The sequence below is a fragment of the Argopecten irradians genome, unplaced genomic scaffold, assembly GCF_041381155.1.
Source record: "Argopecten irradians isolate NY unplaced genomic scaffold, Ai_NY scaffold_0123, whole genome shotgun sequence".
In the NCBI taxonomy this organism is placed as follows: domain Eukaryota; kingdom Metazoa; phylum Mollusca; class Bivalvia; order Pectinida; family Pectinidae; genus Argopecten; species Argopecten irradians.
Window position 1 is genome coordinate 430 of NW_027187590.1, and position 72,089 is coordinate 72,518.

A 72,089-nucleotide genomic window follows, 5' to 3' on the forward strand; every position below is an offset into this window, starting at 1 on the left:
TCATAGTATTCAATGTCACTAAAGACCTACCTCATAGTATTCAATGTCACTAAAGACCTACCTCATAGTATTCAATGTCACTAAAGACCTACCTCATAGTATTCAATGTCTCTAAAGACCTACCTCATAGTATTCAATGTCTCTAAAGACCTACCTCGTAGTATTCAATGTCACTAAAGACCTACCTCGTAGTACTCGATGCCACTGAAGCTCATCGGTAGGAGGATAACCATTAGTAAAACACCGCCTCCAACCACCAGTAAAATACAAGTGAGGATGCATGAGCTCTCCGAAGCCATGCTTCACCGAATCTTATATATAAGCTGTTTCTGGTTCACCGACTCTTCTTATAAGCTGTTTCTGGTTCATCGACTCTTCTTATAAGCCGTTTCTGGTTCACCGACTCTTCTTATAAGTTGTTTCTGGTCCACCGATATTCTTATAAGATGTTTCTGGTCCACCGACTCTACTAATAAGCTGATTCTAGTGCAGTTTCTTTGCAGTGCTACCTCTAGTGTATCGTCTTCTTCTGAGGAAAAAAATTGAACTTCAGCATTATCCTGACATTAAAGATCTCTGCCGCTGACAGATCATAAAAGATACTCATCATTTGAACAATAATTGGTATTTAATTGTGTATATATATATATGTCTAATTAACACAAAAATTAATATAAGATAAAAATACTAAAAATGATTAATTGCGACCCGAAATCAAATCCATTGCACTATGCCCTATATGGATTAAAGTACCGATTGTGCATATATACAAAAAGCAAAATAAATAATTTAATTATATTAATTTTTGTGTTAATTAGATACATATACACGTTTAAACATCAGTTATTGTTCAAATGATGGGTATTGTTTATAAATGCTCTGTCGGCGATGGAGCATTTTAAAGTTATACTGTACTGGCAAGTGACCAGTTCTCGCAGAGTACCAATTCTCGCCATCGCTTATGTAATTGTATGATCACAGACGATTTTTGAGACAATTTTTTGTGGAAATCAGCTTGGAAGTGTCTTTTATCAGAAGAAGGCTTTATTGACTAAATTTGCGTGGAAATCGTACAGATACAGATGCGATGGCGAAAACTGGTACTCATCTTAAACTGGTCGCCTGTCAGTATGCACTGAAATTGCAAAATATTGATTTACTTTTTTTGATTAGCTGATGGAAGATTAATTACATCTACTGGATTCAAAATATGTTACAGGAATCAATAAAGTGGTGGATCCAGAGAGGTTAATTTAATGGGCTTCAGACACCGCATCTTCAGAATTTTCCTTTTCACCGTTTCAAGTTTTTGATTGTTAACGTTACCCATCATTGACAATGTTACCGACAGATATGTAAGGAAACAATCTGTGCGCAAACTCACAACATGAAAAATCATCTGAATTATTAATCGCGTTTAGTCTTTAGAATTAATTCCAATAAATCGACATTTATTTTGACAGTACTCGAAATGAAAATGAGGATATTAATACATTAATCTGTTAACTGTGTGTGTTTGTATATAATGCACCATAGTTCATATGCATCTAGACATAAAATAGGCTAGATCCTAATCACCTAATAAAACACAGGCCTAACAAACTTTTGCTTCCGCGTCAACGATAATCAAGATTCGCGATCGGACCCTGCATATTCCAGCGATGCAAACTTAACTTGTGTTTGTCTGTCATGCTCATAGACACATTCCACTCACCTTATTTGCTAATTTATGTTATTTGGATGCATTGACTCTAGACAGTGTATTTCAGAAGACCTACACACAATTAGGAAATAGCTTACCTTGCAAACAAATCTCGTCTTATCGATTCAAAGCGTCAACGTGACAGTGACATCAAGCGGTCAGAACTAACATCAGGATTCCATTCCTATTATAACACGATCAGACATGATCACACAATTTTTTTTGGGGGGGGATAGCCTGAAGTTTATTATTAAGAACTAGATATGAATTCATATGTAGACTTATTAATGACCTGTATATCATGTAATTGTAATAACTATAAGGCTAGTGTGACAAAATCTTACATTTTTAAATAAGCCCCTTCATTGTATAGTATACAAATTAGATTTTACTGTGCAATTCATTGGTTCCATTGATGCAATCCAATTACAGATGGTTCCTGATCAAGAATGTCGTTGCTGTAATTTAACAGAAACACATCTACAGTCAAACCTGCTCTAACGACTGCCTGTATATAACGACTGCCTGTATATAACGACCGCCTGTCTATAACGACCAGTTTTATTTACTGGCTCGCTGATTGGCAAGAAAGTCCCAACCTGTTTATAAAGGCAACCTGTATATAGTAACGTTTTTCTGTCACCCCTTCAGTGGTCGTTATAGACAGGTTTGACTGTATATTGTCGCAATAAACACAAATCACAGCACTTCATGGGGACTCAAACTAATGTCACCAGTTTTAAATATTCTGTTGTTGGATTTGAAGTATCTTATGAAATTATGTACTAGGTATGTAATGAAAAACTTGTGTCAAGCTTGAGTGCATATCCACACCGATGTTGTATAATTTTTGTTTTGTTTCACTTTAAATGCCCACTACCTTTCCAAAACAGCTTTTTATTTCAAAAATGGGAATGTAAAACGAGATTGATAATTCTGTAGAGTCAAAAAAGATATTAGCTTACAGTTAGTAATACACTTATCATCACCTTCTTAACAATTTGATTTAAATAAATTAAAATTTCAAAACGCGGGTCGTCTTATGATTCGCGCTAGATCCCGCAGTCGTCCTACCACGCGTTGGTTGACTATCACTGCGCCAGACAGCAAAACAGCGAAATGAATCTTCACTGTTTTGCTGTCTGGCGCAGTGATAGTCAACCAACGCGCGGTAAGACGACTGCGGGATCTAGCGCGAATCATAAGACGACCCGCGTTTTTGAAATTTTTATTTATTTAAAAATTAAAAGAGCGAGTCCAACACGGTAGTTCCTTACAGTAAGCTGATTTTTTAATCAGATAGTTGTTGAGGTTCTGAGGATGACTCGCTTAGAGTCGAAACATGTCAACAACTATCTGATTAAAAAATCAGCTTACTTACATTTTAACTATTTGTAATAATTTGTTCTGAAGGAGATGGCAAGTGTAGTATTAATGTTAAGCTAATTACTCATGCGACTCTACAAAATAATCAATATCATCTTACATTCCCATTTTAAAAATTGAAAACTGTTTCGGAAAGGTAGTGGCCCTTTAATGTCAACTTAAAATTCAACAACTGATCGATTCAATCAGAACCCATTAAAATTCAACACTCGATTCAACCAGAACTATTATAATTATACAAATGATTCAATCAGAACCATTAAAATTCAACAACTGTTTCAATCAGAACCAATTAAAATTCAACAGTCGATTTAATCTGAACCATCAAAATTCAAAAGCTGATCAATCAGAACTCATTAAATTTCAACAACTGATTCAATCAGAACCATAAAAATTCAACAATCAATTAAATCAGAACCCATTAAAATTCAACTGATTCAATCAGAACCTGTTAAAATTCAACAACTGATTCAATCAGAACCCATTAAAATCCAACAGTCGATTTAATCTGAACCATTATAATTCAACAGCTGATCAATCATAACTAATTAAAATTCAACAACTGATTCAATCAGAACCCATTGAAATTCAACAACTAGCTGATTCAATCAGAACCTGTTAAAATTCAGCAACTGATTCAATTAGAACCTGTTAAAATTCAGCAACTGATTCAATTAGAACCTATTAAAATTCAACAGTCAATTTAATCTGAACCATTATATAAAAATTCAACAGCTGATCAATCAGAACTCATATCATTTGAGTTCAAAGTTCATGCACAATACATCTAAGTAACAATGGAATATGCCATTTGTTTTCCTTTTACGAATATGCTGATAGTTCCCATACTTCCCTATCTTGAAATTAGAAATCAGAGAAACATTGATTTTTAATTATCACTAGCCTCTAAATAACAAATCAAACCATCAAGATATATCTACATATCATCCATTTTCTCATAACATCAAAGATGTCACCGTTTGGTATATAGTGGCAAGCGACCAGTTCTCACCGAGTACCAATTCTCGCCATCGCATATGTACTTGTATGCCAACAGAAGAATTTTGAGACAATTTTTTTGTGGAAATCAGCATAGTAGTGTTTTCTCTCAGGAGGAGGCTTTATTGGCTAAATTTGCAAGTAAATCGTACAGAAACAGATGTGATGGCGAGAATTGGTACTCGGCGAGAACTGGTCGCCTGCCAGTAGTGTATACTGTATATTACCAAAGTATTAAGTCGCTGCTTTCTTCCTGAACATCAAAGGTGCAGACTATGTTCCAGTGCGACTTATTACTTGGACGAAATCTAAAATCAGACAATGTTTTGAGTTTTGAGTCACAGTGGTCATCTTTGATGTCTCAGGGAAAATTCAAATCTCTTTTGCACATTTACTTACCCATCAGCTATACCATATGCATGAGCAATTTCAACTTCAAAGAAATTTTGGAAACCATTTATAGATGGCCAGACAGGAAGGCCTATGAAACGGTCTTTACAATAAAGCTCCCACATCACTCATGCAGAGCTATATAGAGGACATTAAAAGTTTAAAAGACATTCATCAATTCGACTTTTTATTTTAAAGATCTATGAGCAACAATAATGTTCATAATTTGCATACTATACATTTTGCTTTATACAAATTTTCTTTTCTATAAATAACAGAAAATGCCACCTTTGTCTCTGTAATAGTCACACATGTCTCTTGTCATCAACCACACGTTCTAGTTATTTTATATTAAATTTACACTGGAGGGAAAGTTATCTCTGCTTCATCAAAAGAGTTGTCTCCACTTGATCTAAAGTTATCTCCCTTCTGCTAACACCATTCCTGCTGTTACCGCTGGTTCTTTGCACTCCTTTTGTTGAGTCCTATAAAATGTATGGTTCGTTATGACTGTCTCTCTTGACAAAGTTATTCCTTATAAACACTAACACTGCACCAGTGATGGCCGCATACCCTACGAGTCTCATATAGCCGGCTTTGCTTGTAGGGGCAACGTAACGAAACCTCCAAACTTCATTCCTGAAATCAAACAGAAAATATAACAATTACCATGCTTTATCCACCAAATGCTTGTATCAACAACATGATGAGTATAGTAGATTCCTGATCCAGTATTTGATAAAGTCAAATCTTTATTACCCAACCTACAATGTTACAATTAGTATTTAAGGATGAACGAAAGGTCTATACCAGCAATCAATTTTCATCATGGCATCTGTACGATTACCATGCAAATCGATGTCAACAAAATCATCTTCTGATAGAAGACATTATTAATATATATATCATGCTGATATCCACAAAAATGTCTGGAAATTCTTGTGTGATCATACAAGTACATATGAGTTGGCGACAATCTATTTAAAATTTGACTTGTAATTCTGCTCCACTACCATGCTCCACGTTACGCTCTATTACAAGATCTAGCAACTCCACTCTAGCAACAGTTCTAGTATATATTGGTCCACGAATATCATAGATGATACACTGAACCTTCAAAACTCTTAAACATCTGGAGATCTCTAGATTATGATTGCAGACATAGAAGAGCCCTATATCGTTTACTCTACTCCCCTTTAATATTGTCAGGGTTCTGTGTACCAAATCTTATTAAGTACAAGTAAGTTTAGGAAGATTTTTGTTAAATGTTTACATGTATTTTACAAACTTGTCATTGTATATAGATATATACTTTGTATATTAGGGAGGAAACTGGTCAGCATAAACAACATAAAACTGATTATCCTTTTACTTTGAATGTGAAAGCATCCTCGTGAAAAAAATTATTTTTCTTCCAAAATAAATTGTCAGAAGATCTATGCCATTTCTGTGCACCGAACTATAGCTATCCGTCAAACTTTCCTGTAAGGACTTACTTTAAATAATGAAGTACCTTTTGTTAAAGGTAGGTTTCGCCCAATGAAATATAAAGACTACGAAATTGAAATTTATCCTATACATAGATATAATCTTCGGATCATTTTCAATGCATACAGCTAACAATATGGGTGGTCAGTTGCCTAGCTTGACCAGGAAAATACTCCTCTAAAAATAGAGCGAAGTCAAGCTTTACATAGAACATGACGTATTTTTTCCAAAACGAGGCCACAGCAACAAACGGAAGCGTGCAACAAAATGTCAGATAGAAGTGACAGTCTTGCCACGGCATGTTTAGTTAAAAAACAACAACAACAAATCGAAGTGCGAGGGACTGTTTATACATATCAATACGCTCGCTAACTTTGTACACCAAATATACACGTAGTTAGTCTGCGGCTGTTTGTGCGCTGGCATATGTGTTGAAATTTAACTCACCACGTGCAATGCCGTTACACGAGTCCCAACAGATCCCGGCAAGTTCCGCTTGAGATGTGGCTTCTGTTTCTTCTATTGCTACATGCCATCTCTGAATTTAATTCCCTATAGATATCCTAGGGTGCTACCTAATCCATTATAATTTCCTCCACTTTGTTGCCGATTCAGATATATTTTTTTCATCGCGCACACTTTCGTGTAGCCATTTTGTTTACTTTTAGTGCATGACAATGCGCATGCGTCAAACTTTGACAACACAATCCATCGCAGCTTCATTTGCATATTATTTTGTCTGACGGACACCGTAATAAATCAAGGATTTCCTTCAATTTTGTATTCAAGACACATTTGTTCAATCTCAAACACATGAAGAAATTAAATTGAGATATTTTAATATGTATTTTTCATCTTTTCTTCCGCTTATCGCATTTCACAAAAAAAAATATTTATTTGGTTGGGCGAAACCTACCTTTAAGCTATAGGCCTAATATCTGTACTATAGCAGACTACGGTATAATCTTCTGTACAAGCATAGCAAGGCCGTTTTCGATTATAAATGCGGTCTGACTGGTTGCAACTAATTTTATTCGTTTTTGAATTAAAGACGGAACTGGTGATTTGTTATTGTTTTCAGACGAGCCTTGACAAAGCCCTCACAGGTCTGTATCATAAACTGCAGGTCCGTCAGGATTTACACTTGAAATAATGACTTTTACAAACAGTCGAACCGGTTGTTCCGCAGCTAGTTGCTCCAAATACACGAAAACGGACCAGGTCATCGAAAACCAACTTGAACAAGCTCGCCTTACTCAAACATATATGATAGTACCTTATCCATGGGTCCTTAAGTCCCTTGGAATCAAGGACCCTTTTGTATTCTTCTAATCCTTTTATTCCATCAATTTTGTATGTTGACCAGTGTTCCAGTTTAGGCATCGGCTCACTTTGTGTTTGTCCCATCTTGCTTATCTCCGCAGAGGTCAATGTCACTGACTGGCATACAATCCAGATCCGTAGTTTCGTATAATGTTATCCGAAGTTTATCCTAGGTCCAATATGGGTTTCAACCGATGAAATATTTATATTTTTAATAACCAATAAACTAATTTACGAACAGAAGAAATATGACTTGCTAATATCTTGTTCAAACTAAATATTTATCATGAAATAAAAAAATCAAAGTACTGAAAGTACTGTAAAGTACAGTGCTGGGCATCAAGACACGGGGTAATGCTGATCTACATTTATTATCATGCTGTACAAGTCCTTTGCTACCTATATTTAAACAGGGAACTATAGTCATCCTACTGTGAGGACATTGAGAATTTTTTCCTTTTTTTTTTCTCAATTTCAGAGACCAAAATTAATTTTCCAATGCCTTCCGCTCTCTGATTTTTAGTGATTTATACACATGGTCTTCGGGATGTGTAAATCATATAATTTATATAAATATAAATAAATTAATATTATCAAAATGGATTACAGTAGTAGTGAAGATAACAACCAATCTAACATCAGCAAGAGAACAAGAGATTGCTCAGGATTAAAGTATTTTGGAGTGTGACTTACAACTGAGAAATGATACAAATCATATTGAATGTGACTGATGTGGTCTATGTTTCTGTCAAGTCTGTACTGGAATCCCTAAAGAAGTTTACACTCACATAGCAGGTAATAAAAAAGTAGGTACTTCAGATGTAAAAGAATTCAACCGACATTACAAAGCATTGACGACTCAACGAGGAAACTAATGATAAACAACGAAACACGTTTAAAAGAAATAGACGTGAGAGTCAATAAACTGGAAGTAGAAACTCCACAGCCGGTACAAAACGAAATCACCAAGGCCAAGCACGACATCCAGACAACCCTAACAACAAATGTTAATTCTTTAGTAGATGCCAGGCTCACGGAACTTTAGGACAGACAATTGCCTCATCACTAGGAATAAATGACCTCGCTATTGTTGCCCAGCTTAGGACGGGGAAAAGAAAACGGGAACAAAACATATCACTATATATGCTGTCATAGAAAAAAAAAGAAAAAGAAATTCATTGCTTGAGAAGGCTCGCCAAATAAAATGCTCTGTACCAGAGAACTTGAGGCATGTAATCTTAACACGGGACTTAACACAGGTACAGAGGAAAGAAATGACAAAAAGCATTACAAGACCAGGGGTATCAAACTTTAGTAAAAGAAGATGCAACAAAATCAACTGTACGTAGTACGAACTGTAATCCGATGTTTGGGGAATGCTCAAACTCAAGTTCTCTGAAAATTTGCTGCCAAAAATCCTCGCCGAAACCTCCAAGCCTCAAACAGAGGTGCTCCACGAGGAAATCCCCAGAGTAGCACCAGTCAAAACATGGAACGACAACAACCAAGGGAAACTCAACTAAAAGAGAGAAAAAAAAAGAAGAAAAAAAAACAGAAAAAAACCGGATACAACTTCCATTGAGTCCAAATAGAGATTGAACAGTGTTTTGATTGCGTTAAAGGTGGTATGAACGCAATGGGATACAGACATATTCAATGTAGCGCGTTAATATTAAAAGTAGCTTCGACAGGATAGAAAGATAGACTGTCATAACCTAGACTCAATTGGCGGATCGCCAGCTGTCAATCAAACTGCTTGGTACCGCCCCCTTTTGCACGTGACCTTAGCCGCCAATTCGAATGCTCCGACATCACAGCCATTTGTTTACGTCAACACTGTAGACTTGTACGGCGTGTGTAATTTGAAAATGCGGGTTAGCGTTGGCGTTGGGATAAATATAACAGCAACAATCGACATCCTGATAAATTTGTTAGAAATGTTTTATTAAACCCCTTTCCTGAACCTGGAAGATCGCTGGACAAGTGGATAAAACCGCCCGAGGCAACAGCTGATGTTCTGAAAGCACGTCTACGTGTTACACATGTGTTCAAAGGTAAAACTGTATGTAAGTAACTCATAAAATATTCTGTTGTGCATATGTCATATTTTATACAGATCATCAAGAAGTGTGAGCTCTAAATTTGTTACCATCAAGACCTACTGATTTCTGAAGGTATAAAGTCGGTAACTTGTGTGGCCGTGACTGAACTTCCTATATATAGGCCCAAAGTGTACAATACCAGAGACTAGCTAACGTTATAGTTATTAGATACCTGTACATGCATGTGTATGGTTTAGACGAACATATTTTTATGTCAATAGGGCCTCGTTATGTCTGTATTCATGGTCTATATACAATGTACGATTGCCATAGGTACTTTAGTACATTAATGTCATTCTAATTCCAATTTTGTTAAAAAAAATATGACAAGTCAAGTGCATATACAATGTGTAGCCTAGTGACTAGATAAAATCAAGGATTCAATGATGCATTATCAGTACTAGTTAGTGCATTTTTATAGGGAGTGAAAAAACTGTGTACATGTAGTACATACATTAATATTCCTAACACACTGAAACCTTTACACAATGCATTTAAGTTTCTGATTTATGTAAAACTTCCTAAGATGAAAAAAAAACTTAGTACCTCTTATAATTAAAGTTGCTTGAAAGTAATTATTTGAATTCTTACACTATATACTATATATGTATCTTTTTTAATCCTGATCATCACTTTAAACATGGAGGGCCAACCATCCCTGATCCACAGTCTGTTTCATTATATAATGTTTTAAAGTACATATTTGATAATGCAATAGAATATATTTAATTAAATAATTTATTTTAAACAGATTATTGATATTTTTTTTTCAAAATGTGCATTCCAAAATCTATACCCCAACCTTTCTTAATAATTCATGTATTTAATGTCTCTTATTATTGAAATGTGACCTATATATTTGTTTTAATCTGGTGTATTGTACTTTTATGTACAAGTTTGCCACACCCTGCTGAAAACAGCTTTGAGAAGTGATCAGGTTCCTATACATGTATAGTTACAATATTAACCATATCAATTTTATCATTTGTTGCATCATGTCTGTGATTTTTTTATAATCTGTGTACATGCATATTAATCAGTCTGAAAGTCATTGTGATGTCTGATTTGATTTATTTATAGACCCTAATTTCAATGTTTCATGAACATTTCTTAACTTAACTTAAGAATATTAAGTTATTCTTAACTTAAAAGTTTCCAATGTAGAGCATTTCATCTAAGTTATAGGAAAATCTAAAGCTAAGAAATTTTCCTTACTAGGTAACAGGTATCTTCTGTAAAGAAGTGAACCCTATTTGAATATGATACTTGCTGGATATCAGCTAAATTGAAAATTGACTGAGAGATATGCAATAAATAAAGACATGGAATTAATTTTTTTCTGTTTATTTATTTTCAAACAGAGTGCCATTGATTGAGGAACAAGTTGAAGAGGAAAACATACAACCAGTTGTACATGTCAGTCATGAAAGAGTTGACATATTCAGCACATATATATACATGTACAGTTATAACTATCTTGGTGAGGATCATGATAAGTGCCAGTACATGGGAACAGCCCATCCATGCTGTAAAATGAAACATTTGATTCATGTATATTCAGTGTGCTTTTAATGAACATTTAATGCATATATTGTATATGAATTGAACAAAATATTTATATATCAATTGTGTGTATTTCAACATTTGTAATGTTATAATGACAATAGATACAGATTTTTCTATTAATTAATATTAAAATTCTAATGAACATCATTCATTGCACATCAATATTCTACCTTAATTAATACTCTGTGATTTTTTTTTTTTTTTTTTTTGGTATTATTGATTTTTAAATTTATATGTTCATTAAATCATTAAATTTATTTACTGTCTAGTTAAGTGTTTTTATTTATGAAAAAAATCCTGCCATGATTATTAGGCCTACCTCAACATATATTTGAAAAAAAGTTTTAAAAATATAGGGCCCTTATTAGGCTTTTGAAAAATGGTCTACAGACCTTGTCAGAAGACAGAAAAAATACATGCAAAATATACTGGAATTATAGCTGGAAATACTAGGGGAATAAAGAAGAAACAAAGCTGAATTGGAGATACTTTTCCACACACAATAAGTACTAACCATGCTTTAAACCATGAATAATGAATGTCATTCAACACGGTTTTAGAAAGCGATATGCCTACTTCAATATTTACAGAATACAGGTGCTCTGACTTGCATTGACTGCAATATACATGTGTGAAAGTTTGCAAAATATCAATTGACAATTTTACAGTTTTTATTTTAAAATCACTGACAAACGATATCGTCCTTCGTTTTTGTTGAATGATTGGTTAATAAGGTAATTATGGATGAAAAGTCATCTGAAAATTTGGCGGTCGCCATCTTGTTTACATTGCCGATGTCGGAGCAAACAGGAGTGATCTCCCTTGAATCGTTGGGGGCGTGGCTTAAACATCGGCTGGCGATCCGCCAATCCAAGATGTTGATGTAGCTTGGAATTTCCTTACTGTTCAACTTAACAATATTATAGAGACATTTATATCAGTGAGTAAGGGGAGTAACTCCAACAAACCTCAAAATCATGAATTGAGTTATGAAGCCAAGTCAGTCATCCGAGCTAAAAATCGTCTCTGGATCAAACACTACACTGTAAGACAGAAGATAACTTCAGACTTTACAAATCTGCCAGAAACGTTGCTACAAAACAAAAACGATCCTCGAAATACAATTATAAAAAGGACCTAGCCGGGAAGATCAAAACAAATCGAAAACTATTCTCGTTTCATGTCAAATCCAAATCCAGAGTAAGATCAAGCATAGGAGAAAAAAACAGCGAAGTAACAACCAACAGCACGGAAATAGCTGATACACTAAACCACTACTTTGCAAGCGTATTTGTCAAAGAACAAAATGCTGAATTACCTCCCTTTCCCCGAAGACAATAACAAGATGACACAGTCAACATTAACATCACAGAAAAAGGGTACTTAAAACATAAAAAAAAAATTAAAAAAGTACTAAAAGGTGGAGACTTCATACAATGTTTTTGGTGACATGGATGTGGATCAAGATGTTTAAAACGAAAATCGAAGAAGTTTTCGAAAAAAATGGACATACCATGCAGAATAAATTGATACCTTGGTTATTCGTGATAAAATTCTATGGTTTCCATAGGAACATGAATAACGTAAATCCCTTTTTTCAAGCATATATACATTATATCTAGTTGAATTGGATAAGCTATGTCTTTGGTCAGCATCGTTGTATGAGGTAAAATTGTGGAGAAGTTTTGATTAATGTTATCATACATAAATGGTATTTTCTTACCCCAGTGTCTGGCACTTATATATTTGTCAGTATCGCCCAAAGTATGAGGAACAGTAGCAATGTGTATATTCTCATGATCCATTATCAACGGTAAAGGATTTCAACCATTATGAAATATCTGTCAATGTATCCTTTTAAGCAACCGGAAGTTCATAGTATGCGTTAGGGGTACACTATGATATTGTTTGAAGAAACCATAATACATCTTCACAAGCTAGCCTCAGCTTACCAATGATGTCATCTGAGCGAATTCTGAGCGAATAGTTGGCGAACCAAAGGATCATCATGATCGATAAACTGTGGAACACGGTTTATCATGGCGACACAATACGGAGAACGTCATAGATTATACAACTTAAAGTGTTCAACACCCTTCATTTGAAGTCAAAATCTTCATAGCATACTTGAAAGTTGGTTTCGAGTACGTGCATCGATCAGTATAAAATTAGTAAAACAGAATGTATTTTACAAGTAAAACCAACCTTAAATTTTAACCATTAACCTGACGGCATGAGATAAGTAGCCTGGCGAATTATGACATTTACAATACTAACGACGTCATAGAAAATTAAAAAATCTTTGACGTCGCCAGTATATTTGACGTCATAGAAAAATATTTAATTCTAATGAATGTTTCAAAATTTTAGCCTATTTGACCCCTGTGACCTTGAAAGAAGGTCAAGGTAATTCATTTTAACAAACTTGGTAGTACATAATTCCGACGTGCCACAGGCCAAATATCAGTACCATAGGCCTTTCGGTTATTGAGAAGAAGTCGATTGAATGAAAAAGTTTACGGACGGCGCACGGCCAACGCAACGGACGAAGCATTATGACTACTAAAGAAAGGTTAAAAATTGATGTTTTTCTTCGAAAAAATATTCAGATGCCATTTTGAAAAGGAAGACAGTATCCCCAGGACGTTATATAAATACTAGCTAATCAAATTGGAAAGACTAATAGCCCTGACCTGTCATGGTATTTTCGGAGAGGAGCCTTATGGAGAGTAGAAAACTACGACAGGCAATCCAATGATAATGGCGTCACGTCATTTCATCATCTTCCAGAATTTGTGTCGCTTTGAACGCTTTAAACCGCCAAAGTGATTGTTACATAACAGAAATGCCCCGCGTGTTTTAGTATCGTTATACACAGTGAAATGATATTTTTCAAAAGTACAGTTATTGAAACGATGTCAGCGCAGACTGTAAATATTGTCTTATAACTTAAGTGTATATTGTTGTCGTTGGACGGAATGCAATGCTCATATTGAGGTACAGATTATATCAAATACAGGTTAAATTACAAATGAAGGCATACATTATTCAAACGCATTCATGAAGTAAACTATTATCTAGAACATTGCTAAGTCTGATTTAAGTTTAAATCGCCTGTAAGATTAACGCCGTTAAAGGTCGAAGAAGAAGTCAAAATGTGTTGATTATTTTCCAATTTTGTTTTGTCTATGTAGTAGATCTGCCAAATCTGTAACCCCGTCACCATTATAAACATAATGATCCGTCAGTATGAACATTATAGTGACGGCTCATATAACAAAGGACAACAACTCTAGTGTTGGAATTCCAATGCTTGAGCAAGACGTTGTGGTTTCTTAACAAATTATTGGTAACGAATTTCCATCCTTATGTGTAATAACTGGGTGAAAAACTTTGTCCAGTTCATCCTTATGTGTAATAACTGGGTGAAAAAACCTTGTCCAGTTCATACTTATGTACAATAACTGGGTGAAAAACCTTGTCCAGTTCATCCTTATGTGTAATAACTGGGTGAAAAACCTTGTCCAGTTCATACTTATGTATCATGACTGGGTGAAAAACCTTGTCCAGTTCATACTTATGTACAATAACTGGGTGAAAAACCTTGTCCAGTTCATACTTATGTACAATAACTGGGTGAAAAACCTTGTCCAGTTCATACTTATGTGTAATAACTGGGTGAAAAACCTTGTCCAGTTCATACTTATGTACAATAACTGGGTGAAAAACCTTGTCCAGTTCATACTTATGTACAATAACTGGGTGAAAAACCTTGTCCAGTTCATCCTTATGTGTAATAACTGGGTGAAAAACCTTGTCCAGTTCATACTTATGTACCATGACTGGGTGAAAAACCTTGTCCAGTTCATACTTATGTACAATAACTGGGGTGAAAAACCTTGTCCAGTTCATACTTATGTACAATAACTGGGTGAAAAACCTTGTCCAGTTCATACTTATTGTGTAATAACTGGGTGAAAAAACCTTGTCCAGTTCATACTTATGTACAATAACTGGGTGAAAAACCTTGTCCAGTTCATACTTATGTGTAATAACTGGGTGAAAAACCTTGTTCCAGTTCATACTTATGTACAATAACTGGGTGAAAAAACCTTGTCCAGTTCATACTTAGGTACAATAACTGGGTGAAAAACCTTGTCCAGTTCATCCTTATGTGTAATAACTGGGTGAAAAACCTTGTTCAGCTCATCCTTAGGTACAATAACTGGGTGAAAAAACCTTGTCCAGTTCATACTTATGTACAATAACTGGGTGAAAAACCTTGTCTAGTTCATACTTATGTGTAATAACTGGGTGAAAAACCTTGTCCAGTTCATACTTATGTACAATAACTGGGTGAAAAACCTTGTCCAGTTCATACTTATGTACAATTAACTGGGTGAAAAACCTTGTCCAGTTCATACTTATGTACAATAACTTGGTGAAAAACCTTGTCCAGTTCATCCTTATGTGTAATAACTGGGTGAAAAACCTTGTCTCCAGTTTCATACTTATGTACCATGACTGGGTGAAAAACCTTGTCCAGTTCATACTTATGTACAATAAACTGGGTGAAAAACCTTGTCCAGTTCATACTTATGTACAATAACTGGGTGAAAAACCTTGTCCAGTTCATACTTATGTGTAATAACTGGGTGAAAAACCTTGTCCAGTTTCATACTTATGTACAATAACTGGGTGAAAAACCTGTCCAGTTCATACTTAGGTACAATAACTGGGTGAAAAAACCTTGTCCAGTTCAATCCTTATGTACAATAACTGGGTGAAAAACCTTGTCCAGTTCATACTTATGTACAATAACTGGGTGAAAAACCTTGTCCAGTTCATACTTATGTGTAATAACTGGGTGAAAAACCTTGTCCAGTTCATACTTATGTACAATAACTGGGTGAAAAAACCTTGTCCAGTTCATACTTAGGTACAATAACTGGGTGAAAAACCTTGTCCAGTTCATCCTTATGTGTAATAACTGGGTGATAAACCTTGTTCAGCTTATCCTTAGGTACAATAACTGGGTGAAAAACCTTGTCCAGTTCATACTTATATACAATAACTGGGTGAAAAACCTTGTCCAGTTCATACTTATGTACAATAACTGGGTGAAAACCTTGTCCAGTTCATCCTTATGTACAATAACTGGGTGAAAAAAAACCTTGTCCAGTTCATACTTATGTACAATAACTGGGTGAAAAACCTTGTCCAGATTCATACTTATGTGTAATAACTGGGTGAAAAACCTTGTCCAGTTCATACTTATGTACAATAACTGGGTGAAAAAACCTTGTCCAGTTCATACTTATGTACAATAACTGGGTGAGAAAAACCTTGTCCAGTTCATTACTTATGTACAATAACTGGTGTGAAAAACCTTGTCCAGTCCAATCCTAATTGTGTAATTGACTGGGTGAAAAACCTTGTTCAGACTCATACTTAGGTACAATACTGGGTGAAAACTCCTTGTCCAGTTCATCCTTATGTGTAAATAACTGGGTGAAAAACCCTTGTCCAGTTCATACTTAATGTACAATAACTGGGTGAAAAACCTTGTCCCAGTTTTCATACTTAGGTACAATAACTGGGTGAAAAACCTTGTCCAGTTAATACTTATGTGTAATAACTGGGTGAAAAACCTTGTCCAGTTCATACTTATGTGTAATAAAACTGGGTGAAAAAAACCCTTGTCCAGTTCATAACTTATGTACAATAACTGGGTGAAAAACCTTGTCAGGTTCATACTTATTGTGTAATATAACTGGGTGAAAAACCTTGTCCAGTTCATACTTATGTACAATAAACTGGGTGAAAAACCTTGTCCAGTTCATCCTTATGTACAATAACTGGGTTGATGAATACCTTGTCCAGTTCATACCTTATGTAGTGTAATAAACTGGGTGAAAACCTTGTTCCAGTTCATACTTATGTACAATACCTGGGTGAAAAAACCTTGTCCAGTTCATCCTTATGTGTAATAACTGGGTGAAAAACTCCTTGTGTCCGAGTTCATACATAATGTGAAATAACTGGGTGAAATAACCTTGTCCAATTTCATACTTATGTACAATAACTGGGTGAAAAACCTTGTCCTAGTGATACTTATGTACAATAACTGGGTTAAAAAAAACCTTGTCCAGTTCTATACTTAAATGTACAATAACTGGGTGAAAAAACTTGTCCAGTTCATCACTTATGTACAATAACTGGGTTGAAAAACCTTGTCCCGTTCATACTTATGTACAATAACTGGGTGAAAAACCTTGTCCAGTTCATACTTATGTACAATAACTGAGGGTGAAATAACCTTGTCCAGTTCATACTTTATGTACAATAACTGGGTGAAAAAACCTTGTCCAGTTCATACTTATGTACAATAACTTGGTGAAAAACCTTGTCCAGTTCATACTTATGTACAATAACTGGGTGAAAAACCTTGTCGCCAGTTCATCCTTATGTGTAATTACTGGGTGACAAAAATCCTTGTCCAGTTCATCACTTATGTACAATAACTGGGTGAAAAACCCTTGTCCAGTTCATAACTTATGTACAATAACTGGGTGAAAAACCTTGTCCAGTTCATCTACTTATGTACAATAACTGGGTGAAAAACCTTTGTCCAGTGTTCATACTTATGTACAATAACTGGGTGAAATAACCTTTGTCCAGTTCATACTTATGTACAATAACTGGGTGAAATAACCTTGTACAGTTCATACTTATATACAATAACAAGGTGAAAAACCTTGTCCAGTTCATCCTTATGTGTAATAACTGGGTGAAAAACCTTTGTCAGGTTCGATTCATCCTTAATGTAACAATAACTGGGGGTAAAAACTTTGTCCAGTTCATACTTATGTACTAATAATGACTGGGTGAAAAAACGCTTGTCCAGTTCATACATATGATACAATAAACTGGGTGAAAAACCTTGTCCCAGTTCATAATTAGGTACAATAACTGGGTGAAAAAACCTTGTCCAGATCATCCTTAAGTACAATAACTGGGTGATAAAAACCTTGTCCAGTTCATTACTTATGTACAATAACTGGGTGAAAAACCTTGTCCAGGTTCATACTTTATGTACAATAACTGGGTGAAAAACCTTGTCCAGTTCATACTTATGTACAATAATTCTGGGTGAAAAACCTTGTCCAGTCTCATACTTATGTACAATAACTGGGTGAAAAAAACCTTGTCCTGTCACATACTTATGTCCAATTATGGTGTAAATTGTCTAGTTCTAAACTAATAACTGGGTGGAAAAACCTTGACCAGTTCATACAATAAAATTATGTCAACAATAACTGGGTGAAAAAAAAACCTTGTCCAGATCATACCTTATGTACAATAACTGGGTGAAAAACCTTGGTCACCCAGTTCATACTTAAGTACGAATAACTGGGTGAAAAACCTTCCAGTTCATACTTATGTACAATAAACTGGGTGTTAATACTTGTACCATGTTCATATGTAATTATGTACATATAACTGGGTGAAAAACCTTGTCCAGTTCCATCCTTATGTGTAATAACTGGGTGAAAAACCTTGGTCCAGTTTCATACTTATGTGTACATAACTGGTGAAAAACTCTTGTCCAGTTTCATCACTTATGTTACCAATAACTGGTTGAAAAAACCTTGTCCGAGTTCATTACTTAGGTACAATAACTGGGTGAAAATACCTTGTCCAGTTCAGTCCTTATGTAAAATAACTGGGTGAAAAACCTTGTCCAGTTCATTCATACTTACCCCCCCCCCTCCCCCTCCCCCCCCCCCCCCCCCCCCCCCCTGTACAATAACTGGGTGAAAAAACCTTTGTCAGTTTCATACTTGTATGTACAATAACTGGGTGAAAAAACCTTGTCCAGTTCATACTTATTGTACAATAACTTGGGTGACAAAACCTTGTCCAGTTCATTACTTAATGTACAATAACTGGGTGAAAAAACCTTGACCATTTCATCCTTATGTGTAATAAAACTGGGTGAAAAACCTTGTCCAAGTTCATACTTAAGTACAATAACTGGGTGAATAAACCTGTCCAGTTTCATACTTATGTACACATGTAACTGGGTGAAAAGACCTTGTCCAGTTCAATACTTATGTACAATAACTGGGTGAAAAACCTTTGTCCAGTTCAATACTTTATGTAACACATAACTGGGTGAAAAAACCTTGTCCTGGTTCATCCTTATGTGTATAACTGGGTGACAAGTAGAAAAACTACGGCAGACAATCCAATGATATCTGGCGTCACGGAGTCATTTCAACATCTTACCAGAATTAGCATGTGTCGCTTTGAACGATTTACCCGTCATAAGTGATTGTTACATAACAGACATGCCCGGGTGTTTTTCGTATCGTTATAACACAGTGAATGATATTTTTTTTCAAAAGTACAATTATTGAAACGATGTCAGCGCAGACTGTTAATAGCTGTCTTATAACTTAAGTGTATATTGTTGTCGTTGGACGGAATGCAATGCGCTATTGTTTTGAGGTTCAGATAATATCAAATACAGGTTAAATTACAAATGAAGGCATATATTATTCAAACGCATTCTCATGAAGTAAACTATTATCTAGAACATTGCAAAACCTGATTTTAAGTTTAAATCGCAAGTAGTTTACACAGGGCGGCCCCTCAAAATAAAAGAAAACCGACGTTAAAGTTCCGCTCATAATGAGGTCAAAAATGTGTGTAGATTAATCGATGGCTCAATATTTTGTTTTTGTCTATGTAGTAAGTAATCTGCCAAATATGTAACCCCGTCACCCATCATGAATAACATATTGATTCCGTCGCAGTATGAACATTATAGTTGATCGGACTCATATAACAAATGGGACAACATCTCTAATGTTGGGAATTCGTCGAATGCTTGGTGCAAGGACGTTTGTATGGTTTCTTAACAAATTACATCTATTTGGTAACGTAATTTCCAACAAACAGTATAATATTTAGTGATATAAACAATTCACATAAAGTCTTAACACCTGTCAACGCTCTTTTCATGATGGTTCTTCAGTAATACCAAATGTTTTTATTTGAGCTCAACATGAATACGCCCGTTTAACATAACAAACTAATACTGAATTTTGTGTACTGCTTTTACTTTGGCCTATTGAGCACGGGAGGTTTTAGTTATATTTCTAAAGTTGTATCTTCATTGATTTCCAACAATATACAAGTTGTCTGATGATATTTAGTTGAAAATATCCTTTAAGAATAAGCACACGCGCAGTCGTGTTAGAAATAAAACTAAATTAAAAAACAAAAAATTTTAATTTGCACTAATAAAAAATAGCCGTTAGTAGAAAACTCGTGCCAATGTCCAGTGGTGTTGTGTATCATCATATTATGATTTGGAATCATTTGATATCGTGAGGTAACATTGGAAGTGTTTAAATAGTTTATTTGTTTTAAATCAGAATCAAATAGATGTAAAAATACAGGTGGTTTGATTCTGTAAGGTCTGACGTGTATGGTCGATACGGGAATATCAAGTTTTCGAGCGATTTTATAAGGGGCGATTTGACTCTTAAAATGACTTCGTTTTATCCTAATTGCAACGTGGAATGTTCTCGCTAGATAAATAATAAGAATGATACTGAATTTGTAATGCCCAAACTTGTTTTAATGCTAAATAAATACGCGCACCATGAACCTTAATTACATACATAAACTTTGACTTTAGGTCATGAAGATATTAATGCATAAATAACTGAGTAGTGAACTTGTAGGTCATGAAACCTAAATATATACATAAACTTTGACTTTTAGGTCTTGAAATTCTTAACTCTATACTAATTACTTGACTTTAGGTTCAATAGAACCTAAAATACATACCTAAACTTTGAATCTTTATCGCAGTCAATGAATCTTAATACATACAATACTTTGACTTTAGTCATGAAGCCTTAATACATGACATAACTTATGACTTATAGGTCATGAAATCTTATATACATACATAAACTTTGACTTTAGGTCGATGAATCTTAATACATACATAACTTTGACTTTAAGGTCATGAAATCTTAATACATACATAACTTTGACTTTAGGTCATGAAATCTTAATACATACATAAACTTTGACTTTAGGTCATGAATCTTAATACATACATACTTTGACTTTAGGTCATGAATTCTTAATACATACATAACTTTGACTGTTTAGGTCATGAATCTTAATACATACATAACTGATTTTGACATTTGTAGGTCATGAATCTTAATACATACTCAATTACTTTGACTTTAGGTCATGGAATCTTTAATACATCACATAACTTTGACCTTTAGGTCATGAAGCGTCTTAATACATACATAAACTTTGACTTTACGGTCATGAATCTTAATACATACATAAACTTTGACTTTAGGTCCATGAATCTTAATACATACATAACTTTGACTTTAGGTCATGAATCTTAATACATACATAACTTTGACTTTAGGTCATGAATCTTAATACATACATAACTTTGACTTTAGGTCATGAATCTTAATACATAACATAACTTTGACTTTAGGTCATGAATCGTTAATACATACATAACTTTGACTTTAGGTCATGAATCTTATACATGCACATAACTCTTGACTTTAGGTCATGAATCTTAATACATACATAACTTTGAACTTTAGGTCATGAACCTTAATACATACATAACTTTGACTTTAGGTCATGAACCTTCAATAATACATACATAACTTTGACTTTAGGTCGTCATGAATCAGTCTAATACTAATAACTTACTTTAGGTCATGAAATCTTAATACATACATACTTTGACTTGATAGGTTGAATCTTAATACTTAACTTTGACTTTAGGTCATGAATCTTAATACATACATAACTTTGACTTTAGGTCATGAATCTTAATACATACATAACTTAGGTCATGACATTAGGAACCTTAATACATACATAACTTTGACTTTAGGTCATGATTCTTAATACATACATAACTTTGACTTTAGGTCATGAATCTTAATACATACAATAACTTTGACTTTAGGTCATGAATCTTAATACATTACATAACTTTGACTTTAGGTCATGAATCTTAATACATACATAACTTTGACTTTAGGTCATTGAATCATGACATGACTTTAGGTCATGAATCTTAATACATGACATAACTTTGACTTTAGGTCATGAATCTTAATACATACATAAACTTGACTTTAGGTCATGAATACAGTATATACATACATAACTTTGACTTTAGGTCATGCATAACTTTGAATCTGAACATTAATAATACATCACATACCTTCACATATCTAGGTCACTTCACTCGAATGTCATGAACTTTGACTTCATACTTTGACTTTAGGGTCAACGAAAATACAGACATAACTTTTGACTTTATGGAGATCATGAATAACTTTAATCTTAATATACATAACTTTGACTTTAGGTCCATGAACCTTAATACATACATAACTTTGACAAAACTTTGAATACATAACTTTGACTTTCTCATGAATCTTAATACATACATAACTTTGACTTTGACTAATACATGACTTTAGGTCATGAATCCTTAATACATACAGTAACTTTGACTTTAGGTCATGAATCTTATATACATACATAACGTTTGACTTTAGTGGAGTCATGAATCTTAATACATTATCATAATTTGACGTTAGGTCATGAGGAATTTAACGCCGTGTCAGTCTTACATACAATAATGCTATTTTAAGATTTGCAGCAGGATTGCGATTATGGTAAAGATTTGATTTGTGAAAAGATTATAACCGATAAAAGACTAGATTTTTGACACTTAACTATAGATTTTGTTCATACTATACATTTCATTTATCGCGAAACTTTTATCCATTTTTGAATAGAGCCCCTGCTTGCGTTGAATGGCTACGAAGAGCTGTGCAGCATTCTCGCGCTTCAACTTTAACAAAGAACTTCCAAAATCGGCACTGCACCAGCAGCTTTTATTAGATCATAAATTTGTTCGTCGTACCTACTCTCTAGATTCGAGACAATCGCTGTAATATAATCTGTTTGAATTTACTGGATAATTCAAATACATACACAATGTTTTGAAACAAAAGCCGTCCAAGTGTTGCATATTAATAAACTGATATGAATTCGTTATAAATTTGATATAGTTCTGTTTTGAATTGACAAATGACTAGCATATCTAATTTTGGAACCTCGGCTGTATGGATAACGTAATCAAAAATCTAGATCATGTGACTTTTTTCTACCGAAATAAATCATGGTCATTCGGCCATTGGGATGTGCACGTCACGTGTGATGTTATGACATCAGACGTCACGTGTTGTTAGAACATCAGTTGTAACAGACTAAACATAACCATATACAGCCATAGGCTGGGTGTCATATCTACTTTCCCCATGAAGGAGTTGGATCAACTACCTTTAAGTAGTCTTATCCTTCCGATGTCAATCAATTTGTGACCAAAGAGTTTCTCTTAGATTGACTGATGATGAACTTCTAGTCATGTCTGAAACATATTCTGGGGTTATATCTGTATGCGAATGGGTCGTTATAAAACCTTAGCCAGTATGAAGATTTGTTTGAAACTCAACCTCCTGTGAACCTGTAAGTAGTCTTCAAAAACAATTTAAGTATATAATTTATAGACATTTGTTTATTACCCCTCTTGTTGTATGATTATTTTTAATAAAAAAAAAAAAAATGTGTTTATACATAATGTAAATATGCCTATATCAGTTTACTATGCATGGTCTTCATTTATTTAATTGCATTTATATTTCTGTTTTTACACAAATTCTTCTCAAATGACAAAGATCGATAGTTCGACTTCAAGTTATATGTGCGTAAGTTTTGTCATATTTTCACACGATAATCTTTACTTATATATCAAAACCTGAAATTAACATCATTTTTAATTGCATATGTGAATCCTTGATATAGCAAAAAGTTTGCTCATAATCTGGTATTTCTGTGAGAACTCGTTAAAAGAATAAAAATGATTCTATGGAAATATCTTTCATGGACATCAAATACATGTATATAAACCAAACAAACTTTTTATACCAACCTTTAAAAATAATAGTTCCTCTCCCAAACAAATATCTAAAAGGTGTTTTCCAGACTGACTCAATATTTTTCAACTTTTCCTCGTTCACATTTAGACGTCCGTTGTCATCAACTATCTGATTTCTTAGCTCTCTGCCACCATGGGCCCCCTTTTTTTACTGAAGGATCCATTTTTATTCAACTGATATTTAAAGTCAACTTAATAATTAGTAAATTTCGATGGTCGTTGTAACTGGGCACCCGGCATTTTTTGTTGGCTTGAAAATCATTATGTTATCATGCTCATAACAAACGAAATGTCGTCGCCGTTTGTAAACGCCATCACTGATTGACTGAAACACCATAGAAAGGCACCATAGAGAAAGGCTTTAATAATTGTTACAATGAATATAAGGATTAACTAGGATAAATTTTGTAATGAGCTATAAAACCACAAATTTTTGGTTTATTTAGAATGAAACTTTTTTTTATAACTCCTATAACATGTGCTAAATACCTATTCAATTATATCCATCCTTATATGCCATATCTGGGTGAAAACCTAGTCAAGTTCATCCTTATGTATGTTTAAAATCGCATGTTATGTAATGTAGACAATGATTTAATATTTACCCATGTGTGTATGCCCAATAATATAATTATTTTACTCATGTGTTGTAGCCCCAATAATATATTTATCCATGTATGTAGTCACAATGATATAATATTTACACCATGTGTGTAACAATAATATAATATTTACTCATGTGTGTGTAGCCAATGATATAAATATTTACCCATGTGTGTAGCCAATGAAATAATATTTACCCATGTGTGTAGCCATAATATAAAATATTTACTCATGTGTGTAGCCAATAATATAATATTTACCCATATATGTAGCCAATATAATATAATATTTACCCATGTGTGTAGCCAATGGAATATAATATTTTACCCATGTGTGTAGCCAAAATGATAATATTTACCAATGTGTGTATCCAATAACATAATATTTACCCACGTGTGTAGTCAATAACATAATATATTACCCATTTGTGTTAGCCAATAATATAATATTTGCTCATGTTTGTAGCCAATTAATAATGATATATTTATCCAATTGTGTAGGCAATAATATAATATTTACCCATGTGTGTAGCCAATATTATATTTTTATTCAAGTGTGTAGCCAATAATTTAATTTTACCCATGTGTGCAGCCAATTATTATCTTAACCAATGTGTACATGCAGGCAAGCCAATATTATATTATAAAACTAATGTGTGAAAGCTAATATTATATTAACTAATGTGTGAAGCCAATATTATATTAACTAATGTGTGTAGCCAATATTAAATTAACCAAAGTGGTGTAGCCAATAATTAAAAATAACCAATGTGTGTATGCCAATATTATATTAACCAATGTGTGTAGCCAATATTAAATTAACCAATGTGTGTAGCCAATATTAAATTTAACCAATGTTTGTAGCCAATATTATATTAAACCAATGTGTGTAGCCAATATTATATTAACCAATGTGTGTAGCTATAGTAGCTAATATTATATTTAACCAATGTGTGTAGCCAATATTATTTATAAACCAATGTGTGGTAGCCAAAATATTATATTTAATTCCAAGTGGTGTAGCCAATAATATAATTTTACCCATGTGTGTAGCCAATATTATATTAACCAATGTGTGTAGCCAATATTATAATTTATTCAAGTGTATAGCCAATAATATAATTTTACACCCATGTGTGTAGCCAATATTTTATATTAACCAATGTGTGTAGCCAATATATTATATTAACTAATGTGTGTAGCTAATAAAATATAATATTCTTTCAGATGAGGGTATGAAGAAATATAGATATTTTATCCGAGGTATCATAAAAATTTATAATTCCTGAGGCTCTTGTTTGTGTTGTTTTACCTTGTATACATCATAAAAACAACTACATACACACCCAGAAACCTCTCAATATTATTACAATGACTTCCATTGTCCTTTATTCTTTTTCTTTTTTTCAGGTTTGACAGACACACATCCTGTTGATCAAAATGGCAACAAGTCAAGACAATGAAAAAGCTGTTTATGTCAACAATGATATGGAGCTATATCTTGATCAAACATTTGCTGAAGAAAGAGTTTCAAAGGTTGAAAGTCATGTTCAAGAACTCCCCTGTTTCCCCAAGGGACACGGATGATATTCAATATATCAGCCAACTTTTACAAAAAACTTCGGGATAATGAAAAAATTTCAATAGGGAACTATGGTTATTTTACAGAACGACTACAAAAGATTTAAACCCAGTCTAGCGACCTACGTGAAAAGAAAGGAGAAAGAGATCAAAACTATTCTTCAGAAAGGTGGGCGACAGCAACTATCAAATAAAAAAAAATATCCTGCCGCACATACTGACCGATACATTCTGCCGTATATGGAAAGTCAAAAGTGTTAAAATTCAAAATATATGAATATATATTCCATAAATAAAAATGTTTTTTTCACTATTTTTCAATATAGATGTGATAAAATATATAATGAGTTTATGAAACAATGATTCAAGAGGGTAAAAGAAAAAGTTATTCCTATCCCATTCACCCAGAAAAGTTCAATAGTTTATTAATTAGCTTTTTGTTTTAAATAGCTTGCAAAATATGAGGGAAAATAGTAAAAGCACTCATTTTTATTATTATATATTGTGACAGGCAACGATGGTTCTGCGAAGGATGTTGTTGGCACGTCAGAGGAAGCTTCAGTAGGTCGTAACATTGGATCTGTTATGAAAGATGTTGTACCAATGCGTCACGATGTTAGTACCGTAAGAAAAAACGTTGCTGGCATGGAGGAAAAGTATCGGAACCATGTCACAACTATCACCGAAAAACAGAGGTAAATTGATAATCTTCAAAATGTTATATATAATGATTTGATGTCGATGGATTCGTTTTTATTTTCCTGTCGGTAAAAACTAGAGGGGGCTATTTGTCATTTTGTCTGTCCCTTCTTCTGTCTACTTTTTCGGTCGTGTTTTCTGCCTCAAGTTCTTCAGTACTCTCACGGCATATAAGCATATCTCACGTATGTATAAAGAAGGAGAAGTTTTAATTTCAGGGTTACATGTCATATACACATAGAAAAGGTCTACGTCACATTTAGAAACAAAACTTTGTTAACACTTGATGTGACATCATTGAGTTTACTTGACCCGAAGAGTCCGTAGGTTTATGTAGGCTCGCCTCTCCAGGGACATGGGGGCCACTAGAGGGGAAAGTAATTAATTTAAAAATACTTTTACTGCGAAAGCGTACCACCTAAAAAATCAAACACATCATTTCAGAAGTTACGATACTAACGAAATAGTAGGGATGACATGAAGAACTTGCAATAAGATAACTGTACAGGAAATACAACATGTATCCAGAATCACTTTAGAGAGAACTCCGCTCATTTACTCCCTCTTTGTATAATATTTAGCCAGGCACTGCGAAAGGAATCTATCCCCGACGATAGGAAACGAGCACGTGTATGGCTATTTACAACAAGGGAGGCAAATCCTTAGCGGGAAACTATACTATGCCTGTCAGCATGACATCTGTAGTCTGTAAAGTGATGGAAGCAAAAGTGAGAATCACATAAACAATTTTATGCGGTCAAACAATTTATACTAACCAAGACAATATAGTTAGGTAATTCATTTAAGGTTTAAGACTTTGTTCAAACCAGTTATTTTTGTAGTTGTTAAAAAGTGTCTATGCATCCGTCTTAACATAAGAGATTATTGTTGACTCGAAGATTGTTGAGTTGATTGTAAATTTTGGCAAAATATGCTAAACATGTACATTTTAATGTAGTAAGTCCACAGTCCAAATACAAGTGATCTGATCATTGTGTTTACTTCTGTTTATAGCATGTATTAGGAACGCTTATTTGACCTGGAGATTTGACTAAACCGGTATAGGTCATGTTAGGTCACAATATACATGATATATATATAGCTCAACGCCATTGCAGTTTAAGGTTCCATCTAATGTAATTTGTCATGTATTTTCACATCAATAATTGAAGGTATATAACACAAGAAATATGTAGTATTATATATGGTGATGAACGGTAAGCGCTATAGAATATTTATATAACTATGAAAATATTATGCCTTGATTCAGAAAAGAATTTTCAGCCAAATTGTGTGGAACTTGGAAAAAAATTAATTTTCACACAAACACATTTTAACACCTAAAAATTGTCAAATATATAAAGCACAATCTATAATGAAGGGAATGCGGACTTCATCTATTGTAAGAAACAACAATTCTTCTAAAAATGCATCTTAGAAATTGTTGATGTACACAATTATGTGGCTATTTTTAAAACATGGCACTACTTTCCTTACGAAAGTATGGAAGCCCATACAGGCCAAGGGAGATAATACAATCCAAAATTACTTAAAAGTAAATCTGTTGAACTGTATCTGTAATATCCGTTTTATTTACTTCACACACACCTGAAAGCATATAAATGCTCTGGAATAGTACATGTTTTACACCTATTACACTTACTTAAGATATAATATATACATTTTGGTTTCCTAACAACTGAGTTGGTGCCATGATAATAGTTACCAGGTATGTACACATGTACATGGATTATTGGATTTTTCTTTTCTAGTATGTTTAAAAGGTTCATTTTAGGGCCTTTCCAAGATTATTCACCAAGAATGGGTGGGAGGCACCAACATGCATGGAAATATAGAAAATTGGTTTTCTATTGCGAGTACTACTAAAAATAGTTAGTTACCCAGATCACTCATCAAATTTTAATAAGAATCTCCTTCCCCCTCCCATATTTCGTTAATTCTAGAATAACCCCAAGTAAATGTAATTTTTTTTACTTACCCTTAAATATCTATAAATTGCACTAAGGCCTTATCATAATCTGCTAGTAAATCATCTACTTCATAGGCATCATCTTCACCATCATACTTGATCTCATAAACTGCACCTGAATCAGGAATTCCCAAAACATGATAAATAATTAATATTGAATTCATGATTTATTGATTGAAATTTGATGTCCATGCAACATCAGTGGCCATATGTAGATGATATCATGGGTGTGCATATTGACGGTGGTTTTTGTAGTGATTATCTATAAAATAACAACTTATCTCAGGTATATATGTAGCATACACCCTGCCAGAAACGGAAATAGATTTTTTAAATTGGATTTTTAGACTTAACTTTTAAATCGAAAATGTTTTTATAAATATTGTTGTATCTCTTACCATGTAATCCATCCTTGCCTGATACTACACTCAAAACATTGCCCCTAAACCATTCCGTCTTGCCAGAGTCCTTGTCCACAATCCATTGATGTCTGATTCTCCTACCTTCAAACTTTACTTTTCTTTGGGATCTTGTGCTTGCTCTTGTCTTACAACTGCAATACAAATAACACATATAATCGCTGTGTTTCATGTATCTAATTCCATACAGAAATAAAGAAAAGTGTATAAGGGAACGATATTATGTATATAGTGGTGCCTTCTTTTGAGGGCACTATGGGCCAAGATTGTTGGACCATAGTGCCACACATGGGAGTCAAACTCTCAATCAAGACATGGAGGGGTAGTGGTGTTGAAATACCTTTACCTTTAAAAGACAGAGAGATAAAGTTTATAATACACCACAGATTTATGGGAATAAAGGGAATAAAACCAAAACACAACCAAATATCTCAAATTACTGGTCTTTCATTTGTTTTCTATGGTTTGATATATACTGCCAGTACAACAACTTTTCAATCTTACATGTTTCCTATGCTCAACACTGTTTCTGAATCACTGCATGGAGAACTGTCATCAGTATCTGTAGGGCTGTTTTGGGCTGCTTGCTTATGCTTCCTTTTCTTCCCAGCTGATGCGCTCGGGGTATACTGTAGATATAAGGTGGTAGAAAACATAAGAAACATAATATTAATATTTAGAAAATAACTTCACAACAAATGTACATTTCGCAAGATGCAATACTACTGTGAAACATTATTTAGAATACAATTGGAGATATTCAATGTTGGAGTAATAACATGGTAATTACATTGTAAGTGCAATCTGATTAAAATACAGATCTTTACTCTACACTACATTACACTATGTAACTAGGAAGTACTCTAATATAGTGTATCCTGAAGAGGTGTAATTTTATCAGATTGTCTTTGGATTGTTTTGGGATATCAATATCGACTTTCTATTCTTTTATGGCACTGTTACTTACCCAAACACCAGGCTCTCGAATTCCAGGTGTTTTTCCCTGTCTAGGTGACGCCAGCTCTGGTAACAGAGCATTCAAATAAAAATATTTCAATTTTGGAAGCATGCAGTTTTTCCAGAAATCAGCATCCTTGTAGATACGTTGGATGAATAACTGATAGGGATTGAGAGTTCGCACAACAAAGCCAATCCATGGAGAGTTACAGATATTTACGAGGCCTTGGCACTGGTAGTAATAGATATGGTTTTCTTTTAATTTTAACATACCATCAACAGTTTTTAGACAAAAGTTGGAGGTGGTTTCAGAAGCCTGATATAGATTGATTGGCTTGGAGTGCAGAAGATTTTTATCTCAATCAATCCACTTTCTCCAGATTCCAAATGCACCACTCCATCCGGGCTGGCTGCCAGATATCTGCACTGTTGATCTATTATCAACCCAGAAGACTCCACAGATGTTACTTTCTCATTTCTCGGCCATGTTTAATTTGTATTCCTCAATAGTTGTTCTTTCTTGCAATAATCCATTTCTGGTATCTCTGTTGCCTTTGAATTTGGAATATAAAAGATTGTGGATGAGCTTGGTAACAGGCAGTTTAGGATTACGGCGAATGACAAGTCCAAAATTTGATGCAGTCAGACGTTTCTTTCTTTCAGTATGCCAAATATCTGATGCAGCTTGAGGTTTGGTATTGGTTGCAATTTTCTTCATCTGGTCATCTGTCAAATTGATGTGTAGTGCTAGGTAATCTGCCTTCTGTTCATCTAACTGCGAGGTAGTTATGTCTGGTGCTACATCCACAGCCTCCGGACCATAAGATTTCCGTGCTTTTTTGGAGTTGGTGCATTTGAGGTTGTTCATTTTCCTTTTCCCCTTTTCCACCTGTTTTTGATTGTTTGTGGTTTTGATTTGTACTTGATACAGTTGGCAAGAGATGTTTCTCTTCTTTGGTACATGCGGTTGAAGAAAAATCCAGCTTTGGTTGATGTTGTCAATTCCCAGACAGATGGTGACCATTTGGCTCAAAAATTCATCCGCAACCCTCCTGCATAGCATCTGCATTGCCATGAGCCTCTGCTACACAAATTGTACATCTTCCCTCCGTCAAATTTGCAGCGAATACTCATCCAGTTTTCTGCCAAATTTGTTGTATTGTTGCCAATGAGACGATCTGCCTTTTCTGCAATTCTAGAAAGAAGCTGAGATACATCTTGGATAATGTATTGCTCCACATTACTGTAGTTGATGCCAGTGTCCAATCTTGTTTCTTCTAGTGAAGTTTCGGAGGAACCTTCTGTCCAGAACTGACTCAGAAAATATATCGGTATCTTGTGTGGAAATATCTGAACCATGCCTATCAACAGTGGCTGTTGACGATGAAGCTGATGAAGCTTTACAGAAATTGGAGCAGTTGGAATGAAGGCCGAAAACATGAAAAACTGAATTTTTAATGTCATGACGTAGTTTTTGTATGGCTGTGACACGTGATGCTTGACCTTGTTTCAACTCAGTAGACCTCATTTTAATGGCACACCTAACTGCAGAAACTAGATGTATGCGAGTGGCTTTGGTAAGGTGATGTTTTCCCTTGTATAAATTATTGTCAGACACCAACTTCTCTAAATTACTTCTGTAACACTTACAAGTATGATTTGCACACTCTTCTTTTTAAACATCTCGGCCCCAACCTTCTACTTCATCTCTAATTTTGGCAAATACAGAGCTATCCCCATCTCCAACAATTCTCATGTAGCGAACACCATGCACGGTTTCAGCTTCCTTAAAACCTTGAACAATTATTTCGGCTTCCATTGACTGACTGTCTTCAGACCAGTTTTTTGTAACAGGTATGTGGTTTAGGATTTGTTTGGTGGACTTGTGAAGTACTACAGATGATACAGTATTTATTTCGGACACCCAAATATAGCAACTTGCCAGTCTCTTTGCCAATGATTATCGCTACTCCGCCCATTGCATTGTAGTGTGTCCTTTTACTCCATCCCCCGTCGGTTATGACACTATAAAGGCAGGTACACCCTGGTGATAAGACCCTCTCTCAATTGCCAGTTTTCTTTCCTTCTCACCTGCTTCTAGCATTTTCTGTTGTAACTAGCCAGCAGTCTCCGATTTCCTGTTCAATAGCCATAAAACTATTTGGGGATAAACTGGGGGAATTCATGGTTGACAACATTTCATTTAAGTGTGAGGGACCATTCCCAGTAGCTATGCTTCCCCAAACTGCACGCACATTAATGTCAAATGCATGACGTTGGAAATTACTACCTGTACTGGGTAGTTTCGGACTTGTAGTAAACTGAAACATCTTTGTACACCCTTTACACTGTGCATGTATGATAGACGCAAGTCCTAAATTGGTAATGTCGTTGGACATCAGAATTGGTGACTGACCGTTACAGGATAAGTGTATAGCTTTTGGACATTGGCATACATGCTGAGTTATTTCAGATATATGAGTTTGTAATGACTCCAAATTTACAATTCTGTATCCTTGAGGACTTAATTCATGGAGAAAGGTTTTCCTTATTTTCAGAATAAGTCGTTTTCCATTTTGAATAATTCTGGACACATACACAGACTTCTGTTCTTTGCGATTGTGTAAAAACTGCTTTGCTAGTTTTACTTTGGTGATTTTTAATGAGAAATTATACCAGGTTTGTGTGATTTTTTAGCTTTACAAGTGGGACGATCAGGATGTCTTTGACTCCTTCTGACACTATTAATACCTGTACTTCTACCAAAGAGTCTCGAACGCTTTTTCTTTGCTGCCATTCTCTTCACTAGTGTTCAATAACACAATAATGACAATACTTCCATTACCCACGTGTCATTTACGTACCTCCATACATTGAATATCTCAAAGTGAACTTTTAATTCATATAATTTTCAGGTATAAGAACCTACATACTATGTTAAATACAGAAGAAATGAAGTTCAGCAGAATGAAATAAAAAATAAATATTTAGAAAAGTTTTAAAATTGATGTCCGACACACAAACTGTCATGTCAATGTCTATGTCGACATGGCATATTTATACTGGTATTCTGTTAGAATAGTGTTTATAATCGCTACCAAAAGTATCAATTATATCATGAGGAGAGTCAAACAAAATATTGACATATGTATTTACCTGTTTCTTGTTCTTGATTTCTTGTGATCTTAAATGTTTTCATTCACTTCACGTGAAGTCGCTGATTGACGTAAAACCGGAAGTTACTACAACAAAATACGCCATCATTAACCACTCGGGTATTGAACTGTTACAGGCTTGATATAGTTCAAATATAGGTTTTGTAGTTTATACAACCTATTTAACTCATGAAAATTTTCAATATTTGAGAATATCTATAAAATTAAAAAAACTTTCGTACCTACTTTGGCGCGTATGAATATATCATACAACGCTACGTTCGGTTTGGAATCGGTTGCACGACATATCCATCAACGAATATATTGCCAAAGCACGATCAATGTTTTTGGTAAGTTCTTTGTAATAAGCGAAAGCTATATATAGTAATTGGAGCCCGTTTTGGAGATATACATGTACGATGTAAGATTATGATATATTGTGTTATTTATTGACCGATGTATCACGAAAGCATGAAAGCAATATGGCCGCCTCCATTACGAAGAACACATGGAAGAACATACACAAACACCGTCCTTATTACTGCTTTACTTTGTTATTCCCCTTCCGGTTGCCCTCCCTGTGGAAGCATATAATACATTTTTGTAAGAAAAAACTATTTCTTATTTATGATAAACATACTGTATTTTTTTTTACTAGGGTCTGTATTTCTACAGTACCTTCATTAAAAATAGTGACTTGCCATACTAAAGCACAATGTTTGTGTTCTGCTAATAATGGGGAAATAATCAACTCAACTGCATAAATATTGTATGAGAATTTTATTGTAAAATGATATGTACCTAAGAAGAAAAACGGAAATTAATGTCTGGCTACTTTCATGTGAACTTTTACATTAGATGGAACCTTAAATGACAAAATCCCACTGTGTGTATTATGTGGTGATAATTGTGTTACTCGCTTAGACGAACAAAACAATACCAATAATTCACAATCGATACTTTGAATCCTCAAAATTCTTTAAATGAAGCGCCCTTGATAACATATAGATATACGCTGTTGTTAGCATTCCGACACGTGCAATATTAGTTTATAGCAGAAACGTGTGTTTGTTTTTACTTAGCGACCTCTTTCCGACAGAAGTATGTGCACGTACCAGCTAGCGCGCATGCTCCGATCCCATGTCCACGTGTGATATCTTCCGCTTTCTTCGTTCGTTTGATGGCAAACATTTTACAGACTCCAAACGTTAAAATATATTGATTGTCGGTACTTTTAAATTTTGTAATTGCGAGAAAGTTGAAATCTAAAGTTACTGTAACTTTAAATTACAATAGTAAAACACTAATTTATAATCCTCCTATCTATTATATTGTAACAGGCAAAGGCGGTTCTGCGAGTGATGTTGGTACCACGGTTTTAATGGGTCATGATATTAGATCTGTTATGAAAGATGTTGGTACCATAAGGGAAGACGTCGCTGGCATAAAGAAAACCATTCGTACCATGAGTCAACTATCACCGAAAAACAGAGGTAAATTGATAATCTTTATATTATCTATAGCTATTCGTTGTCGACGAATTTGTATATTAGTCTCCTGCCAGTAAAATTAGAGGGAACTAAAATTGTTTAGTTGTCATTTCATCTGTCCATACAAATCATTGGACAGTAAGGCCGAGGCCTAATAAGGAAAATTAAATGGGCGACATGTGTTTAAAATAGTTTTAGGAAATAAACGCTTTAAGAAGTACTCATAACATTGTATTCCGTAACAAACAATGTGAACCATACACTCTGGGCCTGTGAAGTTTATAAATCCAACAAAATGGCTGATGATATTAGTTATTAACTAGTTTGAGGCAGTAACATTAAAACTCGACAAAAGTTAAAGTCACTTTGTGGGGAAACTGATCGATTGTTTATGAGACTTCATCAAAATGAGTGCACGATTTTTTTAGTTAATCCCTGTACAGACAGAATACAGATTATAATGCGTTCTAAAGGACATATCAATGTAATAGTAAGACTAACTAAATAGGGAATCTTACATAATTCGATATACCAAGAGCCTTTCAGCGAGTGTCATATCAAGTTATATAACGAGTTTGATAAATTTCATATTACATTGTCAAGATTGTAAGATTCTATTTATCACATGACTTTTATTAATAGATATATAAGTGAAACTTTTTAATTGTGACTCTATATAAAACAGTAGAAATCCGGCTCTAATGTGACTTTTCTGTCTACTGAGACAATCATGCGACGTCATATAAAGATTATGACGTCAAAGCTACCTGGGACGTCACAATAGTGTTATTACACATGTGTCTTACGATATTATGACATGGCCGTATGACATGGCTGGACGGGCCAGTTAGGTGATAAATCTACTTACTACATGTATTTTAATTTGATAGTCGTTTTACTGAGATTTGCATCTTTGAATTAGGTATTAAGAACATCCTTATATTTTTTTTTTTCAGGACGAGACCCTAAGTTGGCAGCTATGATCGGTAAGTTTACATTTAAATACATAAACTGGACATTTGTAGGAAATTAAGTTTGATGAAGTATACAGTGTGTATTTCTTTTAATATATAAGTTTTTGACAAATATCCATTCAAGAAAAATAATGGAAAACCTTTCCCGGTTGTTTTAGTCAATTTTGGAAAACGAATACATAGACAACATAAGTAAATATTTAATCATTTAATAATTATTAATCATATTACAAGTCAAGACATGCAACTAAGATTATATTAAAATGCTAAATGATTTAAAGCACCTAAAAATGCCTCTCTCATTTAAGATCATAGGGACAATCTTCTTTAAATATTTCAACGACTTCTTGCCAATAACAAAGAAGCTTTAGTGACCTTATATTGTGCCCCCGTTTCGTTTTCAATTTTAACAAGATTTTATTGACGTTTAGGTCACGTAATACCTATTCTATTCGCCTTTTGTCCGTCGTCGTCCGTCGTGTGTCTGTAAACAATTTCCTTTTTCGACGTTTTCTACTTTTGAAGCAAATTCACAACACTTTTGCACAAACGTTTTATCTGAATTGCATACCCCAAGAGAACTGTGTGAGGGACCAATAGGAGTTAAAAATAGCTAAAATTTGTGGAAACAAATACTTTTCATGGACTGAAAGGTCTCAAGGCCCTTTACAAAATTTGTGAATTTGATGGCCCTACAGGGTCTCAGGTTTTCCCCTGGGGAGGGAGTCAAATATACTATAGTTTATATAGGGTAATCATATGTTTGATCATTATGATAAGTCATATCTGGTTAAAACTATTAGCATGAAATAGCATTTTAACATTACATGTATAGCCAAATTGGCTATGGCTTAACACTCCTCTAAAATCACCCTGATTCAAAATGGCAAAAAGTACAAAAACAAAAAAACAAACAAAAAAAACCCATTTAATTTTAACTCACAGTCGTGAGCGAATTAAACATTCCTCATAGATTGAAGGGTCAAATCGATAACTCGCTTCTTAAAATCAAAATTTTAATGTGTTTTCATTAGTTCTCAATGATATCAAGTCTGGTGAGAGCATGGGCGCCAAAACGTGCTAAAACATCATTGTAATATTCTATATTAGAACTCAGATGACCGTTAAGGCCCATTGGCCCCTTGTGTATAAATGAAATAGATAGGACATCAGCCATTCAAGATCGCATGTGTCAAATAAGCAAAACTTTTAAACGATATATCTATAACTAAGAGTCCTAGAGACCTGGCATCAGACATGAAGGACTATTAAGTTTATTAAGGACCAGGTATTTGGCCTGTAGTATTCTGAAATCAAGGGTTTCTCTATTTGTGAAAGGAAAGGAGTTAAGAGCTGGCATATTGGGCCTATAGCATGCTGGATAAAGCAATTTCAATTTTATTTATTTGAATGACCTTGGCCTACTTTTTAAATAAGAGTAGTCGAGTCATAATCTAACAACTTCTTCTGAAAAGTTCTGCGGCGAATAATGTCTTAATTGTTAATTAGCCTAGTTGACTCTTTTTGTATTAAAACAACCCACTAATATAAACTGCATAATTATGTAATATTTGACCGTGTTGTATGTGGTGTTTGGACTTCTTGTAAGAATATCTTTGAAGTTCTATGTTCGTCTTTCCAGTCACATCGATGCCTCATATTTCACATTTGATCAACAAATAAAGTTATGCCATTTTTTTCTTTTGTTAATTCAATATGGCATCATGACCTGATGTAATTGTTACTTGGGGAGTTTTGATCAGTTAATATGTGCTAAATTTTCATCCCAACGACTTATAACTGAAAGGCCCAGGATTCTTATATTGTAACAAGCTGGGATAAGGGCTACCAAGTTTATTTAAATAAGTGACTTTGATTTTCATGCAAAGGTACCCTTATCCAAATAGGATAACATCTTTAACAGAATTTATGTCAATTACAAAGAAGCCTTGGGCCTTTGACATGCTGGGAGCTACAAAGTTATTTCCAGTGAATGACCTTGACCTTCAATCAAGGGCACAGGGGTCCAATAGGCTGAAATTGTTATACAAATTATTGTAAACATTGGTGATGAATGGCTACCACTTTTGTTCAAATGAATGGCTTTGATTGTCATTCAGTGCCATAGTCGTGAAATAGGCTAAAATCTTGCAACGACTTCTCGTAAATAACTGAGAGACCTAGAGACCTGATATTGGTCCTGTGGTATGCTGGAAGTCTGTTCAAAAGAATACGCTTGAAGGTAATAGGGGACAAATAGGCTAAAATCTTTAAACAGCATCTTCTCAGGTTTAATGACCAGACATTTCCTGGGTCATACATAGAAATTCTTATGTGTTAAGTATGCACCATGGTTACCAGGTGAGCGATTCGTGCCCACTGGGCCCTTGTTTATTAATGATATTTTCACGTACTAAGATTGCCCTTTCATCTTGCCTTTTAATGGTTTTGCTTTGTTATTAGCTATTTTCCAATTTCACAAACATCTTTCCACTTCTCTCTCGAAAATTATAGATAAATTCTGCAATTTAGCCGCATCCTATATTTGTTCATGTTAGGAGTTTAAAATGATCCTGAACTGTATTGCCTGATCATTAGGAGAGATATACACATTAAAGTTCCTTTTAGGACTATTTCTAGCGAATTGACTTGTGTTATTTACAGACACAACAAAATCTTTAATAACAAAAGAAACAGAAAACTACCAGTTTCTACATACAAAAAGTTTCGAGGATGCCCGGCAAAAGCTTGTGGAGAATAAAATCGTTGTAATACAGGGAAACTCAGGAGACGGGAAATCGTCTATTGCTCTTGAACTTCTCCGTTTGCTGTGCTTGGATCAAGTGCAACAAAATGGATGTCGACAACCGCTACAACTACACGATATAAAGGACTTAGATTTGGTGGCGCCAAAGTCACAATTTGTTATTTTTATAGATAATATCTTTGGAAAGAATGTTGTAAGTCAATCAGATGTTACAGAATGGGTGAAACGAGAGAAAGATGTTATGTCAAAACTATGCGGATACAACACGGAGGCAAATTATATGGTCATAACTATTCGGAGTGAAATTTCGAACTTTCTAAACGGTGTGCAAAACTTATTTGCACATGGAAATGACTTGCAAAACTTGTTTTGTGAACAAAATTTGATAGAGCTCAGTAAATATACAAATGAAGATGAAAAATTGAAGTTGCTAAGGTTGTATGTTCCTAAACATGAATTTACTAAATGGACATATGATGAAGAAAAACAAATTGTTAAATCTGCTCCAAACATTGGGTTTCCCCAGTGTTGTAGATTATTTAAAGACACACACCCTCTCTACAAATAGACAGAGTCAAGTTTTTTGAAAGACCTTTTCAGTATTTGAAATCTTCTCTATCTAGATTAGAAGCCGGTAAATTTTCCAGCTTGCTTTACCTGTTTCTCAATGGAGGCGAAGTGGTTGAACATGATTTAGACCCATCTATTGAAAATATAGACATAGACGAACAGGAAGAAATGAAAGCAGCGTTCGCTGTTGACGTTGTCAATGTCTTTCAAGCATCTGAGCTGACTCACACAAAAAAGAAGAAAGCTGAATTCGTAAAAGAGTCATTAGAATGTCTGTTGGATTGGCTGGTAAAAAAAGAATTAACAGAAAGAGGAAAAAATCACTATCAATGTTACAAGTTCAACCATGACTCTATTGAGGAAACAGTTGCACTTTTGTATGGAGAAAAAACTCCTATTGGCTACATACGAAATTGTCACAAAAAATCCCTCAGTTATTTAGCTACAACTTTAAACACTCCAAATAGGATCATTATATCATCAGATGTCCCAAATCAATGCCTTGTATGAACGAACACTGAAAGAATTTAAATATGTTGGTACCGAACAGTACAAGGACTTTCGTGAGTACGAGTGTTTAGCTACATTAGATGTGTGGACAGATACTATAATTATGCAAGGATTTATCAGCTGGTTAGAGACTCAGAATGCTGATAAAAACCTGCGCCACCTGATCAAATCTGCCTTATTAAATGGTGCATGTTATACTGGATCAGAAAGTAGTGTCACGTACCTCCTGTCTAAGGGTGTCACACCTGACGATATCACACCGTTTTGTATAGTGGAGGGTGGTAGTGTACTGCTATTACGTAAACTACTTAAGTACGATGTCATACATACAGCGAGGGCAGACAAGTCACTGCTTAGTAGTCATCCCAATATCAATGTTCTACATCAGGCGTGTTTGTATGACAGAAAGGAAATGGTGACTATATTGTGTGAAACATATCCAAACTTAGTAAATGACATCGATGATAAGGGAATGAGTCCGTTCTATTATGTGGTAGCGAAGGGAAGCTATGATATGTTTAATACATTAAAAAAACCAGTTATGAAATCTTTGTGTAGAGTTGAAGACGAACAACATAAGTGTGAGTCAGAAGCTGGGAATGTGGTACATAGAGATTGTGTATGTGGTCAGTACATGTCACAATTAGTGGACATGAACGGGTCGACAATATTACATCTGAGTTGTCATTATGGACACAGGGAGCTTAGTTTACAGCTGTGTGAGTTGTACCCAAAACTAACCACAGCTGTAACTAACGGCGGTGAAACAATATTACATGCCAGTTGTATAAATGGACACAAAGAGCTCAGTTTACAGCTGTGTGAGTTGTACCCAACACTAACCATAGCTGTAACTAACAACGGATTGACAATATTACATGCCAGTTGTATAAATGGACACAAAGAGCTCAGTTTACAGCTGTGTGAGTTGTACCCAACACTAACCACAGCTGTCACTAACGACGGATTGACAATATTACATGAGAGTTGTATAAATGGACACTCAGAGCTTAGTTTACAGCTGTGTGAGTTGTACCCAACACTAACCACAGCTGTAACTAACAACGGATTGACAATATTACATGAGAGTTGTATAAATGGACACAAAGAGCTCAGTTTACAGCTGTGTGAGTTGTACCCAGCACTAACCACAGCTGTCACTAACAACGGATTGACAATATTACATGCCAGTTGTTATTATGGACACAGAGAGCTTAGTTTACAGCTGTGTAAGTTGTACCCAACACTAACCACAGCTGTAACTAACAACGGATTGACAATATTACATGAGAGTTGTATAAATGGACACAAAGAGCTCAGTTTACAGCTGTGTGAGTTGTACCCAACACTAACCACAGCTGTAACTAACGAAGGATTGACAATATTACATCTGAGTTGTTTTAATGGAAAGAGGGAGCTTATTTTACAGCTGTGCGAGTTGTACCCAACACTAACCACAGCTGTAACTAAAAACGGATTGACAATATTACATGCGAGTTGTATAAATGGACACAAAGAGCTCAGTTTACAGCTGTGTGAGTTATACCCAGCACTAACCACAGCTGTCACTAACGACGGATTGACAATATTACATGAGAGTTGTATAAATGGACACTCAGAGCTTAGTTTACAGCTGTGTGAGTTGTACCCAACACTAACCACAGCTGTCACTAACGACGGATTGACAATATTACATGAGAGTTGTATAAATGGACACAAAGAGCTTAGTTTACAGCTGTGTGAGTTGTACCCAGCACTAACCACAGCTGTAACGAAGGACGGATTGACAATATTACATTCGAGTTGTATAAATGGACACAAAGAGCTCAGTTTGCAGCTGAGTGAGTTGTACCCAGCACTAACCACAGCTGTCGCTAACAACGGATTGACAATATTACATGCCAGTTGTTATTATGGACATAGGGAGCTTAGTTTACAGCTGTGTAAGTTGTACCCAACACTAACCACAGCTGTAACTAACAACGCATTGACAATATTACATGAGAGTTGTATAAATGGACACAAAGAGCTCAGTTTACAGCTGTGTGAGTTGTACCCAACACTAACCACAGCTGTAACTAACAACGGATTGACAATATTACATGAGAGTTGTATAAATGGACACTTAGAGCTTAGTTTACAGCTGTGTGAGTTGTACCCAGCACTAACCACAGCTGTTACTAACAACGGATTGACAATATTACATCTGAGTTGTTCTCATGGACACAGGGAGCTTAGTTTACAGCTGTGTGAGTTGTACCCAACACTAACAACAGCTGTAACGAAGGACGGATTGACAATATTACATTCGAGTTGTATAAATGGACACAAAGAGCTTAGTTTACAGCTGTGTAAGTTGTACCCAACACTAACCACAGCTGTAACTAACAACGGATTGACAATATTACATGAGAGTTGTATAAATGGACACAAAGAGCTCAGTTTACAGCTGTGCGAGTTGTACCCAACACTAACCACAGCTGTAACTAACAACGGATTGACAATATTACATGAAAGTTGTTCTTATGGACAGAGGGAGCTTAGTTTACAGCTGTGTGAGTTGTACCCAACACTAACCACAGCTGTAACTAACACAGGGAAAACAATATTACATTATAGTTGTTCTAATGGACAAAGAGAGCTTAGTTTACAGCTGTGTGAGTTGTACCCAACACTAACCACAGCTGTAACTAAGCACGGGATCGACAATATTACACATTTTAGTGTTCAATGGACACAAAGAGCTTGAGTTTACAGCTGTGTGAGTTGTACCCAACACTAACCACAGCTGTCACTAACACGGATCGACAATATTACATTATAGTTGTTCTAATGGACACAAAGAGCTTAGTTTACAGCTGTGTGAGTTGTACCCAACACTAACCACAGCTGTCACTAACACGGAAACGACAATATTACATTTTAGTTGTTATAATGGACACAAAGAGCTTAGTTTACAGCTGTGTGAGTTGTACCCAACACTAACCACAGCTGTCACTAACAACGGATTGACAATATTACATGCAGTTTCTTATTATGGACACAGAGAGCTTAGTTTACAGCTGTGTGAGTTGTACCCAACACTAACCACAGCTGTAACTAACAACGGATTGACAATATTACACGAGAGTTGTTATAAATGGACACAGAGAGCTTAGTTTACAGCTGTGTGAGTTGTACCCAACACTAACCACAGCTGTAACTAACAACGGATTGACAATATTACATCTGAGAGTTGTTAAATGGACACAGGGAGCTTAGTTTACAGCTGTGTGAGTTGTACCCAACACTAACCACAGCTGTAACTAAACAACGGATTGACAATATTACATTAGAGTTGTGTTCTATGGACACAGGGAGCTTAGTTTACAGCTGTGTGAGTTGTACCCAACACTAACCACAGCTGTAACTAACAACGGATTGACAATATTACATCCTGTAGTTGTTATTATGGACACAGAGAGCTTAGTTTACAGCTGTGTAAGTTGTACCCAACACTAACCACAGCTGTAACTAACAACGGATTGACAATATTACATGAGAGTTGTATAAATGGACACAAAGAGCTAGTTTACAGCTGTGTGAGTTGTACCCAACACTAACCACAGCTGTAACTAACAACGGATTGACAATATTACATGAGAGTTGTATAAATGGACACAAGAGCTTAGTTTACAGCTGTGTGAGTTGTACCAACACTAACCACAGCTGTAACTAACAACGGATGACAATATTACATCGAGTTGTATATGGACACAGAGCTTAGTTTACAGCTGTGTGAGTTGTACCCAACACTAACCACAGCTGTAACTAACAACGGATTGACAATATTACATAGAGTTGTATTGGACACAGAGCTTAGTTTACAGCTGTGTGAGTTGTACCCAACACTAACCACAGCTGTAACTAACAACGGATTGACAATATTACATGAGAGTTGTATAAATGGACACAAGAACTCTTAGTTTACAGCTGTGTGAGTTGTACCCAACACTAACCACAGCTGTAACTAACAACGGATTGACAATATTACATCGAGTTGTATAAATGGACACAGGAGCTTAGTTTACACTTGTGTGAGTTGTACCCCTCACTAACCACAGCTGTAACTAAGACGAGGACAATATTACATGTGTGAGTTGTATAAACCACAAGACTAGTTTACACTGTGTGAGTTGTACCCAACACTAACCACAGCTGTAACGGATTGACAATATTACATTGAGAGTTGTATGAATGGACACAAAGAGCTTAGTTTACAGCTGTGTGAGTTGTACCCAACACTAACCACAGCTGTAACTAACAACGGATTGACAATATTACATGCAGAGTTGTATAATGGACACAGGAGCTTAGTTTACAGCTGTGTGAGTTGTACCCAACACTAACCACAGCTGTAACTAACAAATGGAAGGATTGACAATATTACACTACCAAGCGTACTAACACAGTTGTTCAGGATAAATGGACACAGTGAGCTTAGTTTACAGCTGTGTGAGTTGTACCCAACACTAACCACAGCTGTAACTAACAAAGGGGAAACAATATTACATGCCAGTTGTTCTAATGGACACAGTGAGCTTAGTTTACAGCTGTGTGAGTTGTACCCAACACTAACCACAGCTGTAACTAACAACGGATTGACAATATTACATTAGAGTTGTTCTAATGGACACAGTGAGCTTAGTTTACAGTTGTGTGAGTTGTACCCAACACTAACCACAGCTGTAACTAACAAAGGGAAACAATATTACATGCCGAGTTGTTCTAATGGACACAGTAGAGCTTAGTTTACAGTTGTGTGAGTTGTACCCAACACTTAACCACAGCTGTAACTAACAAAGGGGAAACAATATTACATATTAGTTGTATGAATGGACACAGGGAGCTTAGTTTACAGTTGTGTGAGTTGTACCCAACACTAACCACAGCTGTAACTAACAAAGGGGAAACAATATTACATATTAGTTGTATCTAATGGACACAGGAGAGCTTAGTTTACAGCTGTGTGAGTTGTACCCAACACTAACCACACAGCTGTAACTAACAAAGGGGAAACAATATTACATGAGTTGTTCTAATGGACACAAGAGCTTAGTTTACAGTTGTGTGAGTTGTACCCAACACTAACCACAGCTGCTAACAAAGGACACAATATTACATTAGTTGTATGAATGGACACAAGAGCTTAGTTTACAGTGTGTGAGTTGTACCCAACACTAACCACAGCTGTAACTAAAAGGGGAAACAATATTACATATTAGTTGTATAAATGGACACAGGGAGCTTAGTTTACAGCTGTGTGAGTTGTACCCAACACTAACCACAGCTGTAACTAACAAAGGGGATTGACAATATTACATATTAGTTGTATGAAATGGACACAGGAGCTTAGTTTACAGCTGTGTGAGTTGTACCCAACACTAATCACAGCTGTAACTAACGAAGGATTGACAATATTACATAATAGTTGCGGTAATGGACACAGTGAGCTTAGTTTACAGCTGTGTGAGTTGTACCCAACACTAACCACAGCTGTAACTAACGACGGATTGACAATATTGCATTTGAGAGTTGTATAAATGGACACAGTGAGCTTAGTTTACAGCTGTGTGAGTTGTACCCAACACTAACCACAGCTGTAGCTAACGAAGGGAAAACAATATTACATGCCAGTTGTTCTAATGGACACGGAGAGCTTAGTTTACAGTTTGTGTGAGTTGTACCCGACACTAACCACAGCTGTAACTAACAAAGAGGAAACAATATTACATAATAGACGTTGTTCTAATGGACACAGAGAGCTTAGTTTACAGCTGTGTGAGTTGTACCCAACACTAACCACAGCTGTAACTAACGAAGGATTGACAACATTACATAATAGTTGCGGTAATGGACACAGTGAGCTTAGTTTACAGTTGTGTGAGTTGTACCCAACACTAACCACGGCTGTAACTAACGAACGGGGGAAACAATATTACATTATAGTTGCTCTAAATGGACACAGGGAGCTTAGTTTTACAGTTGTGTGAGTTGTACCCAACACTAACCACAGCTGTAACTAACGAAGGGGAAACAATATTACATTATAGTTGTTCTAATGGACACAAAGAGCTTTGTTTACAGCTGTGTGAGTTGTACCCGACACTAACCACGGTTGTAACTGAGGAAGGGTATAATTGTCTACATGCTATAGCACGGTTTACATCAGATGTAGACCTGTTTACAGAGTGTGAGCGTCACGTAAAACAGTACGTAGAGAAAACAGGAGGCAAGTACGACATCACAACCATGCTTACTACAAACGGGAGTTCTGTTTTAGACATGGCACAGATAAACTCAGAGAACAAATCTATGTACTTACATCTTGTTCAGTTGTTTGCGAAAAAATAACACGCGAACTTGTAGCTCTTGCCTTTGTAGTATAGTATGATAAGAAACATGTCAAGTTTATGATGCACGTTGGATAGTGATATTGTGTGACACACAATCAGAGTTTATATATGACACTGATGATAATGGACGAAACCAATATTCTATATTCCACATGAATGTATGGCAAAGAAACTGGCACACTGATGTACAAGCATGGTCATTTATGTAGAGGGATGCGGTTGTTTATGGAGAAGCATGCTGTCGTTTATGTTGACGCATGCGGTCGTTTATGTGGAGGCATGTGGTCGTTTATGTGGAAGCATGCGTTCGTTTTACGGTACGGAGAAGCACGTGGTCATTTATGTAGAGGGATGCGGTTGTTTATGAAGAAGCATGCTGTCGTTTTATGTTGACGCATGCGGTCGTTTATATGGATGAATGTGGTCGTTTATGTAGAGGTATGCGGTCGTTTATGTAGAGACATGTGGTCATTTATGTTGAGGCATGCGGTCGTTTATGTGGAGACATGTGGTCATTTATGTGGAGGCGTGTGGTTGCTTATGTGGAGGTATGCGGTCGTTATATGTAGAAGCATACGGTCGTTTATGAAGAAACATTTGGTCGATAAAGAAACCGTTAATCTTCGAGTAAATGAAGCCTCGGTCAAAACAGACCCTGCGTATAATAACGCATTAAGTCTAACCGGCTCCATTGTGGTTCCATTGTAAAACATTCATTTTAAAACAGGCTCACTTAAAAACTGGGTTCAAATCGATCACGCGCAAATTACCCCACAGTGAAAAACGGGATCCAAGATGTATTACTTAAAAATGACCTCAAAAAACCAATCAACTTTCATGTTAATGAGCCCAGTAAGAATACCAAAACCGTTACAATTGCCCCGGTCAAAAATAATTCAAGCGGAAAAAGGGTTACCGTCAAAACGTCTCCACGATGAAAATAGTTTTCAGTCAAATTGGGTTTACCGAAAAAAAAACCGGTCCCAGTCAAGATAGATGGCGTCTATTACCTCCCTTGCTACCCAGTTAAGGTCCATGTATAGTGTACTCCTAGTTACGTTTCCCTTGCCAATATGTTACTACACACATATGGGGCTTTATGAAAGCACGAACGTTTGATGACCTTTTGACCTCTATATGTGTGTATGGCGAGTGTTAAATAAGGTACATTCGTTATTTCTCATGTGTTTGGTAGCACACAGATATGACATTAAGGAGGCATTGAATAAAAAAGCTCGAAATCGTTCAATTAAGAAAATAGTCATACTCAAAACATGATTTTTGTTAAAATGGTGCTTATCAAAACGGCCTCAATGTAGAAGTCTTAGACTAACTTCCCCAGTGCCGTATAACTGGTCAAAACGACCTCAGTGTAGAAGTCTTAGACTAACTTCCCCAGTTGATGTATAACTGGTCAAAAACGGCCTCAGTGTAGAAGTCTTAGACTAACTTCCCCAGTGCCGTATAACTGGTCAAAACGACCTCAGTAAACTTGACTAGAAGTATCTTAGACTAGAAGTCTAACTTTCCCAGTGCCGTATAACTGGTCAAAACGGCCTCAGTGTAGAAGTCCTAGACTAACTTCCCCAGTGATGTATAACTGGTCAAAAACGGCCTCAGTGTAGAAGTCCTAGACTAACTTCCCCAGGATGTATAACTGGTCAAAACGGCCTCAGTGTAGAAGTCTTAGACTAACTTCCCCAGTACCGTATAACTGGTTATATTCACGAGTCAAAATTTGGACTTAGGTTAAGTTTAGCAGCTTTAAAATTTTCACGATTTTTGTACAATGGTTAGTATAATTCAAAGATATGTCTTTAATCGCAGATCAAATTTTTCGCTCTTATATGAAGAATGATATTGTAAGGAATGTTAGATCAGCTGATTGACGATCAGCTGATGTGTGCTTATGTTACTGAACTAGTACCCCTGTTTATATGGAATGAATAATTAGCAGTACATGTCGAAAGGCAATACTTTTTTTATATCAAATGTATGTGCAATATTTTGTTAGCAATGTAGCGAAGCATATATATTGGATTGTGACTAAGCATGCGGTCATAATTTGAATGTTATCATATAGGCTTCAAGATGAATTTACTGTTTTAATTAAATGATTGTCAAGATTGTGTTTTAATACGTACTTGTGGGGTATAACGGTTATTGTTAAGACATTCGATCTGACCAGTTGTACCGCTCTGACTATGAAACTGATGACGCTGACGTTTCAGAATTTTCTCTTTGTATTGTATATATATTAAAGTACAGCTTGGTGTACGAGATCTGTACCGGTATTTTGTATTTACAGAACAATTTCAATATTGATAAAACAGTTGTTTTTGCTATATGTAGCCTTTTCTTTATGTCTTCAATTGACATCATCATTTGTCAGTATCTTGATTACTTGCTGGTATGTATCATTTCGCAGTTCAATCAAACTACTGTACATGTAAATATCTATTTTATTAACTGAAGTCATATAGAGATTGAACAGTGTTTTGATTGCGTTAAAGGTGGTATGAACGCAATGGATACAGACATATTCAATGTAGCGCGTTAGCGCTACATGTAGAATATGTCTGTATCCCATTGCGTTCATACCACCTTTAACGCAATCAAAACACTGTTCAATCTATATATTAACATAAATAAATCTACCTTTACGTACAATTTAAAACGGTGATGGTTGCTAAGTTGGGTAACTACGGTAGTCAGGATGACCGAAGATATAGTTCCGATTGTTGAATGTTATAGCTGCAGTTTGGTTTGAAATACAACAATGACACTTTTCAATTATTTCACATATATTTTTTTTCAATTTGATAATATATATTAATGATGTCGATTTCGAATGAAAATTGAGATAACCAAGGCGGAACGACTACCGGTATGTATCGTTGTCAGGGTAGTGATGCGGTCCGAAGTGAAGCGAGCCGCCATATTTGATTTTCAACCGAGGAAAGTGACTGTGATAAAGCCTATTGATGGTATGACCGTTGAGCTGCTGAATGTTTGTCATGTATGTATCGGTCTAAGAACGCGATATAGGAACTAAAATTCTTCGCAGCAGTCATGACTTTTATTTTATTGTACGGAGGATAGACAAGTTTTTGCGTGTGTGTAGGCCTATTTTGAATGCAAAAACGGGGCCATTTAAGCTGATGATACTGTTTCGGATAGGCTACCTGTAATGTTTTTTTTCTGGAAACCTGTATATGATCCGTTAACCTATTGTTCGCTTAGACGCTCCCAGAATTATTCACCGACAATCAGATGTTCTGTATATTTAGGTGAGATGAGTGACCGTACACACATGTACATCTGACGTAACTATGGGATTCCCCGAACATTCCTGAGGAAAGCCCCCCGGTTGTAGCCCCGACCAGCGATTCATTTTGTAGTTTATTACCGTTACAATGCTTGAACACATGTTTTTGTTTTGATGTCAAATACATATTTAATTGGATCTAATAAAAACTCTTTATTGTTATTTTAAAATCCGTCAACTTATGACGCAAAATCTTATCGAAGCGTGAACTAGAAGTAGTCCGAACCTGCACTGCGTTTGTATTCATACGTCATTGCGTTTACGCTAATTTCAACGCAACTCCCCTCCCGTTGACTATATAGGGGCATATGTAAATATATAAAGATATGATTTTATTGAAGATATTGATTTTATTGAATGACCTAACTATATGCATGTTAGAACTATAAATATTGGATAACTCCAATTGCTTTACAAAATTACATTCAATCTCTTATTTAAAAATTTTTCATATTTTTTTTCAATTTCAACAAAAGATGAAAATGACCTCAGTTGTTGACAGACTCTCATGTACATTTCAAGGGGATGGTTCGGTGTACATAAACACAGGGACTTATATGGCCCATTGTCTCCTAGAATGTATTTTTGCTAGTTTGTCAATAAATGCGCATGGCTTTAATCTCTCATTGAAAACTAAAATTATAAGGAATATGACACATTTTCTATTAAAACTAAAGTTGGAGTCATCCCCCTTTAACTATTGTTCTTACTTTAATGCAGAATGTATGTATGTATTTTATAAGATGAATTAGACAGGCCTTAAATAGTGTGTAGCATGTTGTGCCATTTGATGTACGATATAACTGCACGTTGCTTCCATTTATTCAATACATGGAAACAAGGATTTATAAGTGAGAAGAATTTGTCACTTGGGGTTTGGACAAATACGTCACGAGCGCCTTTGTATTTGTGCACTGACCATGACGTTTGTTGACGACTGATTTTCCTTTGATATCCGCCTACGCAACCTTTGTTGTAGCTTGCCAGAGCCCATCCTCGATACTCCAGGGTTCCGATCACATACGATCTCTACACCCCTGGACTATCTCATAGTAAAACTGAAGGCAGTTCAGAAGAAAATATCTGACCAATCACAGGCCTGCAAAGATTTCCTTTGAAGACTACAGAGAGAGCGACGCCCAACTTCAAAGCCACACAGTCAACCACAGTGTACCGTTATACGGTTCTTTTGATGTACATCAAAGGACTTAATTACCTGTTCTTTTCCAGTTGCCTCCAGTTTTACTATGAGATAGTCCAGGGGTGTAGAGATCGTATGTGATCGGAACCCCTGGAGTATCGAGGATGGCCAGAGCCAGGCTTATACCGTCTTACTTTCTAAAGCGGGCCGTCATTTCACGAGCTGTCGTATTTTTTAATGAGAATTTAAGACATTTCTTCTAACTCTTTCCGTCCTTAAACCAAGGACTAGGCATCGTAAAATTTATAAAACTTTTACATTGGTGTTACTTTTGACTCGATAAGACGATATGCCAAGTATTTGTTGAGAAAAATGTTGTTTTTTTTTCCCGGTTCATAGACGTCTCACGTGGTGTTAGTAGTGTAAAATAAACGGAGACAAATCCTTCTCACTTATAAATCCATATTTCTGTTATTTCCTTCATTTTAATCAGGTCATAACAGATTTAAATTTCAATCTATAATTACAAGTAAAAGTGATATTATATTAAATAAAAATGTATGTTGGCCAGTGCAAAAACAAATAAGGTGCTATAGAGTGATTTGTTTCAAAGATATACTAATAATATATATATAATATATATAGTCTTCTTCATTATACTGTATAACGATTTTTGTTTTTCTATATATATGATCAAAGTTCATATTTTTTTCTCGATCGTAAAAAAGAAATAATTAAATTGGTGATTTCTCGTATAAGAACATGATCACCGATAATTAAAAAGCAATAATAAAATCAAGTGCCTCGACTTGAAATTAAAAAAAAGTTAGTTGATTTGCTACAAAAGTAAGAAATCTACCATGTTTTCATTCAGCTGGAACGCTTAAATTCATTCTTATTTCAGAACAGTTTCGTATATTGAAAATATCTCGAATGTTATTTTTATGAAAAGTATATATTAGGAAATTTAATAATTCCCATAAAATACTTTCTCTCCTATGTGAGTCAAATACATGTTTAATTACTGCTTTTGATATTGTACCTTTCCCAGTAACCACTGAAATGTATCACCCACAAAATTCTAGAAAACAGCGATAAAATTACATCTCCATATGGCAAGTCAAGTTGTCTTAACAATGATGTGTATCAGCCATCTCTTCTAATTTTATAACAGCTTTTATATTCAGAATGATATTGTAATGAATGTTAGATCAGCTGATTAACGATCAGCTGTTGTCATCAATTGTTTTGTGTTTATGTTACTGAACTGTACCCCTGTTTATTTGAAATGAATAATTAGCAGTAGACGTCGAAAGGCAATACATTTATGATATCAAATGTATATGTGCAATATTTTGTTAGTACATGTAGCGTCGCATAAATATTGGATCGTGACTAAGAAAGCGGTCATAATTTGAACGTTATCGTAAATGTTTCACGATCTATTTACTGATTTGATTAAGTGATTGTTTAGACGTTACCCACTTCTAGTCATAAGTAATATGTGTTTTAATACGTACTTGCCGGGTATAACGGTTATCTTTAGACATTCGGTCTGATCAGTTGTACTGCTCTCACGAAGAAACTGATGACGCTGACGTTTCAGAATTATCTCTTTGTATTGTATATATTTAAAGTACAGCTTGGGTACGAGATCTGTACCGGTATTTTGTGTATTTACAGAACAATTTCAATATTTGATAAACAGTTGTTTTTGCTGTGTATATCCTTTTCTTTACGTCTTCAATTGACATCATATTGCGATGTCAGCAGACTACGACTGTTATGTCTGTATCATGATTATTTGTTAGTATGTATCAATTCGCAGTACAATACTGTACATGTAAATATCTATTTTATTAACTAAAGTCAAACTGTCCATGCTGGATGGATACTGAATATTAAATTTTGAGTATTGACTTTATTATATTGTTATAGCATAATTGTTTTGTCTAGATATTGATTAAATTGAATGAGCTAATTATTTACATGTTAGATCTTTAAGTATAGGAATGACTCCAACTGTTTTACACAATTACATTCAATCTCTTCTTAAGAAATTTCATAACTAACAAAAGATGAAAATGCTCAGTTGTTGACAGACTCTCATGGACATTCCAAGGGGATGGGTCGGTGTGCATAAACACAGGGACTTTATGGCCCATTTTCTCTAGAATGTATTTTGCTAGTTTGTCAATAAATGCGCATCGCGCGTTAATCTCTCATTGAAAATTAAAATCATGAGGAATATGAATACTCAATAATTCAGCAAAAATCAACACATTTTCTATTAAAAACTAAAAGTTGGGGTTATCCCCCTTTAACAATTAAATATTGTCATTAATTTAATTTGAATGCAGAATGTATGTATATATTTTATAAGGTGAATTAGAAAGGATTCAATAGGTGAAGTCTGATGGTCCAATCCATTTGATGTATATTATATCTGCACGTTGCTTCCATTTATTCCATCTATCGAAATCAGAATTTATAAGTGAGAAGAATTTGTCACTTGAGCTTTGAACAAATACGTCACGAGCGCCTTTGTGTTTGTGCACTGACCATGACGTTTTTTGTTGACGACTGATTTTCCATTGATATCTGCCGACGCAACCTTTGTTGTAGCTTGCCAGAGCCAGGCTTATACCGTCTTACTTTCTAAAGCGGGCCGTCATTTCATGAGCTGTCGTATTTTTTTAATGAGAAATTTAAGACATTTCTTCCAACTCTTCCGTCCTTAAACCAAGGACTAGACATCGTAAAATTTATAAAACTTTACATTAGTGTTACTTTTGACTCGATAAGACGATATGCCAAGTATTTGTTGAGAAAAATGTTTTTTTTCCCGGTTCATAGACGTCTCACGTGTTGTGTTAGTAGTGTAAATAAACGGAGACAAATCCTTCTCACTTATAAATCCATATTTCTGTTATTTCCTTCATTTTAATCAGGTCATAACAGATTTAAATTTCAATCTATAATTACAAGTAAAAGTGATATTATATTAAATAAAAATGTATGTTGGCCAGTGCAAAACAAATAAGGTGCTATAGAGTGATTTGTTTCAAAGATATACTAATATATATATATAATATATATAGTTCTTCATTATACTGTATAACGATTTTTTGTTTTTCTATATATATGATCAAAGTTCATATTTTTTCTCGATCGTAAAAAAGAAATGATTAAATTGGTGATTTCTCGTATAAGAACATGATCACCGATAATTAAAAAGCAATAATAAAATCAAGTGCCTCGACTTGAAATTAAAAAAAGTTAGTTGATTTGCTACAAAAGTAAGAAATCTACCATGTTTTTCATTCAGCTGGAACGCTTAAATTCATTCTTATTTCAGAACAGTTCGCATATTGAAAATATCTCGAATGTTATTTTTATGAAAAGTATATATTAGGAAATTTAATAATTCCATAATATACTTTCTCTCCTATGTGAGTCAAATACATGTTTAATTACTGCTTTTGATATTGTACCTTTCCCAGTAACCACTGAAAATGTATCACCCACAAAATTCTAGAAAACAGCGATAAAATTACATCTCCATATGGCAAGTCAAGTTGTCTTAACAATGATGTGTATCAGCCATCTCTTCTAATTTTATAACAGCTTTTATATTCAGAATGATATTGTAATGAATGTTAGACCAGCTGATTAACGATCAGCTGTTGTCATCAATTGTTTTGTGTTTATGTTACTGAACTGTACCCCTGTTTATTTGAAATGAATAATTAGCAGTAGACGTTCGAAAGGCAATACATTTATGATATCAAATGTATGTGCAATATTTTGTTAGTATATGTAGCGTCGCATAAATATTGGATCGTGACTAAGAAAGCGGTCATAATTTGAACGTTATCGTAAATGTTTCACGATCTATTTACTGATTTGATTAAGTGATTGTTTAGACGTTACCACTTCTAGTCATAAGTAATATGTGTTTTAATACGTACTTGCCGGGTATAACGGTTATCTTTAGACATTCGGTCTGATCAGTTTGTACTGCTCTCACTAAGAAACTGATGACGCTGACGTTTCAGAATTATTTCTTTGTATTGTATATATTTAAAGTACAGCTTGGGTACGAGATCTGTACCGGTATTTTGTGTATTTACAGAACAATTTCAATATTGATAAACAGTTGTTTTTGCTGTGTATATCCTTTTCTTTACGTCTTCAATTGACATCATATTGCGATGTCAGCAGACTACGACTGTTATGTCTGTATCATGATTATTTGTTAGTATGTATCAATTCGCAGTACAATACTGTACATGTAAATATCTATTTTATTAACTAAAGTCAAACTGTCCATGCTGGATGGATACTGAATATTAAATTTTGAGTATTGACTTTATTATATTGTTATAGCATAATTGTTTTGTCTAGATATTGATTAAATTGAATGAGCTAATTATTTACATGTAGAAACTTAAAGTATTGGATAACTCCAACTGTTTTACACAATTACATTCAATCTCTTCTTAAGAATTATCATAACTAACAAAGATGGAAATGCTCACGAGCTATTTTTTAATGAGAATTTAAGACTTCTTCCAACTCTTCCGTCCTTAAACCAAGGACTAGACATCGTAAAATTTATATTTTAAATTTAAAACTTTACATTGGTGTTACTTTTGACTCGATAAGACGATATGACAAGTATCTGTTGAGAAAAATGTTTTTTTTTCCCAGTTCATAGACGTACGTCTCACGTGGTGTAAAGAAACAGAGACAAATCCTTTTCTCTCTTATAAATCCTTGATAGAAATGTGGGTATACAAAATGTACGAAGGCAATATTTCCCAGGGTTCCTTGCTGTACCCTCATTTAGGGAACAACAATTAATGAGAGCTTGGCCCGAAGGCTATATATGTTACTCTGGTTTCCGCCTGACTTACCTCCCTTGAAGCTACGCAGAATGAAACTCAGTCTTCATGGCATTTTACTAGTATTGAAGTTGTCTCCCTTATATTGATTGCAAGATAGTTTGCATCACTTATGATATAAATTGTATGTATTCTATATCTAGTGTTCCATCTTATCACACTCGAATTGGTGACTGGATCAATTTCCATAGATAATCTGGTATATTTAGAGAGAATCTTGTAATAATGAAATTGATTACGTAGTTATTGTATTTATAAGTACAATGTAGTTATGTTTAATTGCTATTATCATTCATATTAGATAATATACAAGAGTCTTGTATCCTCTTGCGTATATATATTACAAATATGTGTTTTGGACTTAAATCTTGATATTGAAATTGTAATCATCTCTGTAAATTAATTGTGTTGAACTGCGAACACAATGGTTAAGTATCCTTATCATTTATTACAAGATATATTTTGTTGTGAATATTGTACAGATATCAACATTGGAATTATTTATATTTATGTTTAAAACTTGTAATGGTGAAATTGATGATTTGATCAATTTTAACAAATCATTAAGTTTTTATTTTTTGTTGTGATTACCAGTTATCACTTCATTCTTTCTTTATAGAATTTCGAGGTATATAAAATAGCAGTGAGCTTAAGGATCCGCACCTCTGAAGTTTAAGTCACGTTGAAGTTTTAAGATATAGCAAATGTCATCTCTAACTTCTAGTCTTTGTAGAAATTTGTTATATAGCGATTTTAAGAACACGTTGGTGACTATTTCTTCGCTTTGAGCAAAGCCAATTTTTTCCCATTTTTTGCTTGAATGACTTACTTAAATCATCACCGCGACAGCTTTATTGGGTTACTGTTTGCTCTAAGTCTTTACTAGAATCGTTCATTAATGTGAGAAATATTACACATCTGTTACTTTTTTTTTGCGATTTATGGCAATTTTAGCATTTTTATTTTTACTCTACAATATTGAAATATAAATAATTGAAATGTAGCAAAAAAGTAAGGACTCGGACCCCATTTTGTTTCCTGATTTCGGAAGAGCAACCATTTCCCTATCGGTATGCAAAATATTTTCAAAAATTTAATACCATATTTTTTCTATAAAGAGTTGAATTTGGCAAAAATGGCTAAAAATTGAGAATTTTGTAACTCAAAATTAAGGGATATTGACAGCATAATAATTATGTTGCTATTCTGGGAAAAAATAAGTCTTATTTAACATAATTGCTATATATTAAAAAAGACAACTGTGCAATAAATTCTGAAAACATCCATACTTATCAAGCAACTCACAGAAAAAAAGACAAAATTCCCATAAAATCCAATAATTTGTCACATTGGTATCTTTGAGTGGCAATACTTCAAAAAACGAACACACGGACATATGAATTTTTTTCCGTTTTTCTATGATATGTTCTCCTATTTCCAAAAATCTAAATGAGAAAAAAAGTTTAATACAGGAAAAATTTCAGTGGTGTGTATACCCTAAGTTCACAGTTTCAATAATTGTACATGAGTAATTATTACCGTAAATTGGAATACTTTGGCATCTGAAAAATTTGTATCAAAATAGAGCGGTTCAATTTTGGTGTGTACTGAATTTTTTTTTCGTTTGCAACTTATAACCAAAATGAAAATTCTTTACTACAAAGATGCTTCAAACATCCAAATATGTCGTACAGTTTTAAATGGTTTACATCATTGAGTCAGGGCTTGTTGTTGATCTCATTGACTAACATTTTTGGCAAATATCTTTATGGGCTTCTGTTATTCCTGTTAATGTTAGATATAACATTGATGGATTTTATTTAAATTCAGAGTTATAAATTAATGATAGATATATCCCTCTACAAATGGATATCATTGTATAGTATTTACTACCATTTTGAGAAAATATGACTTCTATATTCTGGCATAGCCTCTAATTATATATGGTAATTAGAGTAATAGAGAATGTGATTATTAATTGATTAAATATGATTTTTATATTCTGGCATAGCCTCTAATTATATACAGTAATTAGAGTAATAGAGAATATGGTTATTAATTGATTAAATATCATTTTTATATTATGGCACAGCCTCTAATTTAATAGAGAATGTGATTATTAATTGATGAATTATGATTTTTATAGTCTGGCACAGCCTCTAATTATAGAGTAATTAGAGTGATAGAGAATGTGATTACACATTGTGACTCTGTATCTTGAGAACCAGAATTATATGTATGAATCTGTATTAAGACGTTGAGTTATTCTTTCAAACAATTGGCTTATCTGATGATCCGTGATCCAAGTTATAGTAGACTTGGGTGAGGAACCCTCAAGTAGAGACGAGGACGAAATGTGTTTCAAAGTCATATCTTCTACAGAATGATATATCTTAATATTACAACATTCTCCTCATAAGCTTAGTGTGCCGATAAAACTTAACAATACAGTATTGTATAATTTAGACAGAGTCATATACATGTATAACAATATGTCGAAATACAAAATTTTGTTTTGAAACAAAATACACTGAACTGAAAATAGTATGACTTTATATTTGTCTGATGAAAGCCAAGTTAAAGGAACAAGTGACGGAGGTATTTATATATTAATATCGTGGCAATATTACATTGACTTTTATTAAAAGTCATAAAGGTCATAAAAGTTCAAAATTTTAACACTATCTCTCTAGCTAAAAGTGAAAATGATTCGGGAAAATTGTCCACAAAAATGGAATGTACCTTTATTGAAGCACAAAAGGTCAATTACGACATCGATAACCAACAGAAGACGAGGCTTGACAATTAACATAGTGGAGAAATGAGGTTCCACAAAACTCGTGAAGAAAGGAACTAGACGGAGGGTTTGGAATAAGCAGCAACTGCGAGTGCTACATACGAGGGGACGAGGGGTCCATGTATTGTCCAGAATGGTAATGATACACTCTTGTCCTTGTCTGGACTATCGCCGTATAAAATATTTTCAACAACAATAAACTTATACTTTGACAAGTTAAATAACAAAATGATGGAGGAAGTTATATATTAAACTAAAATTCTTAAAACCAATATTTACACAAGAAAATGTATGTCGATGACCTAAGAATAGTTCTACAAAAATCGTGAAGAAATGAACTGGATGGAGGATTGAGAATAAGCATCAACTACAACAACTACATACGAGGGACTCCTGGAAGTCACAAGAATGGTCTTGTCTTGTCCTTGTCTGATTATACAGGTCATGTTTTCATAAAATTGAAAATTTCAATTTTAGCTGTTTTAAATTTTGCGATCTGCATATATGCTCAGCCGCCGATACATCATAAAGAATATTTACACAGCTGCATTTGCTAAGGTTATCATCCTAAGCGTGCATGAATTATGCAAATCTGAAAAGTTTGTCATGAATTGCCATTCATTTAAAACCTGAAAATCATACAGCGCCAACTTCGTGTTTCTCCTAGTAACTTTAGTTTGTTCAAAATTGCATTCTAGTGTCTCCTTACAAAATCTATGAAAAGAAAATAGTCTAAAAGTGTCAAAATTATCAAATAATTCGCTAAATTTATGCATATTTCTTATGGTTACCATGACAACTAAATCTGGAGCCGATGAATCAGTGATATACTAAATATTTCAGCAGTTTAAATGGATTTTAGGGGCCACAAAAGGTCCAAACCACACATGACCATAACTATTTAGACTTATTAGAATTATTAACGTATACAAGGAAACTGATCACACATATAATCATCAGTACCGATTGTTTTCCGTAGAAGGGTTGAAATGTGAAAGAATATTGTCGAATTTTTTATGAGTCGAGTTTGTGAATTTTGAGAAGTCTTTATTAAGCTGAGTGTATTAATGTACTATACATTTCACTGTTCGAAAAAACATATTCCGAATTATTCCAATTTGACACCCTATAACGTTTTCGCTCTCCGTGATGAAATGTAATAGTTATGCAATGTAACTTATGCTATTGTTAAATCTATCATGTATTACAGCCGTGCTACCCCAACTGAGAACGACGCGTGTAGACTTGTATCGATGTATTGAATGAGTGTACTGTAGCCGTGTTATTTATAGACTCGAGTACTGTCGTCAACCCACAGGTAAATCTGGCTATATTAGCTGTACCAAACACAATCGTAATTGTTACAAATACCGTAAAAACTTGTGTAACTTACACACCAGTGTACTTTGCACATGTATTTTTTCTTAGGGCTGAAAATGCTGAAAAAAATCTACTGTCGGTATATTTTGCGCATTTGAAAATTTTGGGGAAAACGATGTCCGGGGAACCACAAATTCAATGTTATAAAAGTGGTAATTTCATTGCAAAACATTCACAATAAATGTTTGACAACTAATATATTTGCATTGTGTTTGTTTTCTTTTATTAGCCACCGTAACTGAAACAGTGAAATATATCTTGCAGAACATGTCAAAAACATTGGCAGTTCGCCGTACTCCGTACATGTCAATGTCTCGAGATATTACACATGAATAGTTATCAAACAAACGTCTCATTGATATGTCAACAAAACACATACATACCCTGCAATGTCATAAATCCATAATCAGATTCATAAATAGATTTTATTTCTTAATTTTGAATCTTAAGCAACAACTAATATATGGCACTTAAAACGTTACAAAATTCATAATTAAAAAAAAAGAAATCATTCTAAAAACATTATAATTATAATGTATGTAATAAACACATACATGTGTAGCAAATAGACTATATAGTGGATTTTACCACTTTTATGTAAATTACATTTTTGTACCACATAAAATGCCGAACTGTATTAGCAAATGGTATACATGATGTATGTAGGGTGCCTGTGGCCATACTCCAGTAAACCTGTCTATATTTTTAGCCTTTTTTATTATTATTTTCGCCTAATATATATTAGGCTAAAAACAAAAAAATAAAAATGCCTAATAATACGGGCAGGTTGAGCGGACTAATGTGGCCACAGCCCAAGGTCATGCCTACTTACGTCAGCGTCTATCCATCCAATTAACTGCCTCTAAACAAACACCTCTTGATTGCATCTCGTGCTGTCCTACAATGCATCATTTCTGATAATATTTCTCCATGTGCATCATCCGACCTTGATTATTCTGATGCTGTCCACGACAACCTCCGGAGGTGCGTCATGACGGGGGTGATCAGATTCCAGCACGGAACGACTCAGCTGTCCGCTAGTATAGTGTTCTGATAGTAAAAGTTCATACACAACTGATTTTCCTGGTGTTGCCCTCTCCACTGCTCCTCTCTCATCTTCCACAGCCACATTGATGCCACCTCAGCCTCTCTGCAGAGCCGTCCTATCAATCTTCTCCTCGCTATATGCCAGACATAGACGACTTCGTTAACCAAGGGTACAGTAGTCTACGATACCGAACCCTTGGCTAACGAAGTTTCCACAACCAACCTCTACAGGATGATACCAAGTGTTGGTACTTCTTCTTCTTTGGTTTATCACCATCCGTCAATAGTGACGATTTTAGGTGAGTGATCGGCTCAGTGGCGTGGGGGAAGGGATTATATACAGTGCATTTTTTTAGTTTGTTTTCTCTCTCGTAGGCGTCGTTAGCCCCATCAACACAAGTACAGCACGCTCAGACAAAAATACCATAAAACAATGTCTGGCCTATAATTGTGTTAATTGTTCTTTCTGATAGAAACCACATGCGGCCGTTCAAATCTGACCTCAACTGCCAATATCCTGATGTGTACAAGACAAATCGCTTTCAACACTAGCGCCCTAACGGTATCACAACTCTGAATTCTGATCAGTGTTCGGTGAAACAACACAATTTTATATCCTAAACATAATGATGCCGTTGATTGCCAAAATGGTCACTTTCCGCCTGCCACGAACTAGGCCGCGTACAACTCTTGCTCGAACTAAAAATACACTACAGGTAAAATGTCACATGATGTATTTTGAAGTGGCCTGTTGCATTGTTTGCATAATTAACGGCAAACTCAGCAGCATTTACTATTAAAAAGTACATTAATTAGATATATATTTCGGTGTGAAATTAAGCATATTTAATAGGAATCACTAATCCACACTGATTCTTTCTCTACCATGGTGACGTGACACATTGTGTACAATTTACATTGTATCATTTATTATAAGGACAATTTAATGCGGTTATTTTTTACTTTACACTTGTCTTCGATTATATTTATAAAGTCACGGAGGCAAAATCGCGTAGTGAAAAGTCGGGGGAATGGAAATACGTAGTTCGCGGCCCACCGTGGGATATGCGGACAATAAAGATGAAGAAAGTGCGGAAAGATTAGACTCGCTGTACACAGATATACACAATCATCTAAACATTCTTTTTACAAATGCAGATACTTTGACCCAACATAAATTACAGGAGTTAAGAAAATTGATAATTCGAGAAAACACAGATATAATAGCTATTTCTGAAGTTAAACCAAAGATTTGTAAAAGAGAAATTGAACTTTCTGAATATAATATAGAGGGATATGGAATGATATCATTAAATGTGACAAATAAATCGCTCGGAAGAGGAATGGTCATATATATAAAAAATAGTCTTAGATATTCCCAGATCACCAGCATTGATTTTGATGAACATATTTTGTGTGAAGTGGATATCAACGCCAAGGATAAAGTACTAGTTGGTTCCTTGTACAGAAGTCCAAATGCGACTGAAGAAAATTTCAAAAACATGTGTGCATTACTGTTAAAAACAACAGAAATGAAGTACAGCTGCAAAATACTATTTGGAGACTTGAACTTACCAGGCATTGATTGGTCAGTCTGTAATACTAAGTGTGGTGAAGCTTCAAAACAATTCAAATTCGTTGAAACCGTACGCGACTGTTACATGTATCAGCATATACGGCAGCCCACCCGTGGACGTGGAACGGATAACCCTAGCGTTATAGATTTGATTCTAACCGATAAGGAAGATTGTATAGAACAGATTCAACTCGATCCTCCTTTAGGGAAAAGTGATCACTCAGTCATCGGAATACGTTGTAATTTCAGTGTGGAAATGGAAAATAATATGAAAACGCGATATGTATATGAAAAAGCAAATTTTCAAGAACTGTCCCGAAAACTTAACATAGACTGGCAAAATAGTTTTTTGGATTGTAAAGATGATGTGGAACAGCTGTGGTCAAAATTTAAAGAGATACTTGAAAACTCAATCAGGGACACAGTTCCAGTACAACAAATAAAACCATCGCGCAAATTAAGTAACCACAAAAGTTGTCTAGATAAAAAGACATTGTCTAAAATCAAAAATAAGGCCAGATTATGGAACAGATATATGTCCACTCGGGATCAAGAAGTCTACGCAGAATATTGTAAAGTAAGGAATCAAGTAAGGTCACTCACAAGGAAGGCGGTAAAATTACGTGAGAAACAAATAGCACAACAAGTAAAGGACAATCCTAAAAAGTTCTGGAAATACGCGAAATCTAAGACAACAACTAAATCCAATATTTCAAATCTGTACAAAAATAATAACAAAGAGGATATCACTACAACAGATGATGAAAAAGCAAATGTACTAGCTAATTTTTTCCAGACAGTGTTTACCCAAGATAATGATAAATCACTACCTGATATTGAAAAGATTGATGTGGAACCGATCACTCAATTAAATATTTCACCAGAAGTCGTGCAGAAGAAGCTAATGAAGTTGAAAATTTCAAAATCATCTGGACCGGATATGATCCATCCTAGAGTTCTTAAAGAGACACGCGATATTATATGCCATCCTCTAACATTAATATTTCAAACATCAATCGACACTGGGAAATTACCTGCGGACTGGAAATGCGCTAATATAACGGCAATATTTAAGAAAGGAGATCGGAAGGAGGCTTCAAACTACAGACCAGTAAGCCTGACCAGTGTTGTTTGTAAATTATTAGAATCAATAATAAGGGATAAAATAATGAGTCACATGAAAAGAAATAAGCTATTTAGTAACGCTCAGTTTGGTTTTATAGACAGTAGATCCACGGTTCTTCAACTTATCAATGTCATGGATAGATGGACAGATATTTTGGATAAAGGAGCATGCGTGGATATTATATACTGCGACTTTATGAAGGCTTTCGACAAAGTACCTCATGGCCGACTAGTACATAAACTCGCAAAATATGGCATCGGTGGTCAGTTTTCAATCTGGATCCAAGCCTTTCTGTTTGGAAGAAAACAAAGAGTTGTAGTGAATGGCAAAACGTCGGAGTGGAATTCAGTTTTAAGCGGGCTTCCACAAGGATCTGTGTTGGGACTTTCTTCTCTTTGTTCTCTTTATAAATGATATGCCCGATGTAACAAGTAACGGGACAGACACCTATATGTATGCGGATGCTACGAAAGCTTTTAGGTCAATTAAAATGAAGAGGATTGTAAAATATTAACAGGATATATGTTCATTAAGCCAATGGTCAGATATTTGGAAACTCTGCTTCCACCCAGACAAATGTAAAATGATGCGATTGGGATATTCAAATACAACTAAATATGGATACAGACTGAAGGAAAATGCCCAATTTTTAAAATTTGTTGACTCGGAGAAGGATATTGGTGTCACCATAGATGATAAACTTACCTTTGACAAACATATATGTGAAAAGGTCAACAAAGCAAATTCAATCATGGGAGTGTTGCGGAGGACAATGGAATACATGGACCAGAACAGTTTTAAACTTTTATACACGGCATTAGTTAGGCCTCATATTGAATATGCTGTTCAAGCCTGGTGTCCGTATTTGGAAAAGCATGTAACAACAATAGAAAACGTTCAACGTCGAGCAACAAAGCAAGTGCCAGGTCTCTCAACTTTGCCATATACAAAACGTTTGCGTAAACTCCAACTTCCAACGTTAGCATACAGGCGGTCACGTGGGGATATGATTGAAATGTACAAAATACTTTCTGGAAAATACGACAAGGAAGTCGCAGATTTGTTTTCAATCAACCTAGGATCAAGTACCCGTGGACATGATTTGAAAGTGTACAAAGAACATTCAAGGCTGTGCGTGAGAAAACACTCGTTTACCCAGAGAGTCGTGAATACTTGGAACACAGTCTCCCATCAAATGTTGTTCAGTCTAGGACAGTTAAGCAATTTGAATATGAACTCGATTCACATTGGAAAAATCAGCCACTAAAGTATTTATACACTGAAAAAATAAATCCGTGAATTTCTATGAGCTGACTATTATAGGATTATAAAAAAATCCTGTACATGTTAACATGTGTGTTGTCAGAATAAATCTATGTATATTTATTTGATATCACATATAATTCAAAATGTTTATTTGCCATGATAAAACAAGGGATTGCTATTGCTTATTTAAATAAAAATAAAAAGCGAACCTAGTAATGATTCTTTAGCACATGTAGCCCTTTTTGCTAACCATGCTTAAGCTTAAGCTAAAATACTATCTAGATTTGAAGCTCGGAGTCAATTGAAAACCAATAACAGTCTCTTGAAAACAACAGTATCCACTTTTATTACATGTGTGCTAATTTGATGGACAATCAATTTTTGAATGATTTTTTCATCATTAATACAGTTGATTAAAAACCTAAGGTGATGAATTTAGATTATCAACACTGACTTGTTTGACAAATAATTTTATGGACTCTGGGACATGTTAGTTCCTGAGCGAGAAGGAATTTTGTCATAGAGAAATTTGAGATGTTTTTGTTGCATTATATAATTGTATAAATGAAACCTATAGATGTGTTGATCAGTTTAAAATTACCCTAAGGCATTGTGGTCTTACTTTTAAAAATGAAAGTGACCACAATTACATATAGTATTCACATGTCAAAGTGTTTATAATCTTCCTTGAGGCAATGTGTCATTGATAAGCTTAAGTAGATATATTTCATATCAAACTGTCGATATTTGTCAAGTCTTTAATTGTGATAATATCTTTATGCTATTAATCTTGATTACATCCGGGTTTACCTATTGGACAATGGTCATTTTATTATAAAAAACCCATGTCTGATTTATGAATATCAGTTGGATTTTCTCATCTTGATTCAAGTGGCGGTCATACTGAGATATTTCTTGGATTACAGCAGTCCGATTGAACTTTTTTGTCATGAATTCATTATTCAGTAATAGTGGACTTTTAATATGTTGGATCGCCATCTACGGACAAATAATTCAGGATCTACGTTGGTTTACCAATAAAGTGAACTTTTCAATATTTATTTACTCGAATGGTGCCATTAATTGATATATGAGAAAGAAATTCAATACAAGAGAAAAGCAAATTCCACTTGAATTATTCGTTTTGTGTCCTGCAATATTATACTCATTACAAACGAACATAACCCTCAATAACACAAACATTTTCTTTATTGGTGACATCTCGCCCAAAATCCATCTTGGGTAGTTTAGCTTTAAAGCACTTCTGGACTTCAAGAATCGGACGGGTTTTTAATTTGCATGTATTATATCACGAGTTTAAAAATAAATGTTTTGATCCGTAATATTATAGTTTTATTTATGTGCATGTTGTGCAGAATTTACGACTCGAATTTTCTTGATGTATTTGACGTAACAAAATATTTGTAAAGCAATGTATTTTGGGAAGAACATGTTTTATATCCTAACGTATTATGAACGTTACGAAGAGAATGAAAAGGAATTTTGCTTAATAAAACGAGATTGAAAGATCCAGGCTTAGCAACACACAGAAAATATTTTTTAAATGTACAAAATATAAAATCGAAATCCTAATCTTACTTCTAATTTTCGCTAAAAGGTATGAAATTGTGTACTTTAAAACATTATGTTGTCTTACACCACCATATCACACAACTCATCCTAAAATATAAAAATGCCGTCGACGATTTGTCAATTTTTTTTCAGATTTTATTATCACTTTGACATACAAGTATGTAACAGGGTCACTAAACATAATATAAACATACAAGTATATTCCCGTTCCACAGCGCATGCCACAGTGCATTCACAATATTGCAATATTGATGTACATGTTCAATGTAAAATAATAGTTTTTCATTTTTCGTTATTCAAAAACTTACAAATATTTGTCAGAACAGTCTTTGTTACATTAGTAAACAGGCCTTTCATTTTGATAACACTATGGTTTCTCTATAATAGTAAACTTGGAAATACATTTCTCGTAAACGTGAGGTTCACCATTTCATTACTGATTGAAACAAATAATGATATTCGTTTGAAAATAAAATCAGTTAAAAACATAGTTTTTTAAGTTCTATGTTTACTTCAGGGGTCCCAGTCCATCTTCCAGTTTCTATAGGCAAAGTGCAATGTATCGAGGTTCCTGAATTTTATGAACAAAACACATTATTTTTTGAATACATATTGCATTTAAATGAATATGATTGATGTCTTTTAACAAATATTTGTGTTTTATGAACAAATTTTAATTTTGCAAGAACAAATATTCCATGCCCCTTATGAATATCCTGATTTATGTCATAAAATATGCCTGTTATTGCCTTCTGATTAAATTGAAATCCATCCATGGCCGCGGTGGAAGGTGGTTAAGATGTCCCGACATATTACCACAAGCCCTCCACCTCTGGGGATTATCGAATCCCATGTAGGGCAGTTGACATGTACTGACCGCTGGGTCGGTGGATTTTCTCCGGATACTCCGGCTTTCCTCCACCAAAAACCTGGCACATCCTTACATGACCCTGGCTGTTAATAGGATGTTAAATTAATATAAAACCAAAACTAAATTCCATGAGAGTCGAAAGGTCCCGAACAGTTTTATATAACCAATGAAACTAATCCTGGGGGATTACTTTCTACCCATGTGGACTATCTGCCATAGTGATAAATGAAGGCAGGTCGGTCGAAAATTATTTGACCGGATTTAAACGCCCTTTCCTTTGAAGACAACAGAGAGCGGACCAATCCTATACACAAGAACTGTTAACCCCAATAAAGATGTTTAACTGAACGGCTCTTTTTGATGTAAATCCAAACAGTAAAACCTGGCTGTGTCTGTTGGCTCCAGTTAATTACTTGCCTGACCGGAGTTTGGTAGAACGTAAGTTGATCGAACCCCTGGATTTTGTATTTAAACAGACTGTCAGACATACGTATATTACAATCAAATTTTTCATCGATTACACAACGATCACTCAAAAAACGCACATGGCTTGTGCGGCCAAATACATCAAAATGTAAGTACATGTATCTGCATACACCATCTCGTGCTGACACTGGATTTCAATTGGACACATCTAGGGGGCTTGAGGCTTGCGTAGATTACGTACGCCATTTATGTGTGAACCATTTCACAAGGAAGCATCCACACCTACCAAATGTATGAAGTTGATTAAAAATAAACCATAGTGTTTGGATATAATTTAAATCATACAATTTTAGAATCATATAGTTTCACATGAAGGTTGAATTTCGTTTTAATGGTTAAAAGTCTCATTTCATATTACGCGTAGGCATGTTACACCCTATACAACTCACATAGGCAAGTCCGACGGTTGGCTCTTAAATGACCAATGCTGGTGTTTGATCATGGACGTTGATCTAATTCGATGGCGAACCAAGTTCAAGGTTATTCATCATTAAAATTTTCACGATCTACTAATGATTGTCCGAGGGACGTACGTATTGTTTGAATTCATTGGGTTTAGTGTGCCACTAAACAAAGCATAAAGATTGACGACGGGATTATTTTTTCCTTAGCATTGGGTATTAGAAAGTAATGGGCTTTATGCAAAGCACAACATAGTACAAAGTCCATACCAGTGTTGACACGTATTCGGAACAGACGATTTCATGAAAAACATTAGGTAACGGAAAGAAAGGTCCCCGCTGAGGACGTCCATTAGGTACCTAAATTACTAAATTAGCTGGCACACCATATCACATTGTTATTCCAGGGGGCTTCCTATCACTGCCAATTATACCCTCCCATGCTCCGCAGACACACTGAAGTTCAAAGTTCTATCTATGTGTGTGGCTTTGAACCTTGTATCTTGTCCTTTCATTTCGAAATGTTATCTTCACAGTTCGATCCTCAAAATTTCACCGATAAGGTCTGTGATTTTGCCAATTTATTCCCCCTTTAGTGAGCTGCATATTTAGTTTTTGCTTTGACATCTCATGGGCGAATACTTAACAACATGATGAGTAACTCCTGATCAGTTTACTTAGGACTTCAATCAATGAGTTGTTATACTTACCTGTAGCACTTTTCGGGCGCTATGAATAAAAACATTAATCCTGCGCTCAAGAATATTGACAACGATTTTTCGCTATTCTTCTGTTTTATTATATTGTTTGCAAAGTACAATTGTTTCGACTAACACTTTTCAATAACTGAAATTGACCATGATCTGCGTCATCACTGGATGAAATCAACACCAGTCATTCTCATTTTGAATATATATCGCTAAATCATCAGAGCCTGCCACAGGGCCGCCAAGAACATGATCAAGTATATATAGCTACCTCCCCGAACTAATTGGATTTACCATAAGTTGTATTTATCTAAGTTCTGGTGCATTAGACTCAAAGTACCATCAGCATGGTTCCGACAAAGGGTACTAGAGTCCCTGATCACATACGCCAGACAGCGCACTCCCTGTACTAATCATAGCATTAATACTAAAGGCGTTTCAGCCCTAATGTTTGAAATAAAAATCTGCACCAAATCCCACAGGCCTAAAAATGCCATCATATCTGATAATTGTATTTCGCCAGAACGCTAATGGTTGAGAATGTGGTCCACTCAAACACAAAACGGTAATATTTACATCAATAAGAATTAAACCCCCTCGAGTGAGCGTGGTTTAAAAACACTTGCATATGTCTATTTCACAAAGTGATGCGATCAAACGTTTTGCCATGTCCAGATAATCTTTAAATGTCACATGACCTCCATCATGTTGACTGACGGCCCCTAAAACTTTAACGATTAATTGGTTTGGAGTTTTCTCGCGCCTTCAAACGTTAACATTGACACTCGACACCTCACTTTTGGCATCTCTATTACGGAGGCTTCATACTCAATGAGTCTGCCAAATAACTCGTCATGAGACGTTCAACCCGGTAGCTCCGGGGGCACGCACAAGATATCAAAGGCTCATAGCTTAACGTCGGCTTAGTATTTCGAGGTGCGAAGCAACTTAGGGATGTTTAGACTCTGGGAGATACATCCAGTAGTCAAACACCTGTCCGACACGGAAATGACGGCTAATCTGTTCAGACGGCCCGACATACATCGATAGCCCCATCCCTCGGTGATTGAGTCATTATAACGGCTTAACCTCATTCCAATCTGGGTCACCGCACCCATATTCACCCCGCATAACCCCCCTCCCTGTTCGCCTGCCCATAATGTAATCACCGCCATTTAAATGCATCGATTGTTTGTGGCTAAAAATCAAAAACTTATATCTATTATTAGAATGAACTCTTAACCAATAATGCTATGATTCGTAGAGGTGAACATGACCTTCTAGTGCACTAAATACAAACCACAATTCATACACCTCGAATATTCTACCAGTAACCAAATGCACTATGCACGTAGAGATTCAAAAGTACCCTAACTTTGTGAACCAATTCAGTGCTTAACTGGGTCATATTCTCGCAAATGTTTAGGCTGTGTCAAAGAATATCATACGTTCTGGATATAAGCGCTCCCCCCCCCCCCCATTCTAAATAACAGGTGAAGTACTAGTTCTGTTTCGCTGCATGAATGTCTATGTACCATGAAATCCCCCAAGAAATGCACACCTACATTTTTGCATTTTCTTCCCATACATGAAGGTGGCGCGTATGATTCGGGAACTGCATAAACTGAAAATTCACAGACGGGCTATCCCATCATGCCTGGCTTGGGTGTGGCTACTTAATCTTGGTCTTGGGGTTACCCTAAGCGTGTAAAGCGTCAGGCCTGAGCCACTTCAAATAATCAATTGCATGATCTTTACCGGCTAGACAAGCACCACGGACTGACAACATACCAGTCTCATTCCACTGTACGTTCAGTCTCGTCCCCCATCCGCGCACCATTCTGCCCGCGGCTCCGCTCGTGGGGGCCGGTGCGTCCCCACAACCAAGACGGGACTGTCTTAGGACCGTTATCACAAATCCAACCACACCCAAACAACACTACATATACTAGTGATTATACGGACGCCCTTTCACCTTGATGCACAGTATGAAATGTGCGTACAATCGTTGTTGTGCGAACACATCAGCGATGAATAGCTATGACTTTCGACCCCTACAGCAGTCAAATAGGCTTTCACCTCCCTTGTTCGCTTTGCTTCCTGTGACCTCAACCGTGCCACCCCAGGCAGCTCAGACGCTACTCTGGCCAGGTTTAATTAATCAGCCTCATGAGCTCTTGGCCCTCATAGACGGCAACCCGCAAAAGTTCTTTTAAATGAAAGACGCTTGACACTCACCCCCTCAAGTTACACTAAACAAGTCAAACGGCAAAAAAAATTCTGCTTCAATGACTTTTCCACTTGAATAACCAAAAGCATTGGCCAGCCATTAATGATAACCGCAACCCGTTACTGGGCATGCCCCCCGTTGCCACGCCCCATAATACAGTTGCGGAAAGACCTCTGAGTATGACCTCGACTAAGTGATTCACCCCCACCCCCCCCCCCCCCCCCCCTGTCACAAGGGTCAAATAGGCCTAATATTCTAATTGAGACCCCCCATTCGCTATACGGAATACCTATGTTATGGGCCCAAGAACATCAACCGGTCAATTAACGGTCACATTTCTGTAGCATGCGTACGCAAAACGTCACTTAGTTCAAACCCTGGGTGTTTAAAATTGAAATGTAACCTCAAACACAACCTGATTTAGGGTCAGCAGTACTAGCCCGCAAATAATCCAAAACGCCGTGAAACTTCAGTGGGGCGCTGCTCAACCGGCTAATGGTACTCAACCCAAACTGATAAATATGGGCCTTCTCTGCACCCAGTTGGATGCGGCATATTACCTTTCTGACTTTATCACATTATTCCCATAAAAATAAATGTCCCCCGTTGACACTCTATTAGACTGCTACGACTGTTCAAGCGTCACTCCTCATGTATATGCATTTAAACTTAGACCCCCAACTTCTTATTGAATAGATATAACTGCCTAATTTCAACATAGGATGAATGGCCCTAAAAAAGTTGTTTAAAAATAAACTACTCACCTTGACTTTATTTTTACAAAATGTCACCAGGGTCCAACAACTACGGTTCAAGTTCTGGTTGAATCCCATTACATACTTTTTAACTGAACACAAACAAATACCACGCTTTTGGCATGCTTAAACTAAAATGGGATCAAAGGGTTCAAACCCATAATTATCACACCATAGTGTAAAAACATGTCCACCTGGTCATATTTACGGGCATATGCTCTTTTAATATTTTTTACATTGTTTAACCCTCAATAACCCGCCACTCCCCATCCACCCCCTAATGCCCCTATGAGTACCAAAAACTTTACCATGTTAGCATCGGCTGC

The 72,089-nt window shown here is 35.2% G+C and overlaps 2 protein-coding genes and 2 pseudogenes across 2 annotated transcripts; 2 read left to right on the top strand and 2 right to left on the bottom strand.

The window, feature by feature from the left end:
* Window positions 1-4,651: 4,651 nt before the first annotated feature.
* Window positions 4,652-7,410, bottom strand: LOC138311809 (uncharacterized). The gene is made up of 2 exons (XM_069252996.1): window positions 7,242-7,410; window positions 4,652-5,116 (listed from the first exon to the last, which is right to left on the bottom strand). Exons 1-2 carry the CDS (start codon window positions 7,370-7,372, stop codon window positions 4,963-4,965), a joined length of 285 nt encoding a protein of 94 aa, XP_069109097.1. The 5' UTR covers window positions 7,373-7,410; the 3' UTR covers window positions 4,652-4,962.
* Window positions 7,411-26,061: 18,651 nt separating this feature from the next.
* Window positions 26,062-39,888, top strand: LOC138311810 (uncharacterized; annotated as a pseudogene).
* Window positions 28,927-32,621, bottom strand: LOC138311808 (uncharacterized; annotated as a pseudogene).
* On the top strand, window positions 39,861-46,705 carry LOC138311811 (ankyrin repeat, PH and SEC7 domain containing protein secG-like). Its single transcript, XM_069252997.1, has 4 exons — window positions 39,861-40,361; window positions 45,145-45,328; window positions 45,539-45,658; window positions 45,765-46,705. Exons 1-4 carry the CDS (start codon window positions 39,861-39,863, stop codon window positions 46,148-46,150), a joined length of 1,191 nt encoding a protein of 396 aa, XP_069109098.1. The 3' UTR covers window positions 46,151-46,705.
* Window positions 46,706-72,089: the final 25,384 nt, after the last annotated feature.

Excerpts from the sequence above, each read along its gene's own strand:
- LOC138311809 (XM_069252996.1), bottom strand. The coding sequence starts at position 7,372 with ATGGGACAAACACAAAGTGAGCCGATGCCTAAACTGGAACACTGGTCA. Across the intron at positions 5,117-7,241 it reads CTTAAGGACCCATGGATAAG|GAATGAAGTTTGGAGGTTTC; the intron begins GTACTATCATAT and ends GTTTGATTTCAG.
- LOC138311811 (XM_069252997.1), top strand. The coding sequence starts at position 39,861 with ATGCAAGGATTTATCAGCTGGTTAGAGACTCAGAATGCTGATAAAAAC. Across the intron at positions 40,362-45,144 it reads AGTCAGAAGCTGGGAATGTG|GAGCTTAGTTTACAGCTGTG; the intron begins GTACATAGAGAT and ends AAATGGACACAG. Across the intron at positions 45,329-45,538 it reads ATTGACAATATTGCATTTGA|GTTGTTCTAATGGACACAGA; the intron begins GAGTTGTATAAA and ends TACATAATAGAC.